This window comes from Gastrolobium bilobum, unplaced genomic scaffold, assembly GCF_033153095.1.
Source record: "Gastrolobium bilobum isolate Gb01-03AN ecotype WA unplaced genomic scaffold, APGP_CSIRO_Gbil_v1 utg6197, whole genome shotgun sequence".
Taxonomy (NCBI): domain Eukaryota; kingdom Viridiplantae; phylum Streptophyta; class Magnoliopsida; order Fabales; family Fabaceae; genus Gastrolobium; species Gastrolobium bilobum.
In genome coordinates this window covers 1-51,779 of record NW_026896133.1, presented here as the reverse complement: position 1 = coordinate 51,779, position 51,779 = coordinate 1, and the positions used below count along the sequence as shown (strand labels likewise).

Sequence of the window (51,779 nt, the reverse complement as noted above, 5' to 3'; positions counted from 1 at the left end):
TTTCCATACAAATTATGCTATATGATTCTTCTACAGCAGATACAGGTATGCTTTGACACTGTAAGATTGTGGCTATGTATCATGTGGCATTGGACATAACCGGGTAGGCTTAATTTGTTTAAATCATTCTTTCAATACTTAATACATATGTGTGCTGTCGTTCAATCGTGTGAGTTATATGAATATTCACAAAGCACTCATCAAAGGATAGATTTACATGGACAATTGTATCTTAAATTTTGGGTATGCATTTATGTTGGATCAGTTGCAATCATTGTAGGAGCTTAATATGTCAAAAGTTTTATAACTTTGCTTGTCAATTTGGCAGGCACTTTATGAATATTCACACTGCTCGGCAAAATCAGCAAGGACATGAGCTTGAAAGCATGTGTATCTTCGAATCAGTTGCTAGGGAAGTTGCATATGCAGATCAGTCACTTGCTATATCTTAATGTATCGACAGTGATAAAGTGAAGAAAGGGTGTGAGGACAGTATCATCATGTTGGTTCATCCCTTGATATTTGAAGTTTACCTGAATGGTGGGCTTCTCATGTAATATATATTGTAATTGATCTGTCATTATAAGACATAAAATTTTGTAACTCCGAGTCAGATTGAATAATGGCCAATAAAATTGTTTCAGATTTAGAACATTAGGTTTGCTGTCCATGTAATATTGTTATCATTGGAACTTTTCTACTGTTATGAACTATTTGATTGTATTAAGGCTGTCATGGATAAATGGTTCCCATTACTTCACACTGTACATGAATTTGGAGCATAAACATTGTTGAATCTCATTTTATTAAGGGCACATTAAAACTGCGTTTTCTGTTGTCATTCTTCAGTATTTGTATATAATGAAACAACATTTTTAGTTATTGCATTAAAGTTTCATGACTTGCACTCTGATACACATGGCCATGTAGCTTGATTAGTAGTTAATAAGCAAAATGAATCAATTAAACAATTAATATAAAGCTTTCAAGTATGTTAAAAGCAAAGAGATCGACATATGAAAGGAGGTGGTGACAGATAGAGAGTGAGCATATAGCTTTTAGCATCAAAGGATCATGCTAGGAAAGAGCCAAGTGCTCACTCTCTTCTATAGAGTCCACAAACAAACCTCCATGCATAGCTTCACTCTTTCATTCAATTGTTTGTTCTAACCCTAAAGGAACCAAGGAGAGGTTTTGCTTAATATGTAAAATTTCCATTGGTATCATCATGGTACAAAATTGGATTGGAAATCTATATATATAAGAGTGGGTGAGAATAGAAGGTATCTATCTCCCAATAAGACTTTAATCCTCCTAAAGACAACTGAGGAAGTATACAACTGAAGCAAATAAATTCTCTTCCATTACATCTAATTGGCTTTTTACTCTGTCAAACTAATAACCATTACATGAAAATATATGGGGCATTGGTAGTGTGTAACACTAGACTCTTGTCAAACTGTGTACATCTAATTTATCTTATAAGGCTGTTGTTTCTTCATTGACTCTCTTAATTTCATCTCTCAGTGTCATAACTTCACAGCAACAAAATATACATTCTCAAGGTTATCTGTAGTGTCATGAAATTTAGTATACATTCTCACGGTGGGAGTGGGAAAGATAACAGTATTAATTTTAGATTGTCATGACATTTGTGAACAATGATAAAAGGTAATGACATCTTTCTCTTACTATACCAAATGATCTGTGAGCATAAAAGGCTAATAGGAAAGATACATCTTTTGTCTTACCATACATGGACTCTATCAGATCAATTGTCACAGAAATGGAAATAATACCTTTGATAATACGAAATATTACATCAAAGACTTACAGTCCAACAGCCTAAACAAGTTTACAAGTACAGAAACCTAAGGATTACATCTGCCCTATAGCAAAATAAGTGGCATACCACTACATAAGAAGTCAATAATATATTATAACAATCGTGATGATAATCCCAAATGTTATAACAATTATCATTTGCGAAATGGATAATAATTTGACAAGCTTCTCGTTCTTGATACAATTACGGCAAGCCGATTCCTCAAACCATTCAAAGAAATGGCAGTCCTCCATGGTTTGGAAGTTACGACATCCAAAAAATTGTCTTCCTGGATTTGTAACATCCAGAGCGCTGACGAGGACGGGGAGTGATCGCCGGTGCAAAGAGGCACAGACAAGGAGCGGCTCCTGATAGGCTTCCAATGGGGGTTACATGTATAAATGAATCGAATCGACACCCGAAAGAGAGGGATTCCAAAGACTGTGCAGGTATAAGACTGCACAGTTTGGGATAACTTATAAGAATTAATTGGTACTACCTATACTAACAAGATGCATCTTCTTTTCAGTAGCCCAGAACGGAAGAACTCCATAGTTAAGCGTGCTTGACTTGGAGCAATTCTGGGATGGGTGACCTCCTGAGAAGTTTTCCCGGGAAGTGTGCGAGTGAGAAAAAAGCACACTGAAAAGTCTCGTGTTAGTATGTAGGGATAGTCATTGATTCTTGAAGCGACCGGGTGTTACAAGTGGTATCAGAGCATGACCTCTCTTCCAGTACGGTGTGGTTCGAGGACGAACCAGGCGGAAGCTGGTTGGCATGTAACATCCCGAGCGCTGACGAGGGCGGGGAGTGATCGCCGGTGCAAAGAGGCACGGACAAGGAGCGGCTCCTGACAGGCTTCTAGCGGGGGTTACATGCATGAATGAATCGAATCGACACCCGAAATAGAGGGATTCCAAAGACTGTGCAGGTATGAGACTACACAGTTTGGGATAGCTTATAAGAATTAATTGGTACTACCTATACTAACAAGATGCATCTTCTTTTTGGTAGCTCGGAACGGAAGAACTCCATAGTTAAGCGTGCTTGACTTGGAGCAATTCTGTGATGGGTGACCTCCTGAGAAGTTTTCCCGGGAAGTGTACGAGTGAGGAAAAAGTACACTGAAAAGTCTCTTGTTAGTATGTGGGGATAGCCATTGATTCTTGAAGCGGTCGGGCGTTACATGATTCCTTGGCGTCTGGGACATATGCAATGCATCCGGAACTCCACAGTAGCACGTCTTCACCCTCGATGGGGATAACGACGAAGAATGCCTGGAGATCATGCTATCACAGCCACCTGTTCCAGACCCACATCCACCCATAGTTCCTTCAAACAAGTGTCAACAATTTCCACAAGAGTCTCTCCTAGTTTTGTATTGTCGTGTGTTTACTGAAACAGAGAAAGAATGAATTAAGGTTTTCACTTCACATTATACAACTCATTTTACAAAAGAATATGTCAAATTATTACTGCAACTAACGGTCTCCTGATTTCCTTCATTGTTAAACTCCATTTGGTTCATAGGTTATTTCAATGTAATTACTCAGACTTTTGTACAAAGTTTAATTTCTTAACCACCTGGAATATATACATATCTGCCCAGACAATGGTTTTTGTCAATAAACTACTTGCATATCATTTCCAATCTTAGCATACTGCTCTGAATCTCTATGTTCATTATGATGCACATTTTGGTTCCTACAAATCATCGAGGGGCTGAAAGGTGTCAGGTGGAGAATGTGATGTCAAGGGTTCGGGTTCTACATTCGTTGATTATGTGGTCTGCCCCAACAGGTGGCCATATTAACTGCACCTTAATGGAAAAATGGGTATATACTAAATAAAAAAAAAAAGAATCATTTTCACCATAAAGCAAATTAATTTAAGTGGGTAAGTGTTTACCAAAGTATTAAACCTATTATTGAGAAAGTGACTTACATTTGTTTTAGTGGAGGTTACTGAATACATTAAAAAGAAGTATCTTGTAACTGATTACTGTTGGCTATGATCAGAGAAAAAAAGGAGTTGCTGCAAACAAAAAGGTCATTTCTGTTTCTTCCCTGCATCGAATTATGAGATATTAGCATGGTTTGGTCTTTATATGGCTCTTGTACTTAACATTACACTTCTCTGACAACTTCAACATTGTGTTGTTTCACTATGAAGGGAAGGCTAATAAATCGAATAAGTTTGAGTGGTCAAAGTGAGCAATCCATTTTAGTGTTAACAAGCAAACAAAATGGTTGGTAATGGAATTCATGAGTTTTATTGTTCCAATGTATTCAGAAGTAACAAGTTTTTCTCAGGCCTTTATTCATCGAGTTTTGACTTAAACATGTGATGAATTTGGTTGAAGGTGGTGTGCTAAATGCTTTCTGCATTCAACCAATGCCAGTAACAAACACCTTTCAAAGCTTGCGGACTAACAATTTCAAACCAATTTCACACAACTTAATGAAAAAATAATAGTTAGATATTCAACTGAATATGTAAAAATTATCACCATGTACTTCCTCGTCCAGCTGCAATGCTGTTTGCTCTCCCCTCCTCTGTGTATACTTAAGCTCCAGCCAATGGTATGGGACAAGCCTACAACAACAGTGCATAATCAAGACATAGACCTCAAAAGCTTGTTTAAAAAAAAACCCACGGAATAGAAGCATGAAATCTAAGAATAAAAAAAGAATGTTGACAGCGAAGTTAACTCCATAGCCATATAAAACCATGTGCTGATGAGAAAAATAAATAACCCGAAGGATACGAAGAGAGATTATACACTCTCTGTCACGAAAACCTAACTCCAGTACAAACCCTAAGCTTGCAAGCACCGCTCCAATGCAGACCAGCGCCGTAATTTGCAAGCTTCGTTGTGGCTGTTGACTGACAAATCACTCCACAAGCTCACTCACCGTGCGGTGCTGGAGGTTGCCGCCTGGAGAGAGGACAGAGAGAGTCTCAAGACAACTTAACGGAGACGTTAATGCACATTTTGAAGACTTACTCGAAAATATATGCTGTAATGTAATGGTTGAAAATTTTATAAAAAGGTTATTTTTGTAATTTCAATCCATTTTCCTATTAAATTTATATTTTCAACCAAACATACACTCAGCATATTTAACCCAATTTTCTTAGTAATATTTTGCAGTACCAAACAAATTTTTTTAAACTTTCCTACCAAACTTACTTTCCTACGTTTTCCCTTGTATTTACATTTCTGTAGTAAAAAAAATTTCTCCTGAACCAAACACCCCAACCCAAAAAAAGAAAAAGAAAAAGTATTGGTAATTCAGCTTTGTTTGTGAAATAATCACATGATTTTATGGAGAATAAAAGTCTACTTAGAAAATAGAAATAGACCTAAAATATAAAGCATGGCCTTCCATCCTCCAAATTGCTTCTTGGGGTTGTGGATTGGTTCCTTTTCTGCTGGTGAACTTGAAGAAATGCATCTTCTGAAGTTTAGAAGCAATCAAGAAGAGGCACAAGCAGATTGCTTGGTGTCCTTAACCTCTGCATCCAACATCTTCTCACAATTACTTGTTTGTCTTTCTAGCTATAAACTAATTAAAGTGCTCCCCACTAAATGTATCTTGTTTTGTTATCTTAAGGCATAAGGCTATATGTGTTAAGGATTGGTGGGTGTTTGAGCTATGATACAAGGTAGCCAAAGACTATTTTGTTTAATTCGGCCAATTCCAATATGCTTTCTAATTTTTGGCTTGGGAATGCACTCCATTATTATTTTTTTGGAAATATTCCAATCGGTTCATTTGCTTCGCAACTAATCCGATTCTGGGCGAATCCAGGATTAAGGCTTTAAACCCCTCCCAAAGATGGTACTGGAGAGATTCGAACACATGCTCTCATCCCCACCTGCTTAGCTCCCATGCACCAACTGAGCTACCACCATTTGGTATTAGTAAGAATGTCTTATGTTGGTTTCACCGAAAACAATTATCCTGCGAACAAGTCCAGTAAATTCTATCCGACCCACTTACCCGAGAAGAAGGAAGGACATTCAAGATTTTGGCTATTATATGGTCAGGGAGCCATAACAGAAGTCATTCCCTATTCCACGATCCCTGCTCAGAAATGCATTGGCTAACCTTCGCCTGTGCTCATATCTCAATCGTTCATTTAATATTTTATAATTCTATTTTCATAATCTAAATATAATTTGTTCTATTAATTATTATTTACCTTTTGATTCATTTAATGTAAAATGGAAAAAATTTAACGGATTGATTCAACTTCTGGAGATATCAAGTCCTGCATAGGGACGTGTGTAATTTGTGTATAGGCGAATGCACACTTGTCATATATTTTTGACACCAACATCTATACGGGACACGATACGCTTACAAGTGAATCTTAAAAAATATTAAATTTTGACATGTTAGGACACGTTTTGATATTAAATAATATTTTTAATATATATAATATAATTTACATTTAATACACATATCAGCTCATTATAAGTCATATAATCAATTAATATTCAAATCTCATAATATAAATATAAAGAATTTTTTTTTCATTTTTTATTAATTTTTCAAGTCAAATTTTATCACAGAAAATATTTGATTTATAAATTAATTTTTCATGTTTAGTTAAAAAGATAAAAATAAAATAAAATTTGGATTACAAAAACATGTCGAAAAACATTAACTCTGTGTCTAAAGCATGTCAGAGTATTGACCGTGTGTCAAACGCATATCAAAATGTGTCGGTGTCTAATAGGGTTGGCAAAACGGGTCAACCCGGCCCGCCCCGTCCCAACCCGCATTCAACCCGAAAAAATGAGCCGGGTTAGTGTAACAGTCGTTACATACCGATATTGATAACATTGATTATGATATTAGGCGCAGTTACAATCACAACAATTTATTTATAAAAATGCGAGTAAACTTTTTCCTTTTTATTACGCGAGCATTTAAAACAATAATAAAGCGTAATAAATAAAAGTTGTGACTATAACTGATAACTCTTTGCGAAATAATAATATAAACTGCCTGAATATCATATAACACTCATCTCAAGTCACTAAAGGGTTCTCATAAACCCACTTAGCTTAAATCTCTCTTTTACGTTTTCTACCTATCCGAACATAGTTCGGTATTCTGGACATTATAGAAAACTCGCATGCCGAGAACCTCTCATCTCTTAATATGTTATTCTAGACTTAATCATCTTTCTAACAAGCTATCACACGAGTCATAAAGTTCTCGTTTGTTCCGGATATCACCGTTTGAATCTGGACAAGCAAATCTGCCAACCAACCTCAAACAGGGCTCCAAGCATCCCTCACTCTCTCAACGATTCTAGAAAATTCACTTCACCAATTGCTCTCAAATATTTACACAGCAAACTAGACACCTCAAGCTTCAATTTGACATATCATACACCTAATTTGACAATGAAATGAAGTGGGAATAAATTTTCCATAAACTGCCAGAGACAGCCCCATGTGCAGGGGCGTTTTAAGCAGTTCGTGCTCTCTGGCTTCTACAGGGCTGTGTACAACTCCTATTGACCTTAAATTTTGATACAAAGTATTTGATATCTCAAGACTTATAATGGTGTGTGGGTCACCCTTATTGGACTTTTGTGGAGGGAGATATGCTATCCCAAAGTTCACCCAAATTCTGCCAATTTCTATAAATTTCGCCAGAGTTTCCTTTGTTTTTTCAACCTATCCCACTTTTGTAAAAATGCATAACTATCCTCAAATGGTACCTAATAGACATGGGTGGCACTCAAGGACCAACAATTCCTTGGTGCACTTACAATCCTTCACAATTTAGATCAAAAGCTTACTTTACAATTCATCCATTTACTTTATCAAATTTTAAACCATTTCAATCACATTAATTCCTTTGCATGCATTCTTTTTGACATAAAACATAAATCATACTTTAGAATAGGCCTATTTCCCTTTCATTATATACATGCTTCAATATTACACAAAGTCTCCATAATACAAATTACATCTTCTCCAATGACATATTACAAATTTACAACTTTAATTACAACACCATAAATCTCAAATGAAACATGATAAATCATAACTAGACTTAGCCAAAAAAGTGACATGAACAAAATAACAATATGAATAGTCATAGCTCAACATAATGTTCATGTCATAAGTCTAGCCTAGGCCAAATGGCCACAAAATGCAAAATGAGTATAAGCTCTCCTGCTCAACCTACGCGCTTCTTGCCCGCCGCTCCAACACTATTGCCACTACCTGAAATAAAGTTCCCAAAACGGGATGAGATATACGAATATATCTCAGTAACCCAGAGGTTCTGAAGATTACTCCGCCCAATGGCTCACTTCGATGCATATCAATAATATAATACAACATTTAAAACGGGATAAAGCAAGGGATTTAGTGAAGTAGGGAAGCATAGGGAATAAAATATGATGAAGCTGAAATGGTCGATGCCAATACCACGCAATTCGGCTTATTGGCCTCAGCATATAGCCTACGGGTTCCAAACCAAGAAAGTGTTCCCAGAACATCAACCGAGGCACCCTCCATCCATATACACCTGAGACTTCCTAGTGTGCTCCTCTACGGATGACACACCACGACCCATGTCAACTGGAACTCCCTCATGGAGACTTATCTAGTGGAAGTTCGTAACGTCTGAAGGCAAACTGTCTACTGGCCAGAGACTCGGTACATCCTATGTACCACTAAACATATAACAATGCATGAACATGTTATACTACATTACCAACATACACCTCCAACCACTACCCTCAACGGGCATGGTGGAGCACACACGGGGATCAAGCCTTAGTACAAAGGGATTACCTAAATAATCTCCTTCTTACAGCTCCAATTCAATACGTTCCCGAGCTTGGTACAAATAGAAATGCCTACACATAGGACAATCTCAATTCAATTTCCATTCACCAATGCATATACATGATTATAAAGGAATTCATGCATCAAGTCATAATCACTTACCAAAATCCCTTTGGTCAAGGACCAAAGGCAACACACCAAGCTCAAAGCTCCGAGTTCAATTCCGTAGGAGGCAACCTATAACGATCACACAAGGATCATCAACACACGGTGTAATTTATCAAAATTACAAGCACCAAAATCTCACCCTCCCCACAAGCTAGGTTTGGTCATATTAGGCAAAATTTACAATTTATTTTTCTTAATTTAATTTTAATTTTCCAATAGCATTCCAAGGTTATCACAACACATCAATTACATAATATTTTTGCATCATCCAACCTCAAATACCCTCAAATGGCCGAATTCATCAAGTCCCCTAACCAAGGGTATTCAATCCAATTTCACAATCTCCCACACCTTATAATTCTATATTTAACTCATACAATTATTCCACAACACAATTACACAATCACCACACAATTATATTTCACAAAGTGTTGGATCATCAACACTAAAAAAATTGGTTAAGTTACCAATGAAATCATCAATAAATTTTTTGACAACAATCACTCTAAAACATCATTCTAAGCCACATTTGTCTAATACACAATTTCAATTTGAGCTTTTTAACTACATCAATTTATACAAACCACTCTTAGGTCACCAAACTCAATCAAATTCAAAACTACAAATGGATGTGAATGCTTACCACCAATCAACTCCTAGGCAACCCAAGAGTGAGTTTCAACCTTTGAACGGTCCAAAACCACCACCAAACCACCCCCAAAAATGCCGCCCAAAGGAGGGAGATGATCTCCTCTATCACTCAATTTCGTGGCTCACTCAAGGAAGGAAAGATGATCACAAGCTAATTTGGAGCAACTTTCATGTTCAACATTTTTGGATTTGAGTGAGATTTGGATGTGTTTTGGAGAATTGAAGAAAAGCTTCCCCTCTCCTCCTATGGTGGCCGCGGGTTCAAGGGTGAGTAAGGAGAGAGAATGTGGTTTTTATTTTGTGTTGTCCAAGTGGCAAGTCCACTTAAGTGAGGGTGGGCCCCACCACCACCTCACTCGATTTCAAATTAATTTCAATCTCTCGCCTATTCCACTAAATGTCCGTAATTTCATAAACTATTTAGAAACTCTAATTTTTAACATTAACCATTGTCCTTTAATTTCCCTTGATTAGATGAATCCGTAGTTTTCTGATCGTTCGGAGAATTCGTAGTTTTAAGCTGTTATGCGCGCTATGGGCATGGTTCCCCAAACACACTAATTTCCATCAATTTTCACCAGAAATCATATTTCCTAGTCTTATGTACCATTTATAACTCATATCCAAATCTAGAGCTCAAAATTCATTCGACACGCTTTACGGTGCAACTGTACCGCGATATTTTTACCCGGTAAAAACACTATTCACCAAATTTCCAGAAACTTGCCTAACCACTCAATTTTTCGTTCTGAATCCATTTCTAGGGTTAGTTTTCTCATTTGAGACCTCCTACTCAATTTTACCTTCCTAGGGTTACGTGTTTGGCTATTTATCGTTTTACCCTTCTTTTGTATTTTCACATTAATTTCAGGATTTTCGCTAATCCTAACCTTTAATCCACATTTAATATAGTAATATAGGTTTTAGAAATGCGAAGTGTTATAGTTGGAGTTGGCTCGAAAAAAAAACGAGCCAAAAAACCCAACCCAACCCGACCCAAGTCGGGTTAGGGTTGGCTCAAATAAATGGCACGTGGGTTGCCTTGAAAATATAGCTCGCGAGTTGGCTCGAAAATTGCTCGCGGGTTGGCTCATTTTCAGCCTATTTAAATTACCCTGTAGTATTAATGCACCAACTATGTGATTTCCATCAACTTAAATAAAGGGTTACAAAATGAGAATTAAAAGCAAAATATTTTAGTTTCGAATTTTTTTCACAACAAATTTGCATCAACATCAAGAAACAATCAGAACCACTTGCTACTAAGTGGGTAAAATATTTGAACCAAACAGAGGCAACACAACCTAACAATATAAAAATAGGAGAAGATTAGGGACTTAAGTTTAGATAAGAAAGAAAAATGATGACAACACGTGTGGATTTTGTCCAATTTTGTATACTATATTTTGTATTTTTGTATAAAAAAAAATCTCAACCCGCGAGCTGCCTCGTTTGACCCCGCGGGTTGGCTCGTTTTTTCACGAGCTGGCTCGGGTCGGGTTGGCAGCTCATTTTTGCCAACCCAACCCGGCTCATTTTTGGCAGGTTACGAGCCAACCCACTCGATTTTGCTAACCCTAGTGTCTAACACATATTCGACACACATTTTTTTCCCAGAGCGTGTCCTTGCATCAAACCTTGTCACATAGTATGCTGCAACAAATCATACACCAATCTCATAGTAACGAGAATGTGCATTCTCCTTAAGTGCAAATGTCTCTCATTTGGCACATAAGTATTTGGGCTTTTTGACCCTTTTGCCCCTCATTAATTAATTAATAACCAATTTGCCCCTCCCCCAGAACTATCCACCATTCTGCCCCCCTTTAGTCGATTAAGGTGAAGTTTTAGTCGACTACTTTGTCAAAATACAGAAAAAGTGAAGCCCGAAATTTAATCGACTAAAAAACCATCTTGATCGGTTAAATTTTGGGGAGGTTTAATCGACTAAAAAGATCCAAAAAGCAATGGCAAAAGGCTGGAGAATTGCAAAAAAGGTTGAGGATTATATACAAAAGAATGATCAGTTAACGATGAGTCTCCATGTGCGTGTTTTTGATAGAGACTTGCAGATGTTTGAAGTTGAGGATGCCTATAATTAATCTACGCATGACGCCGGCGACATAATGAGGGTGGACTTGCTCAATCGCAAATGTCAATGTGGACGGTTCACAGCTAGAAGATTTCCTTGCAGTCATGTGTTAGCGGTGTGCAAGGTAGAAAAATTGAACCACTATGACTATGTCGATCCTGTGTTTTCATTTTCACAAATTGACAAGGTCTATGCTGCACATTGGTATCCAATGGGTAATGAGTTGTTGATTCCACAAATAGATGGCCCAACTATTATCCCAAATGCATCTTTGGTACGTGCACAAGGAAGACCGAAGTCTTCAAGGATACAAAATGAGATGGATTGGGTTGAGTCTCAACCCATAAGTAGTCAGAGTAGATGTAGCACCTGCAAACAAATTGGTCATAAAAAACGTACATGTCCTATGAGGATTAGACAGAGTTGAACCAATGTTGTGCATTCAGTTATGAACTTGATGTTAGGAGGCACCATGGGAGGCGGTTCATGTGTTTATGGTTTAGTTAATGTATTTCTTTTATGGTACTGTGTATTGTAAACTTTATGTTGCTTTATGTTTCTTTATGATACTTTATGTTGCTTTCAATCCAAATTTTTAACCGATGACATGGAATGTTTAACAAATGCCATGAATGGTACTTTTCCACTAACTTGATCAATTTGGTTCAAACCATAGCACAACATGTCACAATTGTCCATAGTAACTCAGAACAATGACTAATACGTATGTAAAATGAATTAACCATGTTTTGGGGAACCTAAACCAACGTTTGCAATCAATACGTGCACGTTATCGGAATAGAACGTCCACATTGTTTTTTTGTATCACAAATTGTGTTCCCCAAGTCACACTAACGTATTCCATGAATGTAGAATCGCAACCAAGTCAAAAAAATCCGAGGAAAACAGAATGGGGTGCCAAAAGCAATGATTTAATCGATCAACCTGTACTGATTTAATCGACTAAAAAATGTAGTGATTTGATGGTGCAATATCATGTAAAGAAGAAGAAATAATAACCAAAAGATAAAACACAATGGAAGTGCCAAAACGTTACCTACCCACTTAGTTTCACAAGGTGCAGCGATTTGATGGTGCAATCGGACGGCCAGGGGGAGGGGTTTGGGTCGATTCTGGATGAGGTGATATTTTAGGGGTTTGGAGCTCTTGTAATCGACTAGGGTTTGAAAATAACCCCTTCGCGAAATGGGGGTTTTTTTTTTAAAAAACTAATCTGTAGACATTTAATCGATTAAATAACATTTTTAGTCGATTAAACCTCCCCAAAATTTAATCGATCAAGATGGTTTTTTAGTCGATTAAATTTCAGGCTTCACTTTTTTTGTATTTTGACAATGTAGTCGACTAAAACTTCACCTTAATCGACTAAATGAGGGCAGGATGGTGGATAGTTTTGGAGGAGGGGCAAATTGATTATTAATTAATTAATGAGGGGCGAAAGGATCAAAAAGCATAAGTATTTGCCATGTGCAAGTCGTACACTATCTCTATATGCGATTTTAAAATTTTGTTTGTTTATTTATTTCTACTATCTGACCTTTTTTATATTTCATAGAGGATTTTTTGCGTTGTGTCATGTCCTAATCTTTTCGGCTAATATAATTAAGGAAAATTTTTATTTTCATCCTCTCTGGTTTTATAATTTATTATTTGATCGTTTGTAGTTATAAATTTCGTAGTTAGATCTATTGTGTTTAAATAATTTATCATTTAATACTGTATGGTTTCAAATTTTCACTTATATTTATTGTAGTTATAAAAAAATATCACTTAGACCCCTTGTGATCTTATAAATTTAAATTTTTTTATTTTTTCTAAATCTTATTTTATATAATTATGATTTTATCTAATAAAATATAATTAAATTTTAAATCAAAAAATATTTCAAGTTATTTATTTTGAAATTAATTTATAAATTATCTTAATTTTTTATTTCTTTTTAAAAATATATTTAAAAAATTTAAAAATATTATTTAAGATAAATTAAATATGTATTATCAAAATAAGATTTTACTTTTTTTTAGATAATTTTATAGATAAAATAAATTAATATTTGAATTGAATTGAGTTTATTTTTGTGATAAAAATAAGTGAATTTTTTTAAAATTTATTTTTATTTATTTGCCTTAAATGCATTAGATGAGGATATAAAATAAAAAAGAGAGAAATAAAAAAATTATATGTATAAAATTATAAGGATATAATTGATATTATTATTAATTTAATTTTAATTAAATAATTTATATTTTTTGGTACATAATTTTAATTTTAATTTATAATATAATAATGATATAAGATAAAAGTTAAAAAAAAATAATTTATGTATATATAAGACCACAAGGGGTCTAAGCGATATATTTTTATAACTACAATGGGTATGAGTGAAAATTTAAAATCACGGAGGGTTAAATAATAAATTATTTAAGCACAATAAATCTAAATAACAAGTTTAAAATCATATGACATCAAATGATGAATCATAAATCACAATGGGAAAATGAATTGAGCGGTCATTGTGGACAAATTCGGATCACGTTCTTGTACGCAAAGTCAATTTGTGTTTGTCTAATTGATGGACTTTGCATCCTCTAATGACTTCCAAATCAAGAATACCATATTATATTCAGTACATTGAACTCTTCAATTAGTGGCAACCTTATTTTTTCAGGTGAGAGCCTTATCTTAGAGTTTTTTTTTTAATACAAAAATTTAGACGAGATTAAATGTTTAAATGTTGGTATCTCATATAAGGGAATAGAAATCGCAGCACCAACGAGTTTAACCATATGATTTTGCCAATAAGGGTAACACACTTGTTAAGAAGAAATAAAAACAAAAATAATAGAATATTAAAAATATATAAAAAAAATTCACTCCTTACTGAATTTTTTTATTAACCTGTGTTCTTATACTAGTTATTGACAATTTTATTTTATTTTTTTATTGGATAAAATACACATTACCTTCTTCTAGCTAGTATAAGTCTATCTTAATTGTTTTTATACTAAACACCTTCATACTTACGTTATTATAATTTAGACCCCCAATCTGTTGGGTCTGAAACCTGTTAATAAATAATACATACAGTAATAATTATTAAGTCATAATTATATATTTGTTAATACTTCTAACTATTATATTTGTTATATATTCTTATATAAATTTAATTAATATAATTAAATTAATAATCTATATACTAGTTAAATTAGTGACGTTAATAACTCAGTAATTCAACTGATTTCATAATAATCTGTTTAAGTTTATAATATCACTTATTAAACATCAAATAGAAAAACTTTTTTGTTAAATACGCACAGAGTCTGTTCTGTGATTGAGGTTAATTAAAAAGAATGTAAATATTTATTTATTTTTATAGATTTTAACAAGTATCAGATCTGATTAATCTGATTTTGAATTTGAGTCTCTCTATTCTTTCAAATTTTATTTATTTATTTTGATTATATAATTGTGCATTATTAGATAAATATATAAATATTAAAAAGAACATTATCTAACCGTTAAAGCTTTTATTTTAAATAATTATTAACATGATATTAGAGGTTATATGATTATAGCATCACGAGTTCAATTCGAATTGCTTAACACAGGACGTGAGGACCTGATAGAAAGCATTAAAAAATCTCCGTCGAAATAAATTTTTAGATTTATATTGTAAACATTTATTTTATGAAAATGATATATTATTAGGAGGCAGTATTTTTTGATATCAGTGTCAAATTTAAAATTTGACACTTTATGTAAGAGCCATTAGATCCAAAAAGATCAACGAATTTTATTTGTAAGTATATGATACCATTAATTTTTTTTGATCTAACACTATCAAATAAGATGTCAAATTTCAAAGGATCCTACCTCTATTAGTAGTTAGTCACACCAAATTTTATCCGTTATCGTCATTGCATTCATCATAGCCTTTTCTCACTTTACCTTTGACTACTTTTTGATGGCCACCAGAGCAAGTTTAATCTTTGAAAAACAAGGCACAATAACTCCAACCAGAAAAGGACAAAATTATTGAACTTTCAAACGGCAATGCGTTTGTATATATATATTGGCTATGAATAACAATGCACCACAATTAAAAGCACAACAAATTAACAAGTTGCAAGAGATAGACATATATAATTGATAGTCATGGGTAGTGGTGAATACTCCCCATTATTTGAGACAAGAAGGGGAAGAGGGAGGCTCATCTATAGGACCTTTGCAATCTCATTATTTGTGAGTATATGTTTCATCTGGGTTTACAGGTTGAGCCACATAACAAGAAATGGTGAAGATGGAAAATGGGCATGTCTTGGTTTGCTTGGTGCAGAGCTATGGTTTGGCTTTTATTGGGTACTCACTCAAGCACTCCGATGGAACCTTGTCTTCAGGCAACCCTTCAAGAATAGACTCTCTCAAAGGTCCTATATCGTTATTTTTTACTCAAATTTTTGCAAACACTCTCTTTGCAAACACCAAATTTTAGCAAACACTCTCCCTGTGAGATTTACAAATTACATTAAGTATGACCAGTCATACACTTTTAATTGAAGTATGATTGATTGTACTTAGTGTAATTTGTAAGAGATTGTAAACAAAAAATTTGTAAATATAACATTTTCTCTCTCTCTCTCTCTATATATATATATATATATATATATATATATATATATATATATATATATATATATATATAGGGTAGGATCCTTTGACACCGGTGTCAAATTTAAAGTTTGACATCTCATCTAAGAGCCGTTAGATAAAAAAAGATCAATAGTGTCACATGCTTACAAATCAGAGTCGTTGATCTTTTTGATCCAATGACTCTCAGATAAGGTGTCAAACTTTAAATTTGACACTGATGTCAAATGATCCTCTCTATCTATATATAGGGGCAGGTTATATTTACAAACTTTTTTGTTTACAAACTCTTACAAACTACACTATCTTCTCCCGGGAGAACACTATGTTCGCCCGGGAGAAGATAGTGTAATTTGTAAAAATTTGTCCAAAATGTTTGTAAACGGATCCTTCTCCATATATATATATATATATATATATATATATATATATATATATATATATAGGGGCATGTTATATTTATAAACTTTTTGTTTAAAAACTCTTACAAACTACACTATCTTTTTCTGGGAGAACACTAGTTTCACTATGTTCTCACGGGAGAAGAAAATGTAATTTGTAAAAAATTGTCAAAAAAGTTTGTAAACGGATCATTCTCCATATATATATATATAGGGCTTATCATTTCTCAAGCTGCTTGAGATAATTTTATATCTGACTACTAAATCATAACTGTACAAAGATGGATCAATGGTGATAAAAGAAGAGAAAGAAAAACGAAATCATAATCATTCAAAGGTGAATCAATTAATATAAAGAAATAAATAAACAAAACGACGTAGTTTTGGGTGGCCGGAGATAAACTTATTTCAAGTTACCGAAGAAATATTTTTTTTTCTCTCTCACACAGACACATAACAATTTACTTAACTAATATATGAGCATAACAATAAGAAATATAACACTCAATTTTTAGTATAACTGAATTAACAGCTAATAAATGGTATAGCAATACTTATACCGGCGTAAATTCGTCATGAATCGTTATCTAATTTAACAAAGATGAATTGGAAACTGATATGTGTGTGTTTTGGAACAGATATGAGAATAGGTTGCCAAGAGTGGACATCTTTGTATGCACAGCAGACCCAGAGATTGAGCCATCCATGATGGTGATTAATACAGTGTTATCAGTTATGGCTTATGACTATCCAGCTGAGAAGACAAGTGTGTATCTCTCCGATGATGCTGCCTCAGAAATCACGTTCTATGCTATGCTAGAGGCTTCTACCTTTGCAAAGCATTGGGTTCCATTCTGCAAGAGGTTCAATGTGGAACCCAGGTCCCCTGCTGCATATTTTAATAGTGAGCCTAATCAAACCAAAGAATTGGAAGCTATCAAGGTATATATATATATATATATATATATATATATATATATATGGGTTTTATAAGAGTTATGTTGTAGGAAAAATGATTGTGTTATGTTATAGAGATTCGTTTTGCGTGCCGAAGTTTGTTTTTTTTTTTTGCTGCGGGCCTCACAAAATATTGTGTGTGTAGGAAACTTTTTGTGGTCATGTTAAATGATAGATGATAAACCCTATATATATATATAGTAATCAATAATCTAAATTTGAATTGTTAGAACCTAGAATTTCAAGGATTTGTTAATTAACACATAATTTTAGTTACTAATATGAATTAATATGAATGAGAATGAGAATATAATTGTACCCAAAAAAAAAAAAGTTTTCTTTGAAGCTTGTAATTAACATGCATGCTATTTTGATATAAGATAATTTTTTCTTATTAACTATAGCGTTCGTATATTATTTTGGGTAGATAGATAAAGTTAAATATCGGTATTCCATCAGGTGAGGACATATCTTGATCTCTTTGAGGATTTCAAAGAAACTACATATCCTTATTGGTCAACGAGATTCGAAGTCATGCCTAGAAATGTATATTTTTTTTACTTATTTTGAATATAACAATAATACACGGTGCCAAAGCTTTTATTAGAAAGTTGTTACGAATACTTCATGATCAATCATGATTAGAAAAAAGAAGTGAAGTTTGAAATGAAAAAAAACTGACAAAACACAATAGACTAAAGTTTTTATTTTAAATTTTTGATATAAATAATATTTATCTTCTTATATTATAGAGAATTATAGTTCTCTTAATTTGTTTCATGTTGTAGAAACTATACAACGAAATGGAAAGACGAATTGAAGATGCAACCAAGTTGGGTGGTGTACCCAAAGAAGCACGATTAAAGCATAAAGGGTTTTCTCAGTGGGATTCATATTCTTCTCGACGTGACCATGACACAATTCTTCAAGTAAATTGCTTTCTTAAGCATTTTCAATTCAATTTTGTGTAGTAGTTTTGTCACCATAGCGCATGCCCTGATGCATGCTTGTTTACACTTATGTTTTGATTTTCTTACTAGATACTACTTCATAAAAATGATCCAAATAACTCAAAAGATGTAGATGGGTTCGTTTTGCCAACTCTGGTGTATTTGGCTCGCGAGAAGAGGCCCCAATATCACCATAATTTCAAAGCTGGAGCTATGAATTCATTGGTATATATTATATATATAAATTTCTTTCATAGTTTTAATTATTATTTATTTATATTGGTTAATCTTTGATAGTTTTTATATGTATAAAATTTAGAAAATTGTACTTAACGCTAGTTTGTACAAAAAGTTAGTTCACGTTAAAGTGCACACTCCATAGGTGCTATTTGATCACTCTAGGAATACAAATTAATTGATTTGGCACATTATCAATGATTCAAACATGGTCGTGAATTTGTATGAATATGGTGCCTAATTAGTTAAGAGTGACAAGCAGACATAGGGGGATAGGGTGGGCCCCGCCTCCCTTTAAAATATGAAAATATGTTATTCTATATGATATGCAACATAGTCTGTAAAAACAAAATTTTGAAAATGCTTTTAAAAAGTGAAACACAAGCGATCCTATTCATAAAAAAAAATTTCTCCTTGTTCATTGCACCAGATTCAACCTGCCAGCATATATGGCAGGTTTTGTTCTTGGTCTGCTACCCTCCTCAACAATGTGGAAAGCTGGCTTTTCCGTTGTATACAAAGAAGAGTTCAGTTAGTAATGCATATTCACTCTACCTATCAAATTTGTTTAGAATTTGGTTTTATATTGATTGATTATCTTTTTTTTTTGAAATCATTAAAAATTTATACAGATTGTCATGTCAGAACTCAGGAGAAGAGTATTTAAGTTTTGACTTTGTTGGCAAAGAAAAAAGGCCAGTAATAGTTATTAATTATTAGTTGGAACCAAATGCTAAAGACAAATAACACATTAATTAATTTACTATGTCTTATGCTAAATAACAGCTAAGTGAGAAAATAAGATTATGAAGAAATAAAAGAAAGTGCAATTATAACACCAGAAGGCATGAAATAAACAATAAAAAATTGATCTTACAAACAAAATAGGGTATTAAGGTTGTTCCTCATTGAAATAGAAGGTGTATTGGACCATTGTCACCGAAAGCAAAAAATTGACATTCCAACCAAAAAATTAGCAAAAAAATTAGGTAATTTTATTAGGTTCTTCCAAAAAATTATGTAATTTTATTAGGTTTTTCTTAATAGGTATTTTTGTATTCTTAGTGTCTGTTTGGATCCTCTTTTTTTAAGCTAGAAGCTACTTATAAGCATAAGTTAGGCCAAACAGGTTTTGGGAAAAGCTCTTATAATGAAAAGCTCTTTTTTCTATAATGAAGAAAAAAGCTGAAAATTAAAAGCTCCTAGGAGAAGTTTTTTTTAAGCTCTTATCTGTTTTTCTTGAATTTGTATTTTTTTTAAATGAAGAGTGATAAAGATAGAGAGAGAGATAATTTTCTTAAAATATGTGCTTTTAAGTAAATTTTAAGCTAAAATTTTTATGTAATTTCCAAACAGCTTTTAGCTTTTTTTTAAGCTCTTTTTTTTAGCTTTAACTTATAAGTAGCTTCTAGCTTAAAAATAAGAGGATCCAAACAGGCTCTTAGTGTGATCATCCAACCAAAACTGACATTATTTTTTTACAATAGTAATATAAATTTCCCTCCACCGTGATATAATTTCCTGGATCCGGAAATGGTGAGAAGTATGAAATATGTGCTTGTTGGTATGAACTATGAAGTATAATAATAGCTCACATTCTTTTCTTTGGACTAAATGCAGTTAAGGGTGTCTTCAAATATCAGCAACGGGAAAATCATTCTTAATGTCGACTGTGACATGTATTCAAACAATTCACAAACTGTGAGGGATGCTCTCTGTTTTTTCATGGATGAAGAGAAAGGCCATGAAATTGCTTTTGTTCAGTATCCACAGCATTATGAGAATGTCACTAAGAATGATTTATATGGAAGTATTTTACTATCAGCTAGCGAGGTAAGCTATCTGTAGAATCAAAAGCTTAACAAGTTAAATATTAAATTTTAATTCTAACCTATGGTCTCGAGTTTGATTAGTGTAAAAAACCTTTACACCACCTCAAAAGCTAGTTCAAAGGATGGAGTGTCCAAGGCCTTATAAACTCCACATTAGTTGCACATACAACCAATGTTAGACTATATATCTCAACACGCCCCCTTATGCAAGAGCCCATTGGGCTAGAAGCGTGGAATTGCACAGGCCCAATTTTTGGTTTACCTTTTGTGTTTTTTATTTTAATTCCACTTGAAAGTAGGGGGTCGTGAGGATCGAACTCGTGATCTTATGGTCACTCAAGCTTTGATACCAGGTAAAGAACCTTGGGATACACCACCCCAAAAGCTAGTTCAAAGGGTGGGAGTGTCCAAGGCCTTTTAAACTCCACATTAGTTGCACATACAACCAGTGTTCGATTATATATCTCAACATGTACAAACTCCACATTAGTTGCACATACAACCAATGTTAGACTATATATCTCAACAATTAGGCAGTTGTATTAAAAATTTGATAGGGAGAGTTTTTTTCCCCTTGCGGTTCTGCTTATAAATTATGTTATTATTGTTGATAATTATTTGTGTCTTTACCTAATAGCTTAAACATTTGTGGTTTTTTTATGTATGAAATGAAGGTGGAGTTCCATGGTGCAGACGGTTATGGTGGCCCTTTGTATATAGGAACTGGCTGCTTTCACAAGAGAGATAGTCTCTGTGGGATGAAGTTCAGTGATCAATACAGGAATGACTGGAAGAGCGAAGATGACCAATTCATAGAAGCAATTTTTCAAGAACTAGAAGAAAAATCAAGGGCTCTTGCAAGCTGCACCTACGAAGAAAACACACTATGGGGAAAAGAGGTTTCTCTCTCTCTTTCTCTTTCACACACACACTCCTTATAGTATTATATAAGAGTAAATATGTTGTGCGTTAAGAATCAAATCAACCTAAAACCTTAAGGTGATAGGTGATAGTCTTTTTAATACTTTATATTTTATTCTCTAACACACACCCTCACGCAAAAGTCCTTTGGGCTTGAAGCGTGGATATGACACAAGCCCATTTTTGGTCTATCTTGTGCTACACAAGCCCAATTTTTTTGATCTGCCTTGTATTTTTCTTAATTCCACCTGAAAGTGGAGGGCAGTGAGGATCGAACTCGCAACCTTATGGTCACTTAAGCTCTGATACCATGTTAAGAACCACTTCAACCCAAAACCTTAAGGTGATAGGTGATGGTCTTTTTAATATATTATATTTTACTCTCTAACATTGTGACTAAATTTAGCTGCATAATGTTTTTCTGAATTGCAGATAGGTTTGAAATATGGGTGTCCAGTGGAGGATGTGATAACTGGATTGTCTATACAATGCCAAGGATGGAAGTCAGTGTACTGCAACCCACCAAGGGGGGCTTTCTTAGGTGTAGCTCCAACCACTTTGTCTCAAGCACTTGTTCAACATAAGAGATGGTCTGAAGGACACTTTCAAATTTTGTTTTCCAAGTACAGCACTGTGTGGTATGCTCTTGGAAGGATCAATTTTGGACTCCAAATGGGATATTGTATTTATGGCTTATGGGCACCTAACTGTTTGGCAACACTATATTACTGCATCATCCCTTCACTCTATCTCCTTAAAGGCATTCCCTTGTTTCCAAAGGTAAAAATTCCCTTTTCTAAGTGCTTAATTTAATTAAATAAAAGGAATTCATTCCTATTTTCTCATAGTTTATAGAGATGTAGATAAAAAAAAGTAGGCTATTATTTGTGCTATTTTATTTTACTCATTGTTACATTAATTCATTTTCTTTTTCACTTTGGGATTTCAAGATGTGTTTGATAATAAGATGTTCACTTTGGGAATAAAAAACCCAAACCAAAGTGGAAAAGCTTTTTAAGGAACTAACTCAAATTTTCCCAAAATCATACATGGACTTCCAAAATAACTTGTAAGTTAGACCCTGTTACGACCCTGTTAATATGTGTATACATACACATACCTACACAAATGTGTATATATGTTCATGATTTTTCTAAGCAAATACAAAAAATGTATTGAGCATTCATGTGTTAAATTGGTTATTGTTGGATTTATCAGATGTCAAGTCCATGGTTCATACCTTTTGCATATGTAATACTCGGGGAAACTAGTTGTAGTTTGTTGGAGTTTTTGTTCTCTGGAGGCACATTTCAAGGTTGGTGGAATGACCTACGGATATGGTTATACAAGAGAACAAGCTCTTACCTATTTGCCTTTATTGACACCATCTTGAAGCTTTTTGGATACTCAAATTCAGCCTTTACAATCACAGCTAAGGTTACAGAAGAAGATGCTTCCAAACGCCATTATAAAGAAATTATGGACTTTGGAACCTCCTCTCCAATGTTCACTATACTAGCAACACTTGCATTGCTCAATTTGTTTTGTTTTCTTAGTGTGTTGAAGGATGCAGTCCTAAGGGAAGGTGGTCTTGGAGCTTATGAGAAAATGGTGTTGCAAGTTCTATTGTGTGGCTTTCTGGTTCTCATCAATTTGCCTCTTTACCATGGCCTTTTCTTAAGGAAGGACAATGGCAGATTGCCAAGCTCTATTGCCATCAAATCAACAGCACTGGCTCTAGTTGTATTCATCTCCTTCAGCTTTGCATGATTAAAACAAGGGCCTCTACTTTAATTCTCTCTTTTAGTTGGAAGAGAAGTATTATTCTTCAACATGCCAATTTGTTGTAATGTTTTATATTCTAGTGAGTTAAGATGTAATTCTAGCAGCTGTAAGGTTGTTTTTTTAACCGCAACGTCACATGTTTGAGTCTGAAAATAGTTTTTTTATAAAAATATAATGATAAAATTGTATACAATTAATCCTCATTTCTACCTTTGTTAGTTGGAGAGTCTTATGTATTGAGATTTGCCCTTTGCCCTTATAAATAAGATGTAATTTTGTCATCATTTTTAACTTGGAAGATAAGGAAATTTTTTAATGTTTCCCTTCTCTAATATCATCATAGCAATGATTAATTTGGGAGGGATGTTGAACCACACGAAACTGAATTAGTATAATTGCATTTGTGCTTAATTAACTAACTCAGTTTTCTTTTTTCAAGTTAAATAGACAAAAAAAGATTGGTGATCGAATATTTGGTTTTCCATTTGGAAAGTTTCAAACAATGATTTGGGTAAGGGATTAGTGTTTATGGGGTTGTAAAAGATAATTTTATCTCCTAAATACATATAAAAATATATGGGGGGCTTATGTTTTCTTTTTCTCCCTCTTCTTTTCACATAGGTCCCATGCACTTTTATATGTGTCTATTAGGGGTGATAAACGAATCAGGGGCCTTTAGCTCGGCTCGTGAAGGCTTCAGTTTACATTTCTAAAATTGGTTGTTAGAATCAGGCTTGGACTTGTATAAAAGATCATTTAATATAAAGACCTCAGGCTCCAATTCAAAAACTCGGCCTTAGAGCCTCTCAGGATGACCTATTATATTAATTTTTATTTTTATTTTATATTTTTTATAGTACTTGTAATAGCCTCTTCTCTCTCCTCAATCTATTTCACCTTATTTTATTGGTTAAACAGACTTTTTGAATGATTTTGTTCTATATTATGCTGTTTGGATATACATTGAATTTATGAATATTTATGAAAATACTATTGTTGTTGATTGTATATTTTGTTTGGATAAATTTATGTTGTCTAATTTTTTTTTAAACAGGCTAATAGGTTTAACCAGGGTTTTATTTTTTGAAAATAAGTCAGGCCACAGCCGATAATTATATTTATAATAACCCTCACATATAGTTGTGAATTTAATTATGAATAATAACCCTCACATATAGTTGTGAATTTAATTATGAATTAACGATTTTAATCATAATATTGAAGAATAATTATAAAGAAATTAGAAGAAAAAGAAATAAAATCACCTTTGGTAAAAAGAGAGTTAAAATGACAGTTAAGTGGTAAAAAAATGAGTAAATAAAGTTACTCAAAAAGTGAAAGTAAATATGAAAATATTACCACAAAAATATTGTAAACCAATGTGTAAAGTTAGAATGAGAGTTAAGTGGGTGGGATAGATGAGCTTATACCCATTGGGTTTATTTAAATCACTAAGTGCCAAAAGCTTACGAAGTTTCTCTCATTCTTTCTCTCATCCCGTGGCTGTTTCCTCTCCACCAAAGGGAGTTTTTTCTCTTTTCTCTTTTACTTTGCTTCATCGTTCCATTGAGAATCAAAGGCAACCAACCACAAATCCTTTCATCTCACCCATTTGTTCATCTTTTTCCATTGTGGTGTTGTATTTGGGAGTGAGTGAAACATATTTTGAAGGACCCATGGCTGCCATTTTCAGATTTAAGGCTTGAGGAAGGGTTGTGACCTTGTTGGAAGCTTGGATTGTCTTCTATTTCGTGATTTGAGGCTCCCAAGGTAATTCCCCCAACTCTTTCTTGTGATTTTGGACAAAATGCATGAATTTAAGGTTGTATAAATGGGGATTTGATGGTATGGATAGTTAGAGAGTGATTTGGATATAGCTTCTTTTGTTAAATATGTTTGGGATTGGTCCCCGTAAAAGGAAAAATTATGAAATCGCCATTTAGGACACTTTGATAAATTGGACTCAAAATCAAGTGTAGGTGTCTTTATGTGTAGTCTTGAAAATTGAATGTGGTAGACTAATATATATGTGCTGATTGTCTTCACGTATTTGGAATAAGATGTAATATTGTGAGAGATTGTGGTTGTGACCCCTTGGATACAAGGAGTGTATTGGAGGACAGTGCTTGACAGGTAAGCTTTCGATCCTTGGGGTTAATCCCTCATTTGTTCCACCAGACTCCGAGGGAGGATGGTAGTTTGATATGGTATGTTGAAAATAAATTGTTATATCTTGCATGTATATGTATGTATGTTTGTGTGCCACACAAGACAGTGTTTTCTTGTGTGAGGCATAAGACGATGTTTCCTTATGCATAGTATGAGATGGTGTTTCCTCATACAGTATGTTGCAAGACGGTGTTTCCTTGCATAATGCATACTTGTTATATTCTCTGGCCAGTAGGATTGATTATTGCACACATGCATTGATATACATATTCTGATGCATATATATTATTGTATACTGTAGTTATACCTGAAGTGAACTTAGGGGTGGAGGAGCTCTCCAAGGACCCCTAGTTTATTGAGATGGTTGATCTCACCCCCTGTGGGGACTTACATTTCAGGTACAGAGCTCGATGGTGTTGAGGCATCGCATGGCAGGAGGCTAGGATAGAGATAGTGCATGTAGCAAGAGACATGATTGTTATTATGCCTTGATGACATGATATATGATTTAGACTATCTTCTAATATGTGCATGACTGTTATTTTGATGCATATAACCCGATGATATGTTGTGAAGAGCATAGGAAGTGTCTATGCCATCTTGGATAGTCTATATGCAGTGTTAGTGAAATATATGTATAAGCTATGTTATTTGTTTATTTGCACCTCTTTTGATTAATTGACGCAATTAAGTAAATAATTATATTGGTATTATTTTGAGAAATCGTATGTATTTGATAGCCTAAGCAATAGATTGCCAGGCAATAAGATTCATGTATGTGTGTGACTTGTATAAAATATAATCAAATGTCAATTAGGTAACCTTTTCTCTGTGGGAATAATCCCCACAACCTCCAAATACAAAGGAGATGTCGTCTGTTTATTTTGAAAACATGGGAGGCACAAGAAAGTATCAAGTAGTTTTAATTGAACAAGAAATGATTAGCGAATTGAAATAAAATTGAAAGAGAAAAAGTTTGTTCACGATTTAATTAAGGCTATTAGTGAACTATAAAGTAAGCTTCCGCGGTTAACATAATTAGACATGTTGCGCTTAATACCATATGTGATGATAACAAACTGGTCTGGAACGGGATGTTACAGATATTTGATTGTTGCACGTACAGCAGCTGCATAAATGTTATATATTGTTACAAACATGTGTCGCTTAATACCATATATGATTCCCTGCATTTAATGCTTTCAAGTATATATATGGCAAGTATTTGATTGTTGCACGTACAGGAGCTGCTGAAATGTAAACCCCTATATCAGTCCAACGGATGGTCTTGGGCACAGTGACATTTTCTCTAGACATGTCAGTGAGGAACAAAGTAGTTTCTCCAGTTTTCCTGGGTTTAAGAACCCTAGAGATGGAAGAATTCAGTACCAGTTTGCAAAGTTAAAACCTGCTCAATCTCAGTCTCAGGATGAATTTCTTAAGAAAATTGATGAGAAATTAAGTACATTAACCATTTCTGATACTCCGCAACATTCTGATCAAGAGACTCAACAGTCTCATAAAATGAACACTCGGTCAACAAAACATGTCAATACTCTGAATCATTATAATGAATCTCCTGAGTCAGATAACAAATCTGAAATCAAAATTAATCCTGTAACTGGTATTAATAATTGGAGAAACCCATCCAAACTTTACCATCAAAAGGCAACTACTCCTGATCTTCTACTTGAAGAAAAGAATACAAGCTTCAAAAGTTTCAATGGTAACAACACCTATGAATGGAACGTAGATAGTCAATCAGAGTATAACATACTTAATACTTTGCACCATATGACTATGGTTGCAACTGCATATCAAAATTCTCATAACTGTTCTGAAGAAATCATTGTCAATATTATTGTCTCTGGCTTCTCTGGTCAACTCAAAGGTTGGTGGGATAATTATCTTTCTGAAGATGAAAAAATTTTAGTCCTTAATGCCGTTAAAGTTGATTTTGATGCACTCTAATAACTTCTGATGGAAAAACTATTCCTGATGATGTTAATCAACTAATCTTCACCATTATCCAACATTTTATTAGTGATCCATCTTTATGGAAAGATCGTTCTGCTGAACTCCTATCCAATCTTAAATGTAGAACCTTAGCTGACTTTCGTAGGTATAAAGATACATTCCTTACTAGAGTTTACACTCGAGATGATAGTCAACAATCTTTCTGGAAAGAAAAATTCTTAACTGTTGTTCCAAAATCTTTAGGAGACAAAGTTAGGGATATAATTTGTCATCAATCAGCAACTGGAGATATTCCTTATGAGCAATTAAGTTATGGACAATTAGTTGCTTATATCCAAAAGGTAGCTTTAAAAATTTGTCAAGATGATAAGATCCAACGTCAACTTGTAAAAGAAAAGGCTCAAAATCATAAAGACTTAGGATCATTTTGTGAACAATTTGGTCTACCTTGCGCTACAAAAACTAAAAAACATAAAAAACAGGAACACAAGCAAGTTTAAACTTTTAGGAATTTTCGTAAGAAACCTAATTACAATGAAATGTTTAAAAACGAAAATCCTAAGCCTAATACTGAAACAAATAAATCACAAAATACATCCAAGCCAATCAAGCCAACAATTTGCTATAGCTGTGGTAAACCTGGCCATATTAGTAAATATTGTAGGCTTAAGAAGAAACTAAATAATTTAAACTTCGATCCATCTATTGAAGAACAAATCAATAATCTTCTAATTCAAACCTCAGATGAAGAATCTGGAAAAGAATCTTCTGAAGACTTAAATCAAATCCAAGAAGATGATTTATCTTCTAGTGAGGATTCATAATCCTCACAGGAAATTAATGTAGTGACTAAAGAACAAGATCTCTTGTTCGAAGTCATAGATTCAATCAGTGATCCTCAAGAAATGAAAGCTTACTTAGCAAAGTTAAAATCATCGTTAGAAACCAGTTCTTCTAAATCTAAAGAATTGTTTGTTCCTAATAAATTTAATCTCAAAGATACTCTTAAAAAGCTCAAAAAAAGTATTATTGTCAAACCAATAACTGTCCAAGATCTTCAGTATGAGATCAATATTCTCAAAACTGAAGTTAAATAAATCAAAGAACAACAACAAACTCATCAGAACATTCTTCTTTAATTACAAAATGAAGAATCAACAGGAACAAGTATGGAAAATACTCTGTCTAAACCAGATGAGGATAAGAATCTTAAAGATGAAGAATTTTTAAGTTTAATTATTCAATTAACAATTCAAAAATTCTACATCCCAATCAAGCTTAATGTAGGCAACTTTGACCTTGAAATTGAAGCTCTGTTTGATACAGGGGCAGATTCAAACTGCATTCAAGAAGGGCTAATTCCTACTAAATACTTTGAAAAAAAATTTGAACGTCTTAGCACTGCTAGTGGTTCAAAACTTCAAGTCAATTCTAAACTTCCTAAAGCAATCATAGAAAATGATAATTTAAAAGTTGAAACATCGTTTCTTGTTGTTAAAAATCTCAAAAATGGAGTTATTCTTGGAACTCCGTTTATCAAATCTCTCTTTCCTCTAACTATCACAGATGAAGGTATAATTACTTATCATCTGGACAAACCAATTCTTTTCAAATTTGTTAAAAAAACCCATCATAAGAGACTTGAATTTCATCCATCACAAACAAAAACAAATCAATTTCCTTAAAGAAGAAATTTATTTTAAGAATATTGAAAATCAATTAAAGCAGCCTGAAGTTCAACAAAAAATCAAAGTCTTGTTTGAACAAATCTAGAATACAATTTGTTCTGATCTTCCAATTGCTTTTTGGCAAAGGAAAAAACATATCATAGATCTTCCCTACGAAAAGACTTCAATGAAAGGCAAATCCCAACCAAAGCTCGTCCAATTCAAATGAGTGGTGAACTTCTTGCCTTTTGTCAAAAAAAAATTGCTGATCTGTTAGCCAAAGGTCTCATCCGGAAAAGCAAGAGTCCTTAGTCATGCTCTACTTTCTATGTCAACAAACAATCACAAATTAAGCGTGGAACACCCCGCTTAGTTACAAACTATAAGCCTCTTAATCAAGCTCTTCAATCGATTCGTTATCCGATTCCAAATAAAAAAGATCTTCTCAATCGTTTGTACTCAGCAAAAATCTTTTCGAAATTTGACATGAAATCTGGGTTCTGGCAAATCCAGCTGAATGATAATGAATGTTACAAGACAACTTTTACTGTTCCATTTGGTCAATACGAATGGAAAGTAATGCCTTTTGGTCTGAAGAATGCTTCTTCTGAATTTCAGAGAATCATGAATGACATTTTCAATCCATACTCAACCTTCATCATCGTCTACATTGATGATGTTCTTATCTTTTCTCAATCTATTGATCAACATTTCAAACATCTTCATATTTTTGTAGATGTAATTAAGAAGAGTGGCTTAGCTCTTTCTAAATCAAAAATCAATCTTTTTCAGACAAAAATCAGATTCCTCGGCCATAACATTTATCAAGGGACTATTACTCCAATCTGTGGAGCCATTGAATTTGCTGACAAATTTCCCAATCAAATTATTGATAAAACCCAATTACAGAGATTTCTTGGTTGTCTAAATTATGTAGGTGACTTCTTTCCTCAGCTTAATAATCTAATCAAGCCTCTCCATAATCGTCTTAAGAAAGACCTTATTTCCTTGTCTTATCTTCCCAATCCTCAGGCTTTCAAAATTCTTGAAACTGATGCCTTAGACATAGGTTATGGTGGCATTCTCAAACAGTGAGTCTCAGACAAAGAGTATATCATTGCACATACTTCAAAACATTGGAAATCAGCACAACAAAAATATTCCACTGTAAAAAAAGAAGTTTTAGCAATTGTTTTTAGCATTTCAAAATTTCAATTTGATTTATTAAATCAAAAGTTTTTAATCCGTGTTGATTGCAAATCTGCAAAAGACATTTTACAAAAAGTTGTAAAGAATTTAGCATCTAAACAAATTTTTGCTAGATGGCAAGTAATCTTAAGTGTTTTTGATTTTGAAATAGAATATCTCAAAGGCACCTCAAACTCTCTCCCTAATTATCTCACTCGTGAATTTCTGCAGGGAAGATAAACAGTGTCCTGAAATGCTGAAATCGATAAAATCAACCTCTTCCAAAGAGAGAAAAGGAAACCTAATCCTTGCTGGGTTAGCTAAAAAATCACAAAAATCTGGGTCTCCAGCCCTGCAACAATCTGGGTCATCAACCCAACCCCAAACTGGGTCACCCACCCAAAGAGTTGAGGATACTTCCTCTTCTAAACAAACCAAAGCAGATTATGCTATGCCAATCTAAACCCTACAAGCCCTCCAAGATATATGCTTGACCCATCTACCCAAAAAATCATGGGCTGAAATAGCCTCAGAAGATGAACAGGAAGAACGTCTTTCTGTTTTGATTGATAACTTAAAAACAGACAGATTTCTAACCTTCCAAACAAGGCCCTAGAAATTCAACCAAAACCAGTCTTTACCCAAAAATCAAAAGCCCAAACACCATATATCCCAAAAAACAAGTTCAAGTTATTCAAATGGAACCAGCCTATTGGGATAATAAGCCAACCAAAGTACTTGCAAAGATTTTTCCCAAAGACTTCAAAGGCAATCAATTCCATTTCAAACCCCTTTCTTCAAATAAATCCCAAAATTTCTATGAGTTTGTTCTACTTGATTCAAACTCTATTTCAATCAAACATTACAGAAGTCCAAAAGACCCTGAGTTTATAACTCACTCAACCATCCAAATTCTGAAAGTAATTACCCCATCAGAATATGGAAACCTAAACAAAGTTACCAAATTCTCCCAACCTTATGATCCAATTGGATATAACTACTGGAATTATGAATTAGCCTAAATCAATGTATTCTTTATGCAAAGTAAAGAAAATAAACACTCTTGGTTAATTTATTTTAAGCAAAATGTGCAATATAAATTTCCTCAACGGTTTATCAAATGGTGGGATTATTTTGGACTAATTATTGATATCCTTCCACCTATGGTGTTCAAAGGGTTAACAATCTTTTCAGAAAAATTTGACAAAATATCATATCCGTTTCCATTAAACCTTTACTTTTTCTCTAAATTTTCTCTGGCATGGATATTTTCATGGCAGTATCATTATGGAGATAAATCTGGCACCAAACTCCCAATACTTAGACGATAAGCTTTTGTTAAGTGGTGGACGGAATTTGATGCATCTAGAGCTTGCCCAGAAAATGTCAAGCTTTGGTTTAAGCAACATCCAAAACATATCAAAACAGTTGATCCAACAAATTGCACTTTCTTGAATCAGAAGGCTAAAATTACAGCAGCACTATCTGCTTCAACCAGCAAGGAAAACTTCGCAAAAAATTTGCAAAGCATCCTCCAACTCATTCAAGAGGAAGAAACTGGAAGTTCTAAACAGAAAATTGGTTCTCCCTCTCCATCCATCTCCTCTTCAGCAGATGACTTCTATCAAAATGAAGATGATTGTTTTGGAATCAACTTAGCAGAAGACTGTTGAAGAAAATCACTGTAGTGGCGCTGATGGCAAAATAACACGAGCATGATGTCAGAAAAAGGTGACGCAGGCAGTGATGTAATCAAAGTGTCGGCAGGAACTGTAGCAACACGAGTCAGTTACTATTCACTCAACCTACACTGTTGAAATAGTACCAATCATACAACTTGTACTATAGCCATAAATCTAGCTATACATATATATATATATATATAAATATATATAAATATATATATATATACTAGAAACAAAACTAAAAAAAGAAGTTAAAAAAATAGAAATAAGAATTTCAATTGCAATGACCAAAATCCAAGATAGGTATCGATCTAATCGCGAAGTCTAAAAGTGTGTCTATATAAAAGAAAATTCACATAGAAGTATATAAAAGTTTCTTTTTTCTTTTCTATAGATTGTTTACTAGAACTTGAGCTTGCATGTTGGGAAAAGAAGGAATCTCCGTGCTCCATAGCCTTTGCTTGAAAACACAACTTCATCTTCCCTTAAAGACTAGAAAATAGTTCAAATATCGGGGTTTGAATACTTGAATCCTACACTCGAATAAGGACTAATGCAAGACAATCTCTGAATTTATAATAGGTGGAGAAACGCAGAGTTTAAGTTCTATAACCAAGAATTATAATGTGAGCGACACAATTTGATTGGCTAAGAGTCCTTATCAAACAAAAGAAGGATTTGGTGATTAATGTCACTTGAGATTCTGCCCCAATTTTTTTATTATTTTTTTGTTGATTTATATTGATAAAGTAAGCAACACTTTAGAACAATTTTTTATTATTATATTTTTTATCATTAATTGAATGCATTAATTATTTAATTGTTAAATTTAAATATTTCATTAATTTTCTTTTTAGTAAAAGTAAATAATTAATATTGTATCTGGTTTCTGGATAAGCATTTAATAATTCAAGAAAAAAATTCAATTGACATATCCCTGAAGTTAATTTTACGTTAAAGAAATATTCATCTTAAATAAGAAATGTTATTATTATTGGCACTTTAGACGTAGGACTATATATCCTTATTTTACAAGGGGTTTGAATAGGTTCCTCCAATTGTATTTCACCCGGGATAAAAGGAAAGATAAGTAATTTATCTTTTCAAATCTATGGACTCAAAAAGAAAAAAAAATCTTATGGTATACTTGATTGGTGGTTAAAAATATAAGGAAATATTTTAAAGTATGATTTTACTTATGATGGAAAAAGTTAAATATTTTAGTAATTGATTAGAAAAAAATGAAAGAGATAAATTCCAAAATATTTATAATTTCCTATGTAGCACCGATACCAATACGGGCACGTGACACGACACGATATGACACCCCGACACGTTAATTCTAAAAACAGTTAGATTTTGACACGTTAGGATACGTTGTGATATTAAATAATACTTTTTTTATTTATGTAGTGTATATTATATTTAATATTCAATAATTTAACAAAAAAATGAAGTTAAACTTATAATACCCATCAACTTTGCAAAGAAACATAAGATATCCCAAATATTTATATTAAACTCAATAAAATTATAATCGTAATCTAACGAATCTATTAGTTGGAACTAAAAATACAACGCAATGCAACTTTTGAACCATTTTTTGAGTTTCTACAATGCGTGTTGGAGTGTCGGAGAGTGTCGGGAAGTGTCGGACATGACACGTCAAGATCTTTGAAGTGTCGGTGCTTCATAGATAATTTCTTTGTCTATTTGCAAATATTTTATATAATATCATCAATTGATTTTTTTAATTAATTATTGAAATTTTGACTTTTCATATGATGAATACAAATTAGGTTTAGTATAATTTATAGACTTAAAAAGGTTAATAAGCTAGATTAACTATCCTACATTTTAAATTTAAGTTAGATAAGGCCTATAATTTAGCCAACTAATAGGCCAGACTTAAAATATTTATGTAACTTGATACATCATACTCCTACTTATAGTAAATTCTATAAATATCTTAAATGAGGATTATTTGTAAGTACTCTTTAAGTGAGTGAGCCTATCTTGACTTTAAATTGAGTTGATGTATAAAATGCAAGTACTCTTTAAGCTGTGGTGAATAATCAATATGTATCTGATTCTTAGATAAGCATTTAACGGATTGGAGAAAAAGAATAATTCACATATCAATGTTTTACATTTTTTTTTTTTGAATAACAATGTTTTACATTTCTAATACATAGTTTTCTATATGTATGTATTCTTGAAGTTAATTTTATGTCAAAACAATGTACATCTATAATAAGAAAAGTTATTATTATTATTATTATTTCAAAATATTTTGACTGATCTAAGATTATTATCTCTAAACGAGGATTATTATTAATATGCCTAAAAAATATTTATTGGAGATGTTTAATAAAATTTTCTTATAATGACCTACATAATTAATTTACCCTAATTGTAATCAGATATGTCATTAGATGGGTGAAATAATGATTTTGAAGCAATATGACATTTCAGCATCAGTGTCAGTTCGCTCATGTAGCGAGCAGTCTAGTGAGAGCAAAACTTCAAAATTCGCTGATTTGCTTGCTATAGAGAGCATTTCATCAAGAAGAGTATTTAAACTCGCTGATTTTCTTGTTGTAGCTAGCATCTCAGCAAGCAGAGCCAAAAATGGTTAAAACACCATATATCCTCATTAACTCAAATACCCATTTCGTGAAACCTTACCCTTTAGCCAAAAATCTCTCTTTTCCTCACCTTCATTGATGTTCCTAGAAGAATAAGCTTGGACAACCCAAGTGTAACCCAACTTCCCCATCTTCTTCATAAACACTAACCCTACTTCTATCTCGAGCTTTTAAATTAAGAAGAAACTCAATCTTTCTCCAACCCAGTTTTTGAACATCCATAGGTCTGTAAAAGAGGAATGTGCCTTTCTCCATTTTTGGAGCTCATGGGTGTCATTTCTTCAAGCCTTTGGGGGTACCTACAGTTAGTTGGTTGTTTTCTTTGAGTTTTCTTGAAGATTGGATGTTTGAGGTTAGGGATTATGGTGGGATTTTGGAAAAATCCGAAAATGAACTTTAGTTTTGGTTGATTGATGCTTGAGCACATGCTTTTATGCATAGGGTTGTTGTTTTTATGGTGATTTTGTAGAGAAACCATCATTACGATAAGGTTATTAAAAATCAGCAAAAAAGGTAAGCTTTTGAGCCTATGCATGTTGATGACTTGAGTTGGTTTTCATGTATTGTATGTTGGATGTGTTGTTAATGGAATTATTTACCTTGGAATAGGTTGTGTTAAAATTGGGTGTTATTGCTTGAGCTTGAGATTATAAAATGTCATGTATGGCTACATGATTGGATATATTATGGCCAGCAGAATTAATTGATATGAGCATTTCGAGGATGGCTGATGGACCAAAAGGGTGGCTCGATTATGATTAATACCAACATTCCGGGGATGACTGATAGTCCAAATAAATGGCTTGGTTGGTGTTGATACACCTTTCATGGATATATGCTAGTTATTGTGAGCTTGTTTTCAAAATTCCATTTTGATGCCTACATATCACGGAAGTGAGCTCAGGATTAGAGGAGTCTCCAAGGACCTTGGGTTTACTGAGATTGTATCTCACCCAGTGTGGGGATTAATTTTCAGGTACATCGAGTGGTGCAGAGGACATTATCCTAGGCAAGAGGCTGGTTTAAGCAGGATGATGCTATATTTTAAATTGATGCATATGATTATTGTTTTGTATATGTAATCGATCATTTGATTGGAAGACTATATTTTATGTCTATTGTGAATTACGAAGGGCTTGTATGCCAATTTGTAATCTCTTACCTTATGGCATTTGGAAACAAATGTAATTATGTATAACTGTTATATTCTTGGAAAACATGTTGTAAACATCAATTATGTTAATTTGGAGATATGTATGCCATGTGATATGTTGTAATATGTTAATGGCGTGAAGCCTAAGAGTTATTCATGAAGTATTAGTCATTTGCAATTATTTAAATGACTTGCAGCCTAAGAGATTTTCATGAAGGAGTTGTACTTTTGTATCAATTTAATTGGAAGGCTTGTATGCCTATATTGGTACCGTGGAATATCATGTATGTAATTCATTTGTTAAATGTAACACCTCGTAGTACTCCGGTTGTTAACATACATGATATTTAGCGTATACAGCGGAAGACTTTATTTTAAAAAACGTAATAAAGCGCCTTATAAAAAATACAAGTAAACTTTTTCCAAAATATTTTCTAAAACATTTTAAAAGCGTTCATATGACACATTGCGTTAGCATTACATTAACATCTAAGTCTACTAATTAAAACCATTAGCCATCACTATTGGCCGTTGACCATCCGGATATGACCTCAAGTGTCATTCCTGATGGAGTCTCACGGACATCATAACGACTGTATTTCGAATAACTGAGAACATGAGTCCCACACATACAATAACTTGATAGATACAATAATTAACAGTCAGCTTGCAAGTCCCACACGGACTGCAATCGCCTCAATGGGTTAAACAATAAGGCTCCATGCCCAAATAACTGAATAGATACATCAAGTCTATATTAATTTCCAAAACGTCTAAGCGTCAGTAATTAATCCATGCCTCCAATACTACAGTCATGAGCCTACATAATATAATCTCAACATAAGATAATTAGGCATGTTAATAATTATACATGTCATCACAAAGTCTAATCATAATAAAATAAATCAGCATTGTTATCCACTACTCCAAGGCGGGGGCCTTACCCTAACGTGCGTTGTCGAACCCACGCAAATTATCGAGCTCTAAGTTCGTAGTGATAGGACAACTCAGATCGTCTGCCAAAGAACCTGCTAGAAATCAGAAACGCTCTTGTAAAATATATATAAAGGGAAAATGGGATTTTGTTGATTTGAAATTTAAATAAAAACAGATTTGAAAAAGAGATTTAAAAAAACAGAATTAAAAAGCAATCAACCTAAGGAATCAGGATTCATTAATTTATTTCGTCATTGGATAAAAAGATATAATTATCAATTCGTGATTAACCCTAATCGAAATTAGGAATGCTCAAATTATATTGGAAACCCTCTCTAGACTATCGCCTAGCGTTTGGTTGAATACAGTATCTCAACTATGCAATCGCAGTAGTTTTGATCTGTTCAACTTATGTTCTTCGGGTAAATTAATCTGACCATTAAATCTAATGATCAATTTTCCCTTAGAGAATGCAATCGCATTATTCAGTTTGAATATCTACAATCGCATGATATTCAATCTGAATTAGGAAAAAACGAAATTGAATTAAAAAGTTAAGAACATACCCTCTAAAATAAATTAATGAACCTTTAATCTTAGAGTGATTAAAGGTGTTTAGCCTAGCATCGCGAGGTTAAACATCATTCAAAATAAAATAGAAAATAAAGAAGAAGATGATGACAAGAAAAAATGCAGAATTTCGATAAATAAAACTCAAACAATTGTTCAACCCAAAAACTGACTGCCGAAGGGTTTCTTAAATTTTCCCTTAAATAACCGTCATTCAGGACGGTTAGGGTTTAACCACTTCGGCCCATACATAAAATAAAAACTGAATAAAATAAATAGAACATTAAAACACGGCCTTGGGCTCTAGACACATTGGCTTCTAATTAATTTACAAGTCCAAATGTCAAAATAATATTCCAACAAAAATGCGTCATCTTGGGCTCAGGTTTCGACCATCTTCCCGTCCGAATTGGGATTTAGTAACTGAAATAGCGATTCTATCCCTTTCTGTTAGCTGCAAAACACAACAAGAACGAAGTCAATCAGATATCTGTAGAGTGAGATATGGTCAAAATATGAAAGTTGTGTAAATCTAGAAAATTATGACGAAAATCAATTAAATCCAATTAAAATCTAGAATTCTGATTTGACCCAAAAGACCTTTATTTAATTCAAATAAAACCTAAGAATACCAACCAAGAGTAATAAATAAGTGTAACAAAGTACGTGTTATCATGCCACTAGAAGCATCACCACTACTCTGGGTACCTAAAATAATATCCTCAAACGGGGTGAGATAACACATCTCAGTAAGTTCAAGATTCATAGAGGATCCTCTAATCCTCTGAGCCCACTTCCTACATGACAAGTCAAATATAAAGCATATTATACAGGCATACAACATAAACATAGCATCATCATATCATCTTTGTGTAATCTCAGGATCAAAGCCATAGACGGTTACACATGTGTGACTCCAGGGTCAAGCCATAGACAGTCAACACAACCTCAGTATGAAATAGCTCCCAGAGTCAAGTCATAGGTAGCCTACATACCATGATCACTGGGCAGGATTCTCATAACACTTATCATCAGTGCATCATCATAACATCAAGAAACATATAACATCTATATGAATATGAATGAATGCACATATATATTACATCACATACTTTCATACAATACAACCATAATGCCCACCATAATGGTGGAGTCACAAGAGAGAGGAACAACCAGAACTAGGAGCTTACCTCACTGAGCTTATCACAAATCTAACTCCAACAGTAAAACATGTATGCTCCAATAAACCCTCAAGTGTCAAGTCCTTTAGGCAAACCTAGAGCAGGAATCATTTACATCATTAATACTAAATCACTTAATGATTCCACATTCCATTCTTACATGCCAATAATATGCCCATTACAAGTCTAGACCAATTATTACTTAATTACATGTTTTTAGTGTATTATGAAGTGTTCACTTATTACACAATCACCCACGTAGTTTAAGCACCTTACATAATCTTAGAATCACACTCTAGGATCACTAAGATAACTTAGATTATTTCCAACTTATCCAAACCATATATATAATTAATATAAGTTACTAAGGGGTTCCCATAAGCCCACTTAGCCTAAATCTCACTTTTACGGTTTTCCTATAACTGTACATGCTTCAGTTTTGTAGTCATTGTGTGCAACCTACTTGTTATAATATTCTCATATTTCAGTATGTTAATCTAGACTTAATCACCTTTCCAACAAGGTATCACATGCCTCATTTGAAGTTTTCTAGCTTCGGTTATCACTGTTTGAAATTAGGCAAGTAAAGCTGCCTGCCAACTCCAAACAGAGCCCTAAATATCCGTCACCATTTCTGCAATTTTGGAAAATATACTAAACCAATTGCTCTAAAAATTTTATAAGAAAAATAGACACCTTAAGCTTTAATTGGATATATAATGAGCCTAATTTGAGTAATAACTGAGGGAGAAACAATTCATGGAAGATACAGCCACATACAGCCCCTGCACAAAGCCTCCCAGGGTAATCTCCACTCAATCAGACCTACAGAATGCTACACATCTTCAAATGATACCAAACTTTGACACCACAAAGCTGACATCTCAAGATTCAAAATGATATATGGCACATCCCTATTGGACCTATGTGGAGGGAGATATGCTCTCCCAAAGTCAGCCTAAAAACTGGTCATTTAACCCCAAGTGTGTTTAATTAGCAAATCCTAATTATCTTTGGTTAGAAACTCTAAGTCACTTTAATTTTATAATTTTTCTATTATTAGGTCACTTATGCATTCTCACATAGTCACATTAGGTCTTAGTTCATTAGGTTCACTAATTACATAATTAATGCTTCTAAACCCTAATTAAGTCAAATTTTAGGGTTTAATAATTAATTAGTGTATTAGGCATAGTCCACCTCACTTAACCACTAGATTAGTGTCCTAATTAGGTCTTATTATCAATTTTAACATAGTGACCCTAATTTAACTTCACAAGATCGAATTGTTTTGGGTGTAAATTAGAATTTTTAAAGCTTATTTCTTGCCATTTCTTTAGCTAATTAGTCTCTATACTTAATTAATCCACTGATCCATGATTTCCTTATTTTTAACACAACTAATCCTACCTTATATTCATGAGGGTATATTTGATTAGTTAGGGTTATTAGGATTTTTAGTCATCCTTAATCAAGATTAGTAGGTTTCACTTAAAGATAACTCACTTAGTTAATTTTTCTTAGTTCCTCTTAAGATTTTTCCACAGTAACCACCTTTTAACATTTTTTTTAGTCATCAAAACCTATTTTCCATGGACATAGCCGAATTTCATAGGTGTCCTTTTAGGGTTCATGTTCATCTTTTTACATGAAATCCACACACGGATCCAAAGGTAGCACCTTTACACATCAAATCAACCATTTTTTAGTTCATAACTCTCACACCCTCAAGAACAACCATCAAAATCCTTACTTTAAAAAATTTTCAACAATATTATCCCCACCCACATACAAAATCGAGGCATTAAAAGGGAGGAAGGAAGGCTTTTTGGGTCATCTTTTCCCAAAGTGAAACTTATATCTTCAAGTTCACACCTTTAGCTCCAAGCTTCACCTTTTATTAACAAGAATGCTCCTTTAAACAAGAACACTCCTTCAAAAACATGCTCAAGAGTGAGATCTCAAGAACACAAGAGAGAAAGATGAGGTTTTTCAAGAAAAGTTTAGGAAACTTACACTAAAACTCACGAGATCCAAGCACACAAGTGTTGTTCATCAAGAGAACTCAAGAACACAACTCCATGGCTCTATGAAGCTAAAGACTGCGACTGTATGTGAGGGAAATGACCACGAAAATTTGATTCACACCATGAAAATTGTATGGCTGTGAAGAAGAGAGTGAGGGGAACAATCTTTGTGAAGGAAGTTTGGTGATTTGGTGAGGTTTTGGAGGAGAAATTCTAGAGAAAAGTGAGAGTAAATTCAAATTTTGGATTTTAGAAAGAGGAAAGAGAAGGGGGCACATAAATCTGAATTGGAAGGGAAGGGATGGTGCCCTAATTAGGGTTGTCATGTCACTTTAGTGACTCTTTGTCCTTTAGTGAGACTTGGTGTAATTTTTATCTGAGTCGTTATCAAAGTTTTACCCTGAAACACCCAAGACTCTTAATTTAAGTAATTAACATCAATTTTGTCTAATTATCATTTTCATAACTTAAAAATTTGATTAGTTCATCACAGATCCACTAACAGTTGTTTAATTGCACTATAGTCTTTACCGATGTTCTTAATTGTGCCCGAATTTCATAATACTCTTATCTTTAACATTATTGGTCTAATTATGAATTTTTAGGCATATATTGGTCTTTCTTTCCATTTTCTCATCTTTTTCCCATTCCGAGATTCTACTGGCTGCTTCTACAGCAGTACAAAATACCCGGCAGAAATGACTTTACCTAAATACCACAATATGGGTATCAAACTTCATCAAATCCTATACTAACCTCATTCTTGATGTTTATATCATTAGATTAGCTTTCTAACTATAATTTGCTAACTTGGAGCCATTCTACTGACTGTTACTGTGTCAGCAGTCAAAAATAATAGATGAAAAATCACCTGTGTAAAATACCCTCAATATGGATATCAATATTCTTGAAATTTCATCCTCATTCCATTTATGACCTCCTCATCATAACCCTCTAATTTAAAAGTCATATAATTAGGGTTATTATAGTGAAAGGATATATAAATACTGCCTATAACATGGTATTTGGTATTCAAGTAAAAAATGAATGCATTTGATGTATGTTGAATTTAAATTGTGATGTAATATGTGATTGTTGTTTCCATGGAAAATAAATTCATAAAAGAAATAATGTTTGAAGCCGTGAAGTGGAGAAATGGTTAGAAAAATATGCAATGGAGGATGATTACGCATGGATTTAAGTTTTATGACCTCTAGGTGATGTCTTGCACACTTGGAGAGATTTTAGAGACCAATTTGCAGCCAGAAAGCTGTGATTTTTGGCCTTCAAGGCCTGCTCACCGACTTACTCGCTACATGGAGCAGTCTAGTAAGAAAATTATGAAATCTGCTCTTCTCCTCGCTGAGCAAATTGCGAACCGAACCGTTTAAACCAATTTGATTCAGTTCAATTTGATCCATGTTCACCCCTACTATGAATAAGCCCAGTAAATTCTATCGGACCCATTTACCCAAGAAAGGATGAAGGATATAACAACCCAAATTCTCAAGATGTATTAAATAGAGATTTGAGTGAGAAAATATGTGAATTTTGTAACTGGTAAGAGAATTATAACAATTAAATCATGAAATTATCATGATAATGAATAGAGGGATACAATTCATGCCTAACAAGTCAATTAGGACCTAATAAGAACATAAGTTGTGTTGAGAGACATAAATACCAAATTTGTGATAACGAGGGTATTTTGATAATTTTACAAACTAGGTCTGAACTGAGTTTTGACAATATAGTTGAATTATCTAGTGAATTTTAAGTGATATAAATGTCTTAAATTTGATAAGATGATGTGTAGAATAATTTAAAGAATTAGGTCAAAGATTAACGAAATTAAAAGTCAAAACTAGGTTAAAAGTAAGTTTAAACTTTACAACTAGGCTTAATTCTTGGTCGAAGACGATTGTTTAATTTGTTTGCTACATTGTATGTGTAACTGCTTCATTATATGATTGGTTTGTCAAAAGTTCAAGTGTGTGATGTGTAATGTGAAAATCATTGAGAATTTACTTTATTTTTTGAAAAAAGTCAAAATTTGTGTGCTAAGTTTGTTTTATATGTGCAAGTCGGTTGTCCCTTCATTTGTGGTGCATTTCACGCAACTTTGGTTGCACATAAGTGTGTGTGTCTTCTCTTGAAAGCTAACTTAAAGTTTGATAAATATCGTAAGTGTAAAGAGTCAAATAAATAAAGAAACTTAAGCATTATGTCTTTGAAAATTGTACAACTAGTCATTCTTCTCTTTTCTTCTCATTTCAAGCACTTTGTCTTCTTTTTTTCTTCCTCTTTGTTTGTTCTACCAGGATTTCATGATCTTAGAGATATATCTGTATGTTTGTATTTTGTGATAGTCGGATATATAGTGTAGTTGTATTCATGTAGATGATAACATGATTTGATGTAAAATGAGTTTTAATATATTATTCTTGTACAATGAACATATTCAGATAGGCCATGAGTGCACCTGGACTGGTTGGCTCTGATTGTTCTTGGGATTTAATTCTTGGAGTTATCTGTACAGACGTGTAGTCTGATATGATTTTGTGCTTGTATGATGTATGTTATACTATGTATCTGACCTTTCATGCAAGAAGTGAACTCACAGGTGGAGACTTCTCCATTTACCCTGAGTATATGAGATTTATTTCTCACGCCGTGTTGTGGGGATATATTTAAGGTATTCCAGCAGTTGTTGATCAATCATCTCATGGCAAGAGGCCTGTGCAGAGTGGCTAGTGTTGGAGCTGGATTTTGTACTTTGAATCTTGTTTGTATATTATATATACTTTTTAGGCATGTGTAGTACTCATGCATGTTGATAGCAGTTATCTTTTTGAGAGGCATGTTTAGCCTTTGTTTTGTATTATCTGTATTTAAGTTATGAATTTCAGTATGTATTTGTGTATTGGTTATTAGCCATAGTTCATTATACGAGGTATTTCAGATATGTGTGTTTATCTGCTGTAAATTTAAGGTTCGCAGGTTTATTGTGTTCAGAACTTGCACTAAGCCAGATTCTGTGTGAATTCATGGATGAATTCTAAGTTTGATAATGTTTATTTATGTTTTGTGTAGATTTTCTGTATTACGAGAATTTAGATTTGTCTCTATGATCATGTTTGATGGAACATATCTGTCAAGTATAGATATGAATAGACTAGACATAGGTAGACCATTCAAGAAGTTTGTACAGGTATGAGACTGTATAGATTACAATAACTGAAACTAAGTTTTGTACATGGAAATGTAGGGAATAATAGAAACTGTGTTAATTCATTAAGGTAACGTAATCAGAGTAGTGACATGATAAAGGAAAAAGTTTATCCGCAATTTTACAATAACTAAAGGTAATACTCGTGTTAAGACTTCCCTAATTCATTAATGAGGCAGATTGAACATGTTTCTGTCTGGTGGAGGGCAATAAAGCACCCTAGGGGGCGTTAAAAGGAGCTGAGTGGCCTAAAAATGTCATTCGGCTCTGGAAGGCGCACTAAAGTGCACTAAAGCACGCTACCAGGAGAAAAATATGTTCGAAGAGCGCGCTAAAGCACTTTGTGAATCAGCACAAACATAGAATAGTAAAATTGGCATAACTTGAGTTACAAAGCTTCAAATTGAGTAAAGTTTGAACCTATGTGAAGCTAACAAGTAGGGTATAACCTTGTAAAATCTTAGAGTCATTGGGTGAATATATCAATACCATTTTAGGGTTGAAGTGGATGCTACAATTTCAGAAGTTCGGTTTCATCAGTTACCTTGCAAGTTTAATAACTCCGGCTATACTCAACCAAATGGTTAATGTTATACCTTTCGAGAAAACCCTAGATGTCTAGTTTATCATAACTAAAAGGTTGGAGTTAATGGTTAAGTCTATTGGTCTCAGTTTAGAGAACATCAACATGGTTCAACATAAGTAAGATTCCAAGGTAGGTTTTATGTCATGTAAGTTTATGGGGACTTCATGGTGGTGCCTGTAACACCCCAGTTTGTTAACATCAGAATGGTATTAAGCGCATCTAATTAATCAAATAAATGTGAAAGCTAATCATCTTAATTCATAATTAATCTCATGTAAAAAAATGAATAAACTTTTCCATTCTATATTAATTTATAGTAATTACTTGTATGTCAAGTTAGTTGCACTCTATATTACTTGTTCTTCCAATTATCTTATTTTCTATTTACATACATGATTATTTACATATTTCATGAACTTTATCTTACGAGAAAACGTCCTTAAGTTTAATGCCTCCTTTTAAAACATACAAGTCTTGATATCTATATTATCAAATTACATTCACACTTGTCATATTTGGCCATACTTAGCACTTCATTACTTATTTTATACATTTTTCACAACCATTCCTATTTCTTTCATTACCCATTCGTTAAGTTAAACATGTGAACTCTAGGTACTTAATTGATATTTCTTTCATCACTTATGCATATTCATACATTTCTTAATACTCACATCATCATATCTGAAAATATTTATACAAGTCATACATACCTAATTGATATTTCCTAGCAATTCATTTCGTAGATTATCTTATATATACCATTATTACTATGATCATCGCTTAATGAAACATGTCTTAACATCATATGACCAACTACAATAACTCAATAACATAATCTTATTGAGGAAGGCATAGACAACCCATATGCTCACATCAAATAAACATACTCAATACTATCAACATAAACATGCCTCAGAAATAATATGTCTCATAATCATAATGCATGCACATCATGTTATCAACTCTACTCCAGCCTCTTGCCTCGAGATGCACCAACATCATGGATATCTGTACCTGAAAAATGTTCTCCACACAGGGTGAGATTTTGATAAATCTCAGTAAGATAGGGGGTTCTCAAGGACTCTTCTGCCTCAAGCTCACTTACAGGTATAATAAGTTTAACAGAATACTAAAATGCATAATGTTGGATATATATAGCATGACATGTGAGCAATAACAATATCTACTGGCCAGAGACAAGTATGATTTACACACATCTACAACATACTAAAAACATAAAGAATGTCGCCTGCACATATAGGTAACTAACACATCCACATATATATCAACGCATTATGCCTCAAATAATTTTCAAATGTCTCAAATATACAACAGTGTATAATATTATTTATAAAAACATCCCATGCACATAAACCAACCTCCAATGGAGTTTGGTGGAACAAACAACAGATCAATTCGAGGACTAGAAGCATACCTTTATTCGCAACATACTCCAATGTACTCTCAGTATCCAAAGGACCACAATCATAGGCCCTCACAAAATTACAACCTATTTCAAAGATGTAACGGCAATTAGCAAATATACTAGTTTATAATGTTCATTGCAATATTATCTTTTACGTAGTCATTCTTTACATAGGGACACCAACTCACGGTGGGAGGGATTAGATCAAATCCCTAGGGTCCTATACCATTTAGAACCTTATAACACCTCACATTTCTAAAATTAAATATTTAAATATTAAGTGAGTATTTAAGTGAAGGATTAGTGAAAATCCTGAAGATTAGGCCAAAATACAAAGAAAGGGCAAAATGGTAATTAGCCATGCACGCAACCCTAGGAAGATAAAATTTGAGTATAAGGTCTCCGATGATAAAAATAACCCTGGAAATGGATTCAGAACAAAAAATTGAGTGGATAGGCAAGTTTCAGAAAAATCAGTGAATAATGTTTTTCGCAGGTAAAAATATCGTGGTACGATTGCACCGTAAAACGTGCCGATTGAGTTTTGAACTCTAAGTTTCAAATATGATTTATAAATGTTCTATAGAACTAGGAAATGTGATTTCTGATAATATTTGATGGAATTAAGTCAGTTGGCGCGCGCAACAGCTTAAAACAGTGTTTTCTCCGAACGACCGAAAGACTCCAAATTCATCTTATCAAGTATAATTAAAGGACAATGGTTAATGTTAAAAATTAGAGTTTCTAAATAGGTTTTGAATTTACGGACGTTTAGTGGACATTCGGATGAATTTTAAATCGCGTGAGGTGGCGTGGGACCCACCCCACTTAAAATTCACTTAATCCACGTCATCATTCCATTATTCATTACCTCTTCCACTCCCATTCTCCCCTAAAATCCGTGGAAACAGCCCCTCCCCCCTCATTATTGTGAAAAATTTCCTTATCACCTAAATCACTCATTTCTCCATCAAATTCAACAAAGTTTGTGTTGAAATTTGTTGGAAACAACCTTCCAAACACATTGGTGGTATCCATTCACCTTGAAACTCTCTCTTTGGGGAGATATTGGCCATTTACAGCCACGAAATTTTGGAGAAAAATGGTTGTTCATGGAGCTTTTTGATCTTCCATTGCTTGGAGGAGTCTTAGGGTAGCTTCTAGCCTTTGTTGTGAGTATGTTTCTATCCCATTTACATGGTTTAATTGTGATTGAATTTTTGGAAACCTAAAGCTTGATTTGATGATGTGTTGTGTTAGGGAGCTCAATTGGAAAATGTGTATTAGATGATAATGCCTTAGAATGATGTATTAAAGCTAGAAATGCAATGAAAATTTTAAGTGAAAATTGATGATTTTTAACTTAGGATTTTTTTATGGTCATGACATGGAATTTTGGAAAATGTGTTGTGATGTTAATAATGAGTTGTTGTATGATTGAATGATGATATAATGTAATTGGTTGAGGTGTGGAGTTGTAAGAATTGATGGAAATACTTGGATGTGTGCAATGGTGTAAATCGATTATGTTATGAAAATGGAGGAATTGAGTTGGAAAAATTATAGGGATCATGTGTTGTGTAATCAAATGGTAATTAGATGGGTTGTGTGGTGGTTGGAAGGTTGGAAAACCTATAGAAAAATAATTGAAAGTGTTGAGTGTTAAAGTGACCTAGAGTGAACTATTAAGCAAATCGATGCGTAAAAGATGTAAAACGTCGAAATGACACTTGAATTAGCCTTATGGCAACCTAAGGAAGCATAATAAAATGAGAAAGAAAATTTAGAAAAATAAATCTCAAATTAACACCTATATGGCCGAACTATCAAGGAGGATGGGGAGGAATTTTGTGATTTTGCATTCTGATGTTATTTGACGCATACTGATGGCTGTACATGGTTGTACAGGTTGTCGTACGTAGACTTGAATCCCAAACCGTGAGTCGGTGGATTGCCCTTGGTCTTGGACCAAGTGGATTGAGGTAAGTGATTGTATTATGCATGTGAAATTGAGAATTGGCATGCATTTTGTGAACTTTGAGTAAGTGGGAACGTCATATGTGTAGGCGTTCTGTTGAGTAGCAGACTTGGAACTTAAGCTGCTGCGGAGCTAAGTGAAGGAACAAATTAAGGTAACCTCTTGATACTGGGGGTTGTTCCCCTTTTCTGTTCCACCTTGCCAGTTGATGGCAACGGTAGGAAGTGTATATGAGCAATGTAGAACAACATGAGCATGCATGCATTATCACAGTCGGTACTTATGTACCGAGTCTCTGGCCAGTAGACAGTTTTAGCCTTCGGGCAGTTTCGGACTTCCTCTGGATAGGTCTTCGAGAGGGAGTTCTAGTTGACCTACGGTCGTGGTGTGTGATCCGGATATGAGCACACTAGGAATGTCTCGGGTGTTATGGATGGTTGGGGCATCATGGTTGTGGTTCTTGGAACACACCTTGGATGATACCCGTAGGCTTATATATGCTGAGGACGTTGCGTGGTATTGGTAGCTACCATCCCGCTTCGTCGTATTTTGTATCCCGATATTCCCCAGTATCTCTAAATTCCTTGCTTTATCCCGTTTTGAAAGTGGTTGTTTTATATTATTTATGTTCATCGAAGTGAACCATTGGGCAGAGTTTTCTCCAGAACCTCTGGGTTACTGAGATATATCCGTATATCTCACCCCGTCTCGGGGCATTTATTTCAAGAGGTAGCAGTGGCACAGGAGTGGCGGGCAAGAGGCCCGTAGGATGAGTCATGGGAGCATTGTCATTATTTGTTCATGATATATATTTTGCCTAAGTCTAGTTAGTTGTTATGTCATTCGAAGTTATGTTTAAAGTTGTAAATTCAAGTTCATATTTCAAGTTGTAAATTCAAGTTATGAATATGTACGTTGTTATATTTAAATGAGATGTTGTAAGTATGCATGAATATTGATGTAACATTATGTAAGGGCTTTAGGCCTATTGTAAGATGTTAATTATGTACTTATGTTGAGAAATGACATGTAAATGGATCCTTGTGATTGAAACAAGTGAAGGATTTTAAAGTGAGCATTATAGTATAAACTGTGTAATAGATATAAACTGAATTGGGTTGTAAGTGCCCCAAGGCATTGTTGGTCCTAGTGTGTGCCACCCATTGGATTATTACTGGATTATTATTGGATTATTAGGTACAATTGAAGTACTTTTGAGTTTATGCAAATTTGGGGATTTTAGGAAAAACAAAGGAAACTCTGGCGAATTTTCTGTAGAATTGGCATAATTGGACGAACTTCGGGAGAGCACATCTCCCTCCACAAAGGTCCAATAGGGACGTGTCATACGCCATTTTGAAGCTTGAGATGTCCCCTACATGGTGTCAAATTATGGCCAGGTTCTGAGCTGCACGCAGCTCTGAAGAAATTGTGGAACACGGACTGTACCGGTACCTCTGATACAGGGGCTGTTCTGGTCCAGTTTTGGGAATTTTATTCCCGCTTCGTTTCTTGGTCAAATTAAGCGTATGATATATCAAATCGAAGATTGAGGTGTCTAGTTAATGGTGTAAAAATTTGAGGGCAATTGGATTAGTGGATTCAGTGCAGTAATTCAGAAATTGAGGGATGTTTTGTGTCGTTTTGGGGTTGGTTGGTTGTTTTGCTTGTCCAACTTCAAACGGCGATAACCGGAGCAAATGAGCTCCGAATTGAGCGTGTGATAGCTTGTTGGAAAGGTAATTAAGTAATACAAAAATATAATCTGAGAAGAAGGTATGGTTGTGAGCAGTGTGTTCGCAGAAAATTAATTAGTGAACCATGTTCAAGTAAGTAAAAACGTAAAAGTTAGTAATTGGCTAAGTGGGTTTATGGAAACCCCTTAGTAACTTATAATAAGTAAAGTGAGTTTTAAAAATAGTTTAAATAAGTCTTCCGCAAGAGTTTACGGTTACAGTCACAGCTTTTAATTGTTACGTTTTTTTTATGTTTTAAATGCTCGCGTAATAATCGGAAAAAGTTTATTCGCATTTTTAAAATGAATTACTGTGATTGTAACTGCGCTTAATATCATAATTAATGTTAACAATACCGGTGTAGAACGGGCTATTACATTTTATGGTATCATAGCAGCTTTGTTAGGGAACTCTGATAGTGTATAGTTGTGTTGTGTGTTACATCGTTGTATGTAGATTCTTATTGATTTCTGCATATGTGATTCCTTAGTGTGGGTCTGATCAACCCATTCCTTTGTGTTACATGCGTGGTCATCGTAAGAAGCCTGCATGGCAACCCTGAAGCACCGAGTGTAAGTTCTTAGCCTGATGTTGTGGCTGCAGTATTGACTGCTCCATGGACAAGAGATGGCAGTAAGTAAAATATGAATATTATAGGACTTAAGGGAAACAGACTTAAATGTTTTGTCTGACCTTGTAGATGAAATTTATAAAGCTGGATTATAAGTGAAAGTTGTAAACAAATCTATGATATGTACGGTATTACCATGGGTGAACCTTATAGTACTATGAATAATAAAGATATATGATTGAGATGAGTCCATAGTATGGAAATGGTGTTGGTGAAACTTCCAAGTATGTGTGTAGTATAGTGTGTACAAGTGGACTTGGTGAATAGATTTCATGAAGGTGAGAGATTTAGAACCTGTTGGATTATTGAAAATGGGGAACAGGTATGCTTAGGTATGAGTTTGAATATTTTATGTCTGATTAGAAGTTATAAGTCCCTGGTGGATGATGTACACTTAAACAAATTGAGATGGTTCATGCAGAGAAGTAAATAGAATATTTGATGATTAATCCTATGGGATTTGACCACTTGAAATTATGATACTGGTGAATTGGTAAAGTGAGAGATATTGAAATATGGGATTGAAATCCATAAGGATTTAGTGTTGAGCAAACATAGGTGAGATGAAATAATTATGTAGTATGAGTATAAGGAAGAAATTGAGAATATCGCCATGGATGACATAAGATAAATGTACGATGAAGGCACTATTGTAATTAATGGGTGTCGATGCAATTTGGCAGACATGTCAGTGATAAATGAATAGGACAATTGAAAGGTATAGTCATGTGTAACACAGTAATGAGGATTGTAAAGAAACTGTGATCTTGTGGTCTATATATAGGTACTACTAATAGTAGTGTGCTTGTGAAATTATTGGTATTTGATATGGATTGATAGACGGAGTAGAGGTATTTTCAATGTAATGAATATTCTACAACCACCAAGGGTGGAAGTGATAAAAAAAAAATGGATGGGTTGCTATACAATATTGAGTATAGGTTTATGTGAGCCGTAGTAGGCAATGGAGTAGAACAGTGGCATGATTTTGTGGGTTATCGTTGACAACAAGGTGAGATGATGTGATTAGAGGATGAGCTAAGGTACAACATAATGTGAAATCAAGTGATTAGTGTATGAACTAAGTTACAATAAAGTGTGAAATTAAGTAGTTAGCGAAAGAATTGAAGTATAAAATGGGCATAGGGTATGAAATTATGTGTTTAACAAAAGAGCTAATGTGTAATGGCAAGACGAAAATGATAAGATTAGTTAATGAGATGAGGTATAATTATCAGTGCAAGGACTGGCGAGTAGTTTTCAGTGTAAGGACTGATGTAGAATTTTAGTGTAAGGACTGAGGTAGAATTTCAATGCAGTGACTAATGTAAATTTCAGTACAAGGATTGAGGCGAAGTTAGTTCTCTATGATTGGACGGAAATGATTAGGAGACCCTTGAGTGATGGGAGATATGATACTTATATTAAGAGATGTGAGATGCGTACAGAACCTTGAGAAAAGTTTAGGATTCATGGAATAGAGATTATGCTATGAACCATGCTAGGTGAATAGTCAAAGTAAAAGAGTAAACAATCTTTGAGAAGAATAATCAAGGAAGAAACAGTGCACCATACATATATGTGATATGATTAATATACTACTACTACGATTATGGGGGTAACCCCATGTGGATATACAAAACAGTTTTGCCGTTATATACGGGTATGATACAGAC

The 51,779-nt window shown here is 33.8% G+C and overlaps 1 protein-coding gene and 1 long non-coding RNA gene across 2 annotated transcripts; one reads left to right on the top strand and one right to left on the bottom strand.

Annotated features, from left to right (window-relative positions):
• Nucleotides 1–1,787: 1,787 nt before the first annotated feature.
• On the bottom strand, nt 1,788–4,700 carry LOC133297954 (uncharacterized). Its single transcript, XR_009749701.1, has 3 exons — nt 4,582–4,700; nt 4,335–4,420; nt 1,788–3,220 (listed from the first exon to the last, which is right to left on the bottom strand). It is a non-coding gene; the product is annotated as an uncharacterized LOC133297954 (long non-coding RNA).
• An 11,038-nt stretch (nt 4,701–15,738) lies between these two features.
• LOC133297940 (cellulose synthase-like protein E1) lies at nt 15,739–30,777 on the top strand. Its single transcript, XM_061497173.1, has 10 exons — nt 15,739–16,010; nt 17,270–17,573; nt 18,377–18,517; nt 18,629–18,763; nt 20,396–20,608; nt 21,282–21,506; nt 21,961–22,308; nt 22,747–23,292; nt 30,099–30,217; nt 30,546–30,777. Exons 1-10 carry the CDS (start codon nt 15,739–15,741, stop codon nt 30,775–30,777), a joined length of 2,535 nt encoding a protein of 844 aa, XP_061353157.1.
• Nucleotides 30,778–51,779: the final 21,002 nt, after the last annotated feature.

Coding starts and splice junctions, on each gene's coding strand:
- LOC133297940 (XM_061497173.1), top strand. CDS start 15,739: ATGGGTAGTGGTGAATACTCCCCATTATTTGAGACAAGAAGGGGAAGA. Junction 18,764..20,395: donor CTGGAGCTATGAATTCATTG/GTATATATTATA, acceptor GACTAAATGCAG/TTAAGGGTGTCTTCAAATAT. Junction 30,218..30,545: donor TATGGTGGCATTCTCAAACA/GTGAGTCTCAGA, acceptor GAATTTCTGCAG/GGAAGATAAACAGTGTCCTG.